The sequence below is a fragment of the Sorex araneus genome, chromosome 1 (assembly GCF_027595985.1).
Source record: "Sorex araneus isolate mSorAra2 chromosome 1, mSorAra2.pri, whole genome shotgun sequence".
NCBI classification, from domain to species: domain Eukaryota; kingdom Metazoa; phylum Chordata; class Mammalia; order Eulipotyphla; family Soricidae; genus Sorex; species Sorex araneus.
In genome coordinates, this window is record NC_073302.1 from 451,968,797 (window position 1) to 452,036,835 (window position 68,039).

At 62.7% G+C, this 68,039-nt stretch overlaps 2 protein-coding genes across 4 annotated transcripts in view; both read left to right on the forward strand.

Annotated features, from left to right (window-relative positions):
• Nucleotides 1–10,391: 10,391 nt before the first annotated feature.
• Nucleotides 10,392–47,907, forward strand: UBE3C (ubiquitin protein ligase E3C). Of its 3 annotated transcripts, none has more exons than XM_055131136.1 (23): nucleotides 10,392–10,605; nucleotides 16,149–16,202; nucleotides 17,582–17,656; nucleotides 17,928–18,074; nucleotides 19,206–19,321; nucleotides 21,258–21,415; nucleotides 23,131–23,284; nucleotides 23,365–23,585; nucleotides 23,660–23,814; nucleotides 24,580–24,767; nucleotides 24,853–24,939; nucleotides 26,701–26,858; nucleotides 26,945–27,177; nucleotides 30,146–30,250; nucleotides 30,919–31,006; nucleotides 32,181–32,278; nucleotides 33,110–33,242; nucleotides 34,897–35,144; nucleotides 42,171–42,383; nucleotides 42,892–43,080; nucleotides 43,165–43,231; nucleotides 44,161–44,291; nucleotides 47,271–47,907. In XM_055131136.1, the coding sequence occupies exons 1-23, from the start codon at nucleotides 10,540–10,542 to the stop codon at nucleotides 47,439–47,441; spliced, it is 3,255 nt and encodes a 1,084-aa protein (XP_054987111.1). In that variant the 5' UTR covers nucleotides 10,392–10,539; the 3' UTR covers nucleotides 47,442–47,907. The 3 variants fall into 3 exon arrangements, with proteins under 3 accessions (XP_054987111.1, XP_054987124.1, XP_054987119.1); XM_055131149.1 differs by having other exon boundaries at nucleotides 26,951–27,177; XM_055131144.1 differs by having other exon boundaries at nucleotides 24,583–24,767.
• A 15,027-nt stretch (nucleotides 47,908–62,934) lies between these two features.
• Nucleotides 62,935–68,039, forward strand: part of DNAJB6 (DnaJ heat shock protein family (Hsp40) member B6) — a 35,586-nt gene continuing 30,481 nt past the window's right edge. Inside the window, exon 1 of the mRNA XM_055146439.1 lies at nucleotides 62,935–63,053. The gene's annotated coding sequence lies outside the window, so the exon portion shown is untranslated. The remainder of the gene's footprint in view (nucleotides 63,054–68,039) is intronic.

The following is a 68,039-nucleotide window of genomic DNA, read 5'->3' on the forward strand; positions in this document are numbered from 1 at the left end:
GGCGCTTCCACCCGAGTCCTGCTCTCAATCGTGTTGACAAGTTGCTCCAGAATTTTTCTGCCTCTTTGATTGCCAGAGGGACCTAAAACACACACACAAAAAAAGGTGTTTTGCACATCAAGCTCTTTCTAAACTTCTAGAAACATTGGAAAGTTCTGGAATCGGTCTGGAGACTACGGCTATCAGAATAAAGGTTCTGTGTTGGCCCGAGGCGGCACTTGCCCATGTGCTCCAGCCTCACACAACGTGAGTGTCCCGGCCCGGTCAGCAGTTCTGGTTCCGGTTCTGGTCCCGGAGGGAGGAGAGTGAAGGGGAAGGGGCTTCTCTCCCTGTCACTCAGGCTGGGCCTCTGGCCGATGCTGGAGGCTTCTGTGAAGCTAATCACCCTTCTGTGCTTTCCAGCTTTTCAGAGGTGACCCCTTGGGACCCAATGTCATGCAAGCTTGAAGAGTGTTCCGGAACATTCTTCAACATCTCCAAGTCTGAGTCTTCCCTGGGTGCCAGGGAGGTCCTCGTGCAGCAGAGCACGTGCTGGCCTCTTGTCCCCCGCCACCTCTGCGTCTGGCAGGGCCAGAGAGAGGCTCTCGCCCCCGTTCCACGAGCCAGCACTGTGGGTGGCTGGCGGGGCCAGACTCAGCTTGAACTCAGGACAGGCGGGTCGGTTTGGGAACAGAGAGGTCCCCTGGGGGACAGACGGGTCCACTCGCCCCTCGGGGCCTGGGCCTCTGAGCGGGCTCTTCTTGGTGCTCACTGATCCAGGCTCTGGCGCATGCCCCTGTGTGCAGGTAGGGCAGGTGGCGGCCTCCAGGCCCTCGGTGTGTCCTCCTGACCACTCATGGCCGGGGTGTTGCTCACGTCCTTTCCTCACCTTGGGGTGGGGGTGCCTCTGATCACCAGGCCTGGCCGGGGATCACAGCCGGGAATCCCCACGCGGGAGCCGCCTGGCTGGACTCCGGCCCCTCTCCAGCACCCGAGCCCGAGCAGGCCCAAGCCCCCTTCCCCTCGCAGACGCTTCTGGGCCGGGACCCACGAGGGTGCGTGGAGGGAGGAGACAAAGTGCTGGCGTGACGGTGTAGGGCCACCCGTGGGGCTGGAGGCTGGGGTCCAGGGGGAGGGGCAGCGAGGGCACCCACGGCCCTGGAAAAGGGCAGGAAGCTTTTGAACTAAATCTGTCTTTTCACACCCAAAAATATAAAGCTGTCAATTTTCATTAAGAATGAAGCAAATGAAATCTAGATGGTGCCAAATAATTAATGATGTTTAATAACCCTAATAAATTTGGATTTCATCAAAATCATGTTGCTTATCACTAGCGGTCACCAGCGAGCAGGGGGGCGGTGTGGGGGACCCCAGTGTGGGGGCTGTCTCTGGCCCCTGGCCAGCTCATCAGTCATCAGGGAGCCCACGTGCCCGTGTGGCAGGCGGGCCCGGGCGGCCGCTGCCCGTGCTGAGTGCGGTCCCCGGGCAGAGATGCTTCCTGGGGGGACTCAGCCTAGGCCGGAGGAAGGGGGCCGCCCTGGCTACGGGGTGGGGTAGCCCCTGGGCTCCAAAAGGGCTCGGCAGCAGGAACGAGCACCTATTCTGGGGCACCCAAGAGAAGAGGGGCGTCGGGGTGGCTGTGGCGTGGGGCAGGCGTGGCTTGTGACCAGCCCAGTGCGGAGACAGTCAGACGGGCGGGGAAGGACGGGGTGACTGGCAGCCTCTGGGGACAGCCGGGCCGAGACCTGGAGCCGTGGCCGCCCAGCACTGAGAGGGGCCTCTGCCCTGCGCTACACTCCGGCCCCACGGAGGGTCCGAGTTGGGGGGATGGGCCAGGCGCCCCCCACTGTCCTCTCCACATGACAGGTGCTTCCTACGGGGGTGGGGCGGGGGTGGGCAAGTCACGACGGGACAGACGCCCCCGCGCAGCCTCCTGCGCTCAGAGGCTGGTCTGCAGGGTGGGGGCACACGGGATCCACGGCCCAGCGGAGGCATGAGGGCGGCCCTGGCATGTCAGACAGCATGCCGTGTGCAGTGTGCGTGTCATGTGTTCTGTGTGTCCTGTGTGCAGCGTCATGTGTAAAGTGTGTCTTGTGCCATTTGTCTTGTATGTCATGTGTCAAGTGTCTCGTCTTGTCAAGTGTTGTGCCTTGTGTCATCCATGCTGCATGTGGTGTCTGTCACGTGTGCAGTGCATTGTGTGTGTGCAGTGCGGTGTGTGCGTGTGTGTCTGTGTGTGCAGTGCGGTGTGTGCATGTGTGTGCAGTGCGGTGTGTGCGTGTGTGTGCAGTGCGGTGTGTGCGTGTGTGTCTTTGTGTGCAGTGCATTGTGTGTGTGCAGTGTGGTGTGTGCGTGTGTGTGTGTGCAGTGCGGTGTGTGTACATGTGTGTGCAGTGTGGTGTGTGCGTGTGTGTCTGTGTGTGCAGTGCGGTGTGTGTGCATGTGTGTGCGTGTGTATACATGTGTGTACACATGTGCATGTGTGTGTGCGCATGTGTGTGTGCATGTGTGTGCGTGTGTATACAGTGTGGTGTGTGTGCATGTGTGTGCAGTGTGGTGTGTGCGTGTGTGTCTGTGTGTGCAGTGCGGTGTGTGTGCATGTGTGTGCAGTGTGGTGTGTATGTGCATGTGTGCGCGTGTGTATACATGTGTGTACACATGTGCGTGCGTGTGCGCGCATGTGTGCGTGTGCATGTGTGTGTGCACGTATACACATGTGTGCGTGTGTGTACAGTGTGGTGTGTCTGCATGTGTGTGCTGTGCCCGGCTCGTGGCAGGGAGCCAGAGTGGCAGGCGTGGCGGTGGCCGTGCTCGCTGCTGTCTGCGGGCGGCTGGTGCCGGTGGAGGTGAGAGGCTGTTCCAGCTCCCCCGCGGCCGGGGCTGGTTTATGGGCTCTCGCGAGAGGCGTGATGGATGTGGAGGCTCCTGGAGAGCTGGCGGTCTAGAGAATAATTTCTGAAAATGAAATTCCTCCCAGGGTCAGTGACCGGGGGCAGTGTGGGCCGCACAGCCCCCGCCCGCCACAGCTGCAGGCATGGTCCCTCCCCCCAGGGCACCATGTTGGCGCTGGCCAAACCCTGCGGAGCTGCAGGAACTGCAGAGAGCAAGCGGAGTCTGGCTCGCAGCTGGCTGGGCCCCGACATCTCCTCATCCGGGGGCCACAGGCCGCGGGGCTGCAGCTGCAGGAGCTGCCCAGAGACCTCAGGTGATGGAGGGACGACAGGTGTGTGAGTCAGGGGAACACAGTGCTGGGGTGAGAGGTGCTGCATACACGGTGACACCACCACCACCACCATCACAGTCACCACCGTCAACCACTACCACTGTCACCACCAACACCATCATCACCATCACTGTCACCACCAACACCATCACCACCAAAACAACCACCACCGTCACCACCATCACTGTCACCACCAACACATCATCACCATCACCACCATCACTGTCACCACCAACACCATCACCACCAAAACAACCACCACCGTCACCACCATCACTGTCACCACCAACACATCATCACCATCACCACATCACTGTCACCACCATCACCACCATCACTGTCACCACCAACACTATCACCACCAAAACCACCACCACCATCATCACCACCATCATCACCATCACCACCACCATCACCACCAACAGTCACCGTTTGCAGTCGTGTGGGGGATGGTGACGAACCCTCCCAGGAAGTGTCAGGTGCCACCCCTACGGCTCGTGGGCACAGGTGCTCCCTGCACTTTGAGCAGAACTGTGCCGCTTGACTGTGAGCAGAACTGATTCTGCCTCCCAGGCCTCACCCTGGACCCACCGCCCTCACCTCATGCTGGTTGGACACTGGGTGATCGGCTTGGAGGCCACAGAAGCGAGGACGCGCCTCACTGGCACAGTGCCAACTCCATGGCTCTGGGGAAGCAAGGCCCCCTGCCCCTCCCTGCCCCGGGCCTGCGGGGAGGGCAGAGCCCTGAAGTTCCGTGTCCTTTGGAGAAGTGCTGCTGTGCTGCAGAGCCAGGTCTGCCCTGTCTGCCCGGTGGAGGTGCGTGGTGACTGTGTGTTCACGGCCCTGATGGGCCCGTCTCTCTTCACAGCGATGGATGTCAGGCTCGCCGGGCTCATGGGCCCGTGGGGGATGCAGGGATGGAACCGAGGTCGGCCGTGTGCAAGGCAAACGCCGTCCCCGCAGTCCCTGCAGCATCCCTCTGGAGAAGCTGCCCAGGACACGGCCGCCGGGAAGGCAGGCACGCGGGAGGCGCAGGGGGTGCAGGAAAGGCACCCCGTGACGCTCGGCACTCCTGGCCCTGCACGCAGGAGCCACCCCTGTGGGGTCGGGGAGTGTCCGCGTAGGGTGCAGCGTCCCACCGGGGGCTCCTCTCCCGTGTGCGTTGGCAAGTGTCTCCCTCTGCGTAAGGCTCTCTTGGAAGCATGCGTGGGAGATAGTGCAGGGGTGCAGGCACTCGCCTTCCTGCAGCTCACCCTGGCTTGATCCCTGAGCACTGCTGGGCTCGGGCCAAACTCCCACCTCCTCAAAAGAATCACGTTTGGGATCGTTTGGGGTAATAAACAAGGCATTAAGGTATTAATGGAAAGGATGAGAATTGGAAAAGGGTCCACTGGGTAATTTTCTTGACTTTGCTGAGTTCAGACTTTCTGATCTGTGAGATGAGCAGTTGGACAGGATCCACGGTGCTCACCCAGATTCTCCTCAAATCCATCTCTTTAATATCTGTGTGTCAGTCTTTGTGCCTCGAAAAATACATCAAATATTCTAAAGTAATCACATTTCCTCAGGAAAAATAGGATCATAAACCTACTTTCAGATTTAATTTGAAGGATGAGCCACAGGTGCTCAAAGACGCTTGGTTGCTACAGCAATATTCAACGATAGCTGTGTGGTCGGAATTTTGTTTTTGGAGAGGAGTTTCTCCATGCTGGGGGCCTGAGGCCACTCCTGGCGACTCAGCCCAGCTCTGAGGGCTGGTGGTCCAGCTGGAGCTTATGAAACTCTCAGGCGTCCTGGTGTGCGTGTGGAGGGCGGGGTCCGTGGAACTGAAACCAGGACCTCTGCAGTCTGGGCCTGTGTCCTAGCTGCGGCCACCTCCCAAACCTGCATTCCGTGTGATTACTCTGTGTGTGTGTGTAGGAGGGACGATAAAATCTAGATTCCAGGAGATGATTGCTTGTCATTCGGAACCTTAAAGCTTAAATCTCCACTGCACATTAATTCTATCATTTTTTTATGACCAGGTCCCAAGGTTTACGCTCTCAGATAGGTTGTAAAATTCAGTGTTGGTTTCAGTTTCTGAGGACGCCTCCCCACACGGGGGTCTCCCTGCCCCTCACCCCGGGACTCATCCCGCCTTCACCCTTGGAGAAAATGTTTTTGGGTAAAGTGACTCAGCCTGGCCTTGTGGTTCTGTGCTTGCTAGGTTTCAAGTTTTCTCTTTGTGGTAACTGATCGAAAGAGCAGAGAAGAAATTCTGCCCTAAAGTTTACCTTAGATAGGGATCATAAAGACATAAAGACAGTACAGTGGGTGGGGCACTTGCCGTGCATGTGACTACCTGGGGTCAAGTCCAGCATCCCATAGAGTCCTCCGAGCCCACCGGGAGTGACCCCTGAGTGCAGAGCCAGGAGTAACCCCTGAGCATCACTGGGTGTGGCCTCAAAACAGAGTTTGCCACAGGTGGGAGAGAGAGCACGGAGTTCAGGTGTCTGCCCGTGTGTGGCTGAGTCTGACTCATCCCTGGCACCGTATCAGGTCTCCCGAATTTGTACCACATAAGCACCACCAGGAGGGATGCCGAGTGCTCAGCCGGGGGGGCCGAGTACTGCCGGGTGTGGCCCACACACCCAAACCAAACGAAAAGCAGCTCCGACCCTGCTTGCCCTCGGGGTGATGCCCCGTGTGTGGAGACGGGTCTGCTCTCCCCTAGGGCGCGGGACAGCGGGGGGCCGTGGGGCCCTGAGCCCCGGCACAGCCAGGAGGCGTCTTGCTGCTCTTAGGGCCCGGGGAGGGAGTGGCCAGGCTGTGGAGGGGCCTAGAGCCACCGCCAGCCGCGGAATCCAGCGGCCTGGGGACCCTCACACACGGACTCGAAGTGCGCCGCTGAACACCCGCCTCGGGGTCTGGGGAGAGGGCAGCAGCCGGGGGGGGGGGGCAGGGGGGGCGGGGCTGGGTTCAGTGCTGTGGGGCAGAGCTCCGTGCTCTGCGGCAGGGTGGGCCGGGCTTCCCTTGCCAGCCTGGACTGGGTTTCAGGGACCTGGCAGAGGCCTAGCGGGGCCTTTCCAGGCCCTTCTGGGTCTTTCCGAGTCTTCTGCACCCCGAGGCCCCCTTGAGGTAGAGGCTCCTGGTGAGCCAGGCTGTGTCTATGCCTCGGGAGTGTGGGAGCCACGGGGAGGGCGGGGGGAGAACTCGACGAGGGCCTTCGGGGGCCGCAGGGGCAAAGCCCCTCTGCTGCCAGCCGGGGCCCGGGGCTGCTGCAGACGGTGGGGGGCCGGGCCGAGAGCCTGTGGCGGCTGCGCGGCCTGCGCCTGCCCTCGTTTCTCCTCAGGTGACTTTGAGCCCTCGACCCACTGCCAGACTCGCGCTGGAGATTTAGTGCCGGGCCGGCGGGGGGACGTCTCCTTGACCCTCCTGGCAGCGACGCGCTGGCCGCGGCTCGGGACGGGCTGCAGCCCGGCCTGCGTCCGCTCAGGCTGCTGCCAAACATGCCCGTAATTGCCTAACCTCTTTAAGTGATTGAAACGATGATGAGGACGAGGCTGCATCAAGCTGGCATCAACGGACATTAGCCGCGTATTATCAGCCCCGGGCTCCGAGATTATTGTCCGACATTCCTCTTGGCCTGTGCGCAGCAAGACGCCCTCCAAGCACTGATGTTGGGGGCGAGTAACAGCGCCGTCAATGACCGATCCCGTGTCAGCGTCGCTAACTGTGGCTTCCGGGAGACCGCGGGCCGCTGCCTCGGCCCGAGCCCAACACAGGCGAAGACGGACCCTGAGTCCAGCGTGCGCAGGGCCGGCTCCCAGGAGGCCCCTGCTTGGCGCTTCCCTCCCCCGCTCACTGCAGGGTGAACAGTCACGCCCGACGACACGCAGGACACAGGCCTCGGAGGGGCAGGTGTGTGCGCCGGCTCGCAGCAGCCCGGCAGCCTCCTCGGGGTCCTGGTCTGCAGGAGCCGGGCAGAGGAGCTTCCCCAACTCCCACGGCCCTCGCTGAGTCTGGGGGAGGCCGGCACCCCTCCCCAGGGAGGGCGCGTCTGGCTTGTATGAGACTAGCACCCCCGTGCCCTGGGCACCCTGCCCCGGCACACCTGTGACTCACGGGAGCAGGGGGCTGGAAACGTGCGCAAAGGGCAACTCATGGAAAGAATGGCAGGAGATGGGAGGGGGAGGTGGTGGGGACGGGACGAAGGGCTGGGAAGGGCACGAGTTGGGAGTCCCCTCTGAGCACTGGGCCAGGAGTGACTTCTGAGCACTGATCTAGGAGTGACCTCTGAGCACTGAGCTGGGATCTCGAGTATGCACTGCAGGGCAGATTTCTTGGCCTCCTTGACAGCATCTGTCCCTGTCACTCTTGTCCTGGCGTCCTGGAGGTGTGTCTCCCTTACCGCTGAAACTCCCTCGGCCCCGCGGGGCAGGTGTTCCTGCGGCCCGAGAGCGTGGGCTTCCCCGGCTGCGGTTCCTCCCAGTGTCCGTCAGGTGTCAGAGCCGAGACCTCGACCAGCCGGGAAAATTCCTCTTGTGAGGTGACGACGACAGGGCTGTTTCCAGGCTGCGGGAGGACTGCCAAGCAGTGCTCAGGGCTAGCGTCAGGGAGGGGCCCTGAGGCACGGCCCGATCAGGCCCCAGCGGTGCCAGGAGCCTCCAGGGCCACGCCTGGGGGTGTTGGGGGCTCTGTGTGGTGCCACGTGGCTAACTGGGGCCAGCCGCCACTGGCTCGTGTCTGAAGCCCTCTGTTCTCCCTCTGCCCCAAATCGCTTTCTCTCTGGAGTCTCATCAGGGGATGCTCAGGGCTGACTCCTGCCGCAGTGCTCAGGGACCATTCCTGGTAGTGCTGGGTTCTCTGTGGGCCAGGGATTGAACCCCTGTTGGCCGCATGCAAGGCAAGTGCCCTCCCTGCTGTGCTGTCAAACTGTCTCACCCTGCGTCTGGGCCACACCCCGGGGAGCTCAGCTCCCAGTGACCACTCCCGGCAGGCTGGGGACCACGTGGGCTTCGGGGGACGGAACGCAGGCAGTCATGGCAAGGCAAGTGCCCTACCTGCTGTCCAGTACTCTGGCCCCAAGTCTCATTTTTAAAAAATAGTAATTCTATTTAATATTTACCATTCAGCAGCAACCAATAGGAACATTTGAGCTAACAATATTTTTTTCCTTTTTTTAAAAAATTTATTTATTTTTGGGGCTGGAGCAATAGCACAGCGGGGAGGGCGTTTGCCTTGCACTCGGTCGATCCGGGTTCGATTCCCAGCATCCCGTATGGTACCCTGAGCACCGCCAGGAGTAATTCCTGAGTGCAGAGCCAGGAGTAACCCCCGTGCATCGCCAGGTGTGACCCAAAAAGCAAATAAATAAACAAATAAATAATTTATTTTTTTAATTAGTGAGTCACCGTGAGGGTACAGTTACAGATTTACACATTTTCGTGCTTGTGTTTCCCTCATACAGTGTTCGAGAAGCCATCCCTCCACCAGTGTCCATTCTCCACCACCCATGAACCCAGTATCCCTCCCACCCCCCAATCCCATCTCCCCCTCACCCCACCCTGCCTCTGTGGCAGGGCATTTCTTTTTGTTCTCTCTTTCCAATTGGGTATTGTGGTTTGCAATAGGGGTATTGAGTGGCCATCGTGTTCAGTCATGTGAGGCCAGCTTCCAAGCCATGGAGCCAACCTCCTGGTGCTTATTTCTACTATTCTTGGGTGTTAGTCTCCTACTCTGTTATTTTATATTCCACAGATGAGTGCAATCTTTCCATGTCTGTCCCTCTCTTTCAGGCTCATTTCACTTAGCATGATATTTCCATGTTGATCCACTTATATACAAAGTTCACGACTTCATCTTTTCTTCTTTTTTTTGCTTTTTGGGTCACACCCGGCGATGCACGGGGTTACTCCTGGCTCTGCACTCAGGAATTACCCCTGGCCATGCTCAGGGGACCATATGGGATGCTGGGATTTGAACCCGGGTTGGCCGCGTGCAAGGCAAACGCCCTACCCGCTGTGCTATCTCTCCAGCTCCGACTTCATCTTTTCTAACATGAGCTAACAGTCTCTTGAAAGGTTTTGCTAAACGGCTGCTTCAGAAATACACATACATGATGAACTCAACTGTTCACTGCCAATTTTTTTTAAAGGCTTCAAGAGCAAATAACACTGATTTATACTGTGCCCAAGCACTAGTCAACAAATCTATTAAATTTCAGAGGAAAAGGAAATCAGAGAGGCTTTGTTATTTTTATGCGTGTCATCTTACTGAACAGTTGTACTTCTTTAAAGCAACAAAAATAGGGAGCGTCCTATACCTACATATACACCTATATTAAAGGCCGTGATTACAAACACAGTTCTCAAAAGCAGAAGCTACGTCACGAAATCCCCGACTGCAAAAACTGCCACAAAGCTAAAATTCCTGTCCCTTATCTCAAGAATTCTCTCACTAAACAAATATCTAGGCTAAATTTTTCTGACATTCAAAATTGAGAGGTCAACGTCAGAATTACTGACGAAAGCACGATGCACGGGGCGTTTCCCTGGCAACACGCACGCTGCACCCGCAACTGCCGGCCCGTTTCGTCTGTTCTGCGCAATTAAACCGAACGGCCGCGTGCCGGAGCAGGGAACGTCCGCTGCGGAGACGCTCTGACAGCCTCGGCAGCATCCGCCTGCGGAGCCCAGTCCCAGCTGTCGTCGCCGGTGCTCCTGCTCGGACCCGGGACCCGCGGCGGCGCGACCCGCAGCCCCGGACTCCGCCCGGGACCCTCCCGGCGCCGCAGCGCAGCGGGCCCGAGTGCGCGTGCGCGCTGCTCACCCGCCGCGGCTGCGCGACGCCGCCCACGGCCGTGTGCACGTGACCCCGCCCCGCGCCGCCCCTCCGCGCTCGGTCTGCGCCTGCGCGCGCGCTCGGCCCGGCACCTGCCCGCCCCGACGTGGGGCGGCGCGCGCGCGCACAGGGGAGGAGCCGGAAGGAGCGGCTCGCGCGGGGGCGCGCACGCAGGCCCCGCAGGTCGGCGGGCGCGCGCACGCAGGCCGAGGGCGCCGCGGGTCGGCGGGCGCGCGCGCTCGCGGGGAGGAGGAGCTGCGCGCCGGGCGGGCACGCGCGCGCGCGCACGCAGGGGCCCGCGGGCCGGCCGGGCGCGCGCGGGGAGGGCGGCGGCGGCGGCGGCCGCGCGCGCGCACGCGGGGCCGCGCACGCAGCCGCGGCGGCGCCATCTTCCCTCCCGAGGCGGCGGCTCCGGTCCGGCTCGGGTCCGGCTCGGTCCGGCGGCGGGAGCGCGGTCCAGCCGGGGCGGCCGCCCGAGCCCGGCGCCGCCGCAGATGGGCTGAGCGGCCGCCACCATGTTCAGCTTCGAGGGCGACTTCAAGACGCGGCCCAAGGTCTCCCTGGGCGGGGCCAGCAGGAAGGTGAGCGCGGCCGCCGGCCCGGACCCGGCCTCGGACCCCGGCCTCGGACCCCGCCCCGGACCCCGGCCCGGACCCGCGCGACCCGGCCCGCCGCGACCCCGCGGCCCCGCGCGACCCGGCCCGCCTGTCGCCCCGGCCGGCCCCGGCCCCCTGTCCCCCCCCCCCCCCGCCGACCCCCTGGCCCGTCCGGCCCCCTGGCCCGGCCCCTGATCCCCTGTCCCGTCCGGCCCCCTGGCCCCGGCCCCTGCCCCCATTCCCCCGCCTGACCCCTGCCGCGGCTCCTGACCCCTGCCCCTCCTGACCCCTGACCCCTGCCCCGGCCCCTGCCCGCGCCCTGTCCTGCCGTCCCGCACGGGGGGGGGGGGGGGCGCCCCAGCGGCGCTGACCCTCGGGCGCGGCCGAGGGCCCTGGCCGGGCAGTAGGTTCTGGAAGGCGCGTCACGGCCGCAGGTGCGGGCCCTCCCCGCGGGCCCCTCCCGCCGCGCCCGGCTCGCACCCGGTTCCCGGGCCGGGTGGGTGTTCGGCCAGGGTAGTGCGGGGGGCCGGGTGGGTGCTGGGGGAGGGTCTGTGCCGTCCGGCTGCAGGGCCCTGGGCTCGGTCACAGGCTCACCCTGGCACAGTGGCCTGGAATTGGGACGTTCCAGCCACGGGACCCGAGTCGGGCTCCTTCAGGAGCAGGTGCGGGGCAGGGGCAGGGCAGGGTAGGGGCAGGGGCAGGGGCGGGTGTAGGGGCAGGGGCAGGGGTAGGGGCGGGTGTAGGGGCAGGGGCAGGGATAGGGGCGGGTATAGGTGTGGGGGCAGGGGCAGGGGTAGGGGCGGGTGTAGGGGCGGGTATAGGGGCAGGGGCAGGGGCAGGGGTAGGGGCAAATGTAGGAACAGGGGCAGGGGTAGGGGCGGGGGCGGGTGTAGGGGCGGGGGCAGGTGTAGGGGCAGGGGTAGGGGCAAATGTAGGAGCAGGGGCAGGGGTGGGGGCGGGTGTAGGGGCAGGTGTAGGGGTGGGGGCGGGTGTAGGGGCAGGGGTAGGAGCAAATGTAGGGGCAGGTGTAAGGGTGGGGGCGGGTGTAGGGGTAGGGGCAAATGTAGGAACAGGGGCAGGGGTAGGGGCGGGGGCAGGTGTAGGGGTACCAAGCTCTCCCGCCAGCGGCTGCCCGAGCCCGGGTGCACCCCTGCCCTGAGCCTGCTTTCGGGGTGGGGGTTTCCTGGGGGCTGGTCGCCTGTGCCCGTGCCCGCCTGGTCTCCCCCCACCCCTGCGTCGTTGGAGGGCGACGCCGGCCGTCTGCGCAGCCGTGCACAGGCCCCCAGGGCCGTGAGTCAGGCACGGGGACGGCCGCCCTCTGCCCGACCCCCTCGGGAGGTGCCCGTCCTGGCCAGGCCTGCGGCGGGGCCGGCTGGGCGCTCGGGCTGACCCCTTTCGTGAGTGACCCAGGGGCCTCGGGACACGGGGGAGGAGACGGCTGAGCCTCCACAGAGCCAGCAGGAACCGGAGCGGCCCTCGCCCCTGCACACCGCCTTCCCGCGCCGGCTCCCGGTCCTCGGTGCCCCCAGCACGGGTGTCCGAGTGCCGCGTCTGCAGGGCCCCCCCGGGTACGAGGCCGCCTTCCCTCCCCTGAGCTCCCTTTCGTGGCCGGGTCTGGTCGTGTCTCGTGTGTCGGTCACTGAGGGCCGGAGCCGTTGCGTGGCTGTCGGCACTCGCACACGGCTGACCCGGGCCGGCCCCGAGCCGCGCGGGCACGGTCTTCAGAGAGGCGGCTCCCCCTCAGCCCTGTCCTGGGCCTGCCCTGCTCCTGGCTGGCCGGGCGCCGTTTCCCGCGGGCTCTGGCGGCTGTGCAGGTGGTGCTTGGGTCGAGCCGGCCGTGCCCGACTCCCGTTTCCGGTGACTGACGCTTGCGGGTCCTTGCGAGCTCGTTGCTGGGGTCTCTGGTCGTGTGCGTCTCTCGGGTGTGTGTGCCCGGCGTGGGGGTGGGAGCGGACAGACCGTCCCACCCTCGGCCCGGGCTCTTTCCCGAGCCCGGCGTCCAGCGCTGCAGGCGGCCCGGCAGCCCCTGTGTCTGTGGAGGGCGGGCGGCACCCCGCTCTCAGGGTCCTGCTGGGACTCGGGAAGGGCAAGAAGGGCCGGCCTGGGCTGCTCCTGTCCCCATCGCTGTGACGCCGTCTGCTGTGCCGTGGCAGTGGCTCTGGCACTGTGGCACGGGGTGATGCTGTGGCCCTGCGTGCGGCGGTGCCGTGACACGGCAGGAGCCAGGACAGGGACAGGTGCTGTCGTGGCGCCGCGGGGACACTGAGGCACCATCATGCCGCGTGCAGCACGTGGTGCCGTGGTAGGCGTGACTCTGGCGCTGTGGTGGGCTTCCCCGTTCCCATGGCTCACACCCGGGGACAGAGCTGCGGCCCGAGGCTCTGTGCAGGCCTGTGGTCTGCACCTCGCACCCAGGACAGGCCGGGACAGACGCTGTCTCCTGCACCGTGTGTCCCGGGCTGTCCCCTCGGGCGCGGGGGCGGGAAGCACAGGCTCAGCCCTGCAGCTGCCCTACGCGGCTGACACAGGCCCAGCTCCCCACTCCCGAGGCCAGCGGAGCCACCCCTGAGCACAGAGCCTGGAGTCGCGCCTGAGAGCCACGTGGGGCGGGCGGGGGGGTCCCAGGCTCTTGGGTGCAAGTTGGCCCCCGAGTGCCTCCCGGCCTCTGTGTGCAGGCAGCCTTGGGCCCCTGAGGATTCAGCTGCTTTTTTGGGGGGGGGGGGGGCCACACCCGGCAGTGCTCAGGGGTTACTCCTGGCTCTGTGCTCAGGGGTTACTCCTGGCTCAGTGCTCAGGGGTTACTCCTGGCTCTGTGCTCAGGAATCACTCCCGGCTGGCTCAGGGGACCGTGTGGGGATGAAACCCAGGCCGGCCGTGTGCACGAACGCCCCCTCCTGCTCTACTGTTGCTCCAGCCCCAAGAGGCAGCTGCTTTTTAAAAAGCTTTATAAAGTTGTTCATTGTGTTGTGTTTGACATTACAACACCCATCCCACCACCACTGCACTTTTCCACCATCTTATTTTGAATTTTCCCACTACCCCAAAGCCTGCCTCTGAACAATTTATTTTATGTTGCTTATAATGAACAAACTGCCCCTGGCGCCATGTAATCTCATCCACCGCCAAGATCCAGAGACTGTAAAACAAAGCTCCCGGAAGAGAGCGGTGCAGAGTCCCCTGCCCCCGCCAGGCTGTGGTCACTGAAGCCCCCTGGGAGGGGTGTTGAGTTTCCCTACCTGCCCCAAGCAGAGCCCGGCAGCCGAAAACCTGCAGAACCCAGGCACAGCCATGCTCAAGGCCACTCTCCACACACTTGGACGAGCCTCACCATGAAGGAACCGACAGAGGAACCCAAATATGCGGGACCCGTGGCTGAGACCTCCAAGCCTGCTCGGATCGGGACTGGGCCTCCTTCACCCAGATTCCCAGTTTTCCAGTAGCTTGGCAGCCACGCCCACAAACAGACCCGGTGCCATGTAATCCCATCCGCCGCCAAGATCCAGAGACTATAAAACAAAGCTCCCGGAAGAGAGCAGTGCAGGATCTCACACGGCAGAGCCTGGCAAGCTCCCTGTGGCGTATTCGATATGCCAAAAGCAGTAACAACAACAGGAGTCATTCCCCTGACCCTGAAAGGAGCCTCCAGTTGTTGGGAAAGATGAGCAAGGAGAGGCTGCTAAAATCTCAGGGTAGGGACAAACGGAGATGTTACTGGTGCCCACTCAAGCAGCGGGACGACGGTGATAGTGATGTTATGAATAATCTGCTAAAAACTACCCAGAAAACTTTGCTTAGAGGAAGGTGTGTGAAGATTGTTGTATCTCACCCTGGAGCCATTAAGCCCTTGCGTAAGAGATTACTAACATGTTGTTACAGATTGAGCCTGTGTTCGAGCTTCTTGCTTTCTTTCCTCCTTTCCTCCTTTCTTCCTTCCTTTCTTTCTTTCTTTCTTTCTTTCTTTCTTTCTTTCTTTCTTTCTTTCTTTTCTTTCTTTCTTTCTCTCTCTTTCCTTCTTTCTCTTTTTCTTTCTTTGTTTCTTTCTTCCTTCCTTTCTTTTTCTCCTTCCTTCCTTCCTTCCTCCCTCCCTCTTTCATCAAGACTGGTTGCCTCCTCCTGACAGGGTATGAGAGGTTGCCGGGCCGTGAGTGCGGCTGTGTGCTCCGGAAACTACATTTTCAAATAGTGAGATACAGCTGGTGTTGTGTTTAACTGGATGGTGACTTTGGGGTCTGAAGGTGTCCCTGCAGCTCGTGGCTCCCTTTGTTCGCGAGCCTTGGGATGGGGCTGCCAGGGACCGGGAGTCGCCGGTCCCTACTTAGGGCCCGTCCAGGCCCCAGGCCTGAGTTCCCAGCAGACTCACTCATGGAGACCGGCCCTGAGCACGGCTACCGTCGGCCGGGCTCTGCTGGGCCGTGAGACTCAGGCGTGGGGCAGGGGCAGGGGCAGGGGCAGGGGCAGGCGCAGGCCCACCCAGCTCGGCCCCCTGAGGCTCCCCTCGGGGCCTGCCGCGCTGAGAGCGGGGAGGGAGTTTGAGCGTGTGGGAAAGCAAAGTCAGGCCGGCTCCAGGCTTTCCCGGGCTCTGTCAGGGGTCACCCAGGCGGGTAAGGGGCCAGAGTTTCTTCACGTTTTACCCTAAGAAGGTGGGCAGTGATGCCTGCCCACGGGCGAGACCAGCTGGGCTGGGCACCTCAGGCTCGGGCTGGGGAGGAGGGCCAGAGCGTGTGGCCAGCAGGCGCCACCCTCATGTCCGTCCCCGAGCTGCCCAGGCCTGGCCGGGGGTGAGGTGGCGTTTGGCAGGGAAGGGGCTTTGGCCTGGGGCTGGGTCTGAGTCCGACTGGGCCCGGGGCTGGGCTGGCTGCACGGCCTAGTCCAGAGTCTGCCGCCTGCAGGGGCCGCAGAGCCTCCTGGGTGCCGTGTCCAGTGCTCTCCGTCCCTCCCGCGGGCTCTGACCGGAAGGAAGCCGCTGCTGGGTGCTCAGGCCGACGGTGGGACCGCAGAGGTGCGCTGTGCCGGGCCCCGGTCTGAGGCAGCTGTGACCCCCAGGCCCCTCGCTGGAGGCCGTCTGGCGGCGGTCTACACGTGGAGCTCTGACGCTTCAGCGCCCACCGCCCCCGAGCCCCCCCGGGGAAGCCTGCCCGCTCGGGGCGGCCGTGTGGCTCGGGCCTTGGCGGGTGGCGGGTGGAGGCTGGGCGCTCGGCCGGGCGCTGCAGCGGACGGTGTCCTCCCCGGCGTGCTGTGGCGTTGGGTGCGAGACCGAGCTCCCCAGTGACTCAGGCAGGCCTGGGACACTCCCTTAGGCTTCGGGTGGGACTGCAGCCCCGAGCACGCGTGTGCTGCGTGTGGGCAGGGTCCGGTCCTTGCTGACCCTGCCGTGCTGCGCCGCGCCCACTTCCTCGCGGGCGGTCGAGTCTCACCGCGCCGGGCCACGGGGCGAGCGTCGTGCAGACACCATGTTCCGCCCCGTGTCAGTTTCGTGAGCGTGTGTCAGCGTGCTGTTGTGACCCTTCCCTCCTTCTCTTTGGGTCCAGGAAGAAAAGGCTTCTCTCTTACATCGAACTCAGGAGGAGAGGAGGAAGAGGGAGGTAAGGAGGCCTTCTCACGCCGTGGGCGCAGCATGGGTCAGCACGGGATGTCCCGTGTGGTCTGTGACATGTGTGACAGTGACGTGTATGGCGTGTGTGGCGTATGTCTGTGATGTATGATTGTGCCATGTTAGCATTTCAGTGGCTGGCTGTTAGCGTGACGATGTTCTGTGATGTGTGATGTGACGTGTCTGGGATTTGGGTTCTTGTGTGATCTGCGTGATGTGTGATGTTCTGTGTGTGATATGTGATCTCTCTGATGGCTTTGGTATGTGACGTGCCCCCTGGATGTGTGTGATGTGATCTCTGTGTGGTGTGACATATGTGATGTGTCGTGTCCCTGACGTGTGTGGTGTGGGCTGGGCTGTGTACTCAGCAGGGGGAGCCCCCCGGCACCCCAGGTTGGCCTTCCGAGCGGGAGGGGCAGACTCCGGGGCGGGGCTGGCGGTCAGTCCCTCGGTGCCCGTGCTGTGTTCCGGAAGCTGCTAAGGGCTTCCTGTGTGTGCCGTGTGTGGCTCCTGGCCACGGCCCGTGTCTGTGCTGCAGAGGACACGCGTGAAGGGGCCTGCGCTGGTCCCTTTGAGTCTTCGTTGCACTGCTCTCCTGGGCCGGGTGTGCGTCCAGCATCCCCGGCCTTTGTGTGGCTGCAGGCCGGGCACTGGGTGCTGGGGGTGCTGGCTGGAGGGGCGTAGGGGCCAGGGCGGCCGTGTGGGCCCGGGGAGGTCAGCTCCCCTGGGCCTTCCTGGGCCTTGGTCAGGTGCACCTGGGCTCCAGCACGGCTGTGCCGCGTCAGGCTGTCTGCTCTGGCCACCCGCCTGGCCGCTGCCCACTGCTCTGGCCTCTGCCTCCCTGCTGCCCCCTGACGGACGAGCCCCCAGCTGGCTGCGTGGCGGCTCTTGTCCGCTCTCCCGCCCCATCCCCCGGCCTCTCGGCTCTGCGCGTCGGGGAGTGTCCAGAGAGGGCCCACAGGGACGCAGGTTCCCGCCACGGAGCCACCTGCGGCCCCAGAGCCCGCTAGGGTGGCCCCCACCCGAACAAGACCGCGAGAAGGAAGTCCGTGCGCCCTTCCCGGAGGGAGGCCCGGGGTGCCGGGGGCGTAGGCGAGCTCTGCTGCCCAGTGCAGAGGGACACGGGGGTCTCGGCCCATCGGCGAGCCCAGGCCTCTCGGAGGTTGTAGTGGAGGACCCGAGGGTGCAGCTGCGCCCGTGGCCACCCGACTTGGGAGCCAGGGGACGAGGCCTGGGCACCGGGGCACCCTGGTGGCGGCCATTGTGTTCCCCGGGGGAGAAGCCGGGTGGTCTTCGGGGGGCGAGCGAGCCGACTGTGTGCCCGCCCGGCCTCCCTGTGGCTCCCACGGGCCCTGACGCGTCTCCCTGCAGGAGGAGCGGCGGCGGCTGAAGAACGCAATCATCATCCAGTCCTTCGTGCGCGGGTACCGGGACAGGAAGCAGCAGGTACATCAGGTGGCCGGCCTGGGCTGCTCTCTGGGCGGGGCCCTGTCCTGCGTGCGTGTCCGTGTGCTCGTGTGTGTACACACATGCGTGTGTGTGTGTGTGTGTGTGTGCGCGCGCCTGCCTGTCGGTGAGTGCTGGTGACGGTGTTTTCCCGGTGGCCGTCCCGGGTTGTTGACCGGGAGGTGGGGCTGAGCGTAGAGAGAGCGAAGGGCAGGCGGGAGCCCGGGCCCTGCGGCAGCCCGTGGGCTCACGCAGCCGCTTCTGGCTGCAGTTCTCCCTCCAGAGAAGCGCCTTCGACCGGGCGGCCAGCCTGGCGCAGTCCGGAGGGCCCGTGTCCACGGCGCACGCGCCCACCCTGACCCTGCTGGTGCGGCAGCTCCTGTTCTTCTACAAGCAGAGCGAGGACTCCAAGCGCCTGGTGAGTGCCCGCGGCCTGCCCTCAGCCCTGCGTCTTCTCGGGCTGGGTCCCCGCCCAGACCCCTGAGCGCCTTCTCGTGGGCAGCGGGCCCTGCTCTGTGTGTGTGAGTCTGCGTGTGTGTCTGTGTTTGTGTCTCTGTGTCAGTGTGTCTCTCAGTCTCTGTGTGTGTGTGTTTGAGTCTGTGTGTGTCTGTGTCTCTGTATCTGTGTCTATGTGTGTGTGTCTGTGTGTGGTGGGCGGCTCTACTCTGTGTGTCTGTGTTTGTGTCTGTCTGTGTGTTTGTGTCTCTATCTGTGTGTGGCGGGCGGCTCTGCTATGTGTATGTGTGTCTGTGTCTGTGTGTGTCTGTGATTTTGTCTGTGCCAGTGTGTCTGTGTCTGGGTGTATCTGTGTCTCTGTGTGTGTGTCTGTGTCTGTGTGTGTCTGAGTGTATCTGTATATCTGTGTCTATGCCTGTGTGTCTGTGTCTCTGTGTGTGTGTCTGTGAGTGTGTTTGTGTCTGTGTGAGTGTCTGTGTCTGGGTATATCTGTGTGTGTGTGTGTGTGTGTGTGTGTGTCTGTGTGTGTGGCGGGCGGGCCCTGCTCCGTGTCTGTGTCTGGGGCCGGGGCTGTGGAGTCGGAGATGATGGGAACAGGTTCCAGGCAGAGGCGGGGTGTGTCTGTGTGGCCTTGCCGCCGGCTGCTGCCCTGGCAGTGGCTGCACGCGGGGAGAGGAGGCCCCAGAGCCCAGCCCCTCGCCTCCACCTCTGTGTCACGCCTGCCTGGGAGAACACCGGGGACGCGCCCGAGCTGGCCGAGTTGCTCAGTGCCCTGACTCCGAGGCCCCGGGGCAGGTGTGCCCCTGCAGGGCCGTGCGGGCGGCCCCGAGGCCCCGGGGCAGGTGTGCCCCTGCAGGGCCGTGCGGGCGGCCCCGAGGCCCCGGGGCAGGTGTGCCCCTGCAGGGCCGTGCGGGCGGCCCCGAGGCCCCGGGGCAGGTGTGCCCCTGCAGGGCCGTGCGGGCGGCCCCGAGGCCCCGGGGCAGGTGTGCCCCTGCAGGGCCGTGCGGGCGGCCCCGAGGCCCCGGGGCAGGTGTGCCCCTGCAGGGCCGTGCAGGTGGCCCCGAGGCCGAGACCTCTGTGCTGTGCGTTTCAGATCTGGATGTGCCAGAACCTGATCCGACACAGCGCCCTGTTCGTGCAGCAGCTGGCCGGGGCGGACGGCCTCACGTGCTCGTACCAGATCAGGCGGCTCCTGGGCCTCTGCTGCAGGTAACCGCCGGCGGGCGTGCACGGGACCCGCGCCTCAGGAGGTGGATTTCCAGGGGCGCTGGGTGTCTCTCCTGGAAGGGGGAGGTGGGGCGCCGGGCGAGGGTGGGCTGGCCCGGGCCCGAGCACTCGCAGTGCAGAGGGTGCCGGTCTGCCCCTGACACCCCGTCAGAGTGGCCCCTGAGTGCAGGGACAGGGGTCAGCCCCGCGCTCTGCGGGTGTGACCCGAGACCAGGAGGAACAACAAAGCCTCTCAGGTGGGAGAGCAGACTCCTGGGTTAGTGCCCAGAACTTCCCGTGCAGAGCGCCCGCCGGCCCTGACCTGGAGAGCTCCGGGGCCTGGTCTCTGCACCCGGGGACAGCTCTGCCCGTCCAGCACCCCTGCCGCCCAGCTCGCACCCAGTACGCGGCGGGCAGCCATCCCAGAGGGGGGCCCGGCCTCAGGCAGGCTTGGGTCGGGGTGCTGCGGGACACGGGGGCCAGGGAGCCCCCCCAGTGTGCCAGGAAGGTGCAGGGACAGTCGGGACAGCCGGCTCTGCTCCCCCATGGATGAGGGTCTGGCCCTGAGCCCAGAGGCTGTGGGAGCAGAGCGGATGCAGGTGGGTGTGTGTAGACAGCCCCATACACGGAGATTCTGATCCTCAGAGCAGTCTCCAGAAGGGGCAGGATCAGGACACTGCACACATCTCAGCTCTCACTCAGGGTCGGGACACTGCACACGTCTCAGCTCTCACTCAGGGTCGGGACACTGCACTTGTCTCGGCTCTCACTCAGGGTCGGGACACTGCATGCATCTCAGCTCTCACTCAGGGTCAGGACACTGCACTTGTCTCGGCTCTCACTCAGGGTCGGGACACTGCACGCGTCTCAGCTCTCACTCAGGATCGGGGCACTGCATGCATTGCAGCTCTCACTCAGGACACTGCACGAATCTCAGCTCTCACTCAGGGTCAGGACACTGCACACGTCTCAGCTCTCACTCAGGGTCAGGACACTGCATGCGTCTCAGCTCTCACTCAGGGTCAGGACACTGCATGCGTCTCAGCTCTCACTCAGGGTCAGGACACTGCATGCATCTCAGCTCTCACTCAGGGTCAGGACACTGCACACGTCTCGGCTCTCACTCAGGGTCAGGACACTGCATGCGTCTCAGCTCTCACTCAGGGTCAGGACACTGCATGCATCTCAGCTCTCACTCAGGGTCAGGACACTGCACACGTCTCGGCTCTCACTCAGGGTCGGGACACTGCACACGTCTCAGCTCTCACTCAGGGTCAGGACACTGCACACGTCTCAGCTCTCACTCAGGGTCAGGACACTGCACACGTCTCGGCTCTCACTCAGGGTCAGGACACTGCATGCATTGCAGCTCTCACTCAGGACACTGCACGAATCTCAGCTCTCTCTCCCAGTCAGATGAGAGGACAGGGCTGGGGTGTCTGTGTTGTTCCGTATGTCCACTTGGCCCGGCTCTGCTCCACCCCCTTGGCCTCCCGCTCCCTTGCCCTCTCGAACACACAGCTCTTAGGCCCCGGCAGCTAGCCAGGAGCACACAGCGAGCTCAGGATTCACCCTCAGGAAACTGACACTTCTCTCAACAGGTCTGCCTGGAACCTGGGCCTTCTCTCTTCTGCCTGGGGTCTTGGCGGGAGGTGGGGGCCGGGTGCCCGCTGCTCTCCTGCCCTCCTGGTGGTCAGCATTGGTGGGAGAGTGAGGCCTCAGGCTGGTTGCTGGGCTGCTGTCCCGGCTGGGCCGGGCTGCAGCTGCCCCGGGGCCCTGCTGTGGCCAGCACGCCCGTGGCATGCCCATGGCGGTGTCGGGGCGCTCCACGGCGAGAGGCCTGTTTGGTGCCCGGTGTGGGGAGGACACACGTGCACGCAAGAGTCCCGTGGTGCTGGCCGGGACGCCTGACCGTCGCCTGGCCGCCCTCTGCCCGCAGGTTGCTGCAGGACAGCGGGGACGACAGCTCGAGCGCCGCGCTGCCCCTGCGCATGCTGGAGGTCTTCTCCTCCGAGAGCACCTACCTGCCCGCCCTGCAGGACGCCGGCCACGTGCTGCCCGTCATCGAGCGCGTCGCCCACTCCATGGTGCAGAGCGGTGAGTCGGCCGGCAGGAGGAGGGGCCCGCGTCCCCTGGGCACTCAGGCCCCTTGGCCTTGTGCTCGGTTCACACCTGCCCTCGCCTCCCGGGGCTGGGGGACGAGGGAAGCGGCGGAAGAGCGTTCTGAGGCCAGCGTCGGGGTTCCACGTGCTTCCCGGGGTGGGGAGTGTCGGTTGCTCGGGACGTAGCCGTGTCGCTGCTCAGCTGGTGAGAGACGGTACAGCCGGGAGGGTGCCGGCCTTGCGCGTGCCCGGCGCCCCGTGTGTCCTCTGAGCCTGCCGGGGGTCAGCCCCGAGCACGGCTCCAAGACCGAGAATAAATGCATGAAAGTCCCAACCCCCGTGCTCACGTTTGGTTTCCACACGTCGGGACGGGGAGAGCACGGGGATCACGGCTGACCCTGGTGTGACCCCCGTGCCTCAGACGATCCCCGGCCCTTCCTGGGGGCATCCCCTGAGTGCTTCTCTCTGAGCTGCTGCCTGCGTCATCCGGGCTGCTGTCCCTGCCCGCCGCCGGGGAGGGTGCCGTGGCACCTGGCCTCCGTAGCCGCACCTTCCCGGCCCCCGTGTCACACGGTGGGGGCTGCCTGGGCACCGCCCAGTGGTGCTTCTGCGGCCGTGGTCGCCTGGCACGTGGGCCCGAGCCCTGGTGACGGCTGCTCCCCAGCCCCTGGCAACGCTAGAAACCCCACCAGGCCGAGGGTGTCACAGCAGCCGCCATCGCGCTTACGTGGACGCTGCGTTCTAACCTCTGACACAGAGGCTGGAGCGAGGGCACAGTGGCGGGTGCTCACGTGCGGCTGACCTGGGTCTCACCTCTGGAACCTCAGCTGGTCTCCTGAGCACTGTCAGGCGTGGCCCCCAGCCCTGACAGCGAAACTACACCCTGAAATCGAAGGTGCCGCTTCCTCCACCCCCGGAGGAGCAGGGTCCTGAGGAGGGTGGGGTGTGGAGACCCTCTGCTCTGTGAGGGAGGGTCGGCGTCCGCAGCGCCTGTGGTGCACTCACCTTCCACCCAGACTCCCGGCTCCCGGGTGCGTGGGACATGGCCGCACACCAGACCGTCTCAGGCCCAGAGACGCACTGCAGGCGCGGCTCCAGAGTGGCCCGCCCTCGGGCCCGGGGACCGATTGCACATCTGCGGAAGCAGGATTCTCTCACCGTCCGGCTAACTGTGACGAGGATTTGATTTTTTTCTCTCTTTTTATTTCTGGGTCACACCTGGTAATGCTCAGGGGTTACTCAGGAATCACTTCTGGTGGGCTTGGAGGAACCATGTGGGATGCCAGGGATAGGACCACATGCAACACAAGCGCCCTACCTGTTGTACTGTTGTTCGGTCCTAATAGTGACATTTTCCAGGGGGAAAACCGTTCTACTTGGCAGGTTTTTTTTTAATTGATTAATTATTATTTTTTTTATTTTTTATTTTTTGCTTTTTGGGTCACACCTGGCGATGCACAGGGGTCACTCCTGGCTCATGCACTCAGGAATCACCCCTGGCAGTGCTCAGGGGACCATGTGGGATGTTCGCATTGAGCCTGGGTCGGCCGTGTGCAGAGACGCTCTCTGCCCGCAGCCCTGCTGCTCCGGGCCTGCGGAGTGGACGCCCGGTAGAGATTCATCCTGAAAGCTCAGCAGAACACTTGAAACTCGGCACCTTGCTCCCGGGGCAGGCGCCGGCTCCTGAGCGCCCCCCCTCCCTCCTCGCAGGGTACTACAAGGCCCTCTACCTGCTGGTCAACAGCAAGCTGCCCCCGAGCGTCGACTACGCCGACGTGTCCCGCGTGCCCGTGGCGAAGACCTTGCTCGAGAACGTTCTCAAGCCGCTGCACCTCACCTACGACTCGTGCCCACAGGGCGCCAGGTGAGAGGGCCGGCCCAGGGCCCCAGGGTCCCGCGGGCGCCCCGGCCGGCCGGCCTGCGCTCACGGGCCCCGCCCCCCAGGCAGCAGGTGCTCGCAGCCTTCACGGACGAGTTTCTGGCGGCACCGTTCACGGAGCAGCTGTTCCACTTCGTCATCCCCGCGCTGGCGGACGCGCACGCCGGCTTCCCCTACGAGCCCTTCCTGGGCGCGCTCCTGCTCGCCGAGGGCAGCGGCCCCCGCAGGAGCAGCGCCGTGCCCTGGCTCTTCTACTTCGTGCTCACCGTTGGCGAGAACCACTTGGGTATGGAGGGGGCCCGGGGGGCGTGTGAGGGGGCCGCGGGGCCCGTGGTGACCCCGCCTTGTTGTCTCGCGAAGGGAGCCTCTCTGAGGAAGGACTGCTGGTGTACCTGAGAGTGCTCCAGGCCTTTCTCCGCCAGCTGTCGGTCAGCCCTGCCGGCGCCAGCTGCCCGGGCTCTGCCAGCGACTCGGAGGACGAGGCGGAGGAGACGGGGCAGCAGACGAGCACATCCGTAAGCCGCGGGGGGCGGCTGAGGGGACGAGGCTGGGAAGGGCTGCCCTGGTCCTCTGCGAGCCCCCAAGCCCCCGGGGGAGACCCTGCAGCCTCGCCGGAGGGCCGGCGGGAGCTCGGCGCACGCGCTGTTGGACGGCGGCACTGCCCGCGCACCATGGTGAGACCGCGCCAGCTCTGCCGTCGTTTGTTTTGGGGCTGCACCCGGCAGTGCTCAGGGCGCAGGGCTTGGACTGTCTGATGCCCGCGGGTCAGCCGTGTGCCAGGCGGGGGCTCTCCCTCCCAGCCTGGTATTTGGCTCAGCCACACGTGCCTGAGACCTTCCGGCATTGCAAGGAAAGGGGCCAGAGCAGCAGTACAGAGGGGAGGGCGTTTGGCCGGCACGCAGCCAGCCTGGGTCCAACCCAGCACCCCACGTGGTCCTGAGTGCAGAGCCAGGAGTCCCCTGAGCGTCCCCACACGTGACCCGAGAGGCCAGAGAAAGGAAGGGAAAGACTGAGCTGCTCTCCGTGACGCTGTGGTCCCTGGTACTCTGAGTCGGAAATTCTTTCCATTGTTTCCTGGGGGCCGTGCCCAGCGGTGCTGGGGCCTGTCCCGTGCTGGGCGCCCCGGGTGGGGGGCCACGCCCGGCCCCCGTGTGCTCGGTGCACTTCTGTGCAGGCTGGTTCTCCCCCTCGGGCCGTCGGGGGACGGTCCCTGTGGTGTCCCACGGGGCAGTGTGGCGGGTGCCCGGGCCAGGCCTGGCGCTGAGGGCCCTGTGCCCTAGGAGGACGGCCGGCTCACGGTGCCGTACATCTCGGAGGAGTGTCTGAAGAAGCTGGACACGAAGCAGCAGACCAACACGCTGCTGAGCCTGGTGTGGCGGGACTCGGCCAGCGAGGAGGCCTTCACGCTCATGGCCTCCATCTGCCACACGCTCATGGCACAGCACCGCATGGCGGTGCCCAGAGTCAGGCGAGTGCCCGCGGCCGGGGGCAGCGGCGGGCGGGTGGGCGGGCGGGCGTTGGCCGGTTCTCACCGCTGTCCTGCCCCTCCGCAGGCTGCTGTACAGCCTGGCCTTCAACGCCAGGTTCCTGCGGCACCTGTGGTCGCTCATCTCCTCCATGACAACACGGATGATCACGGGGTACGTGTCTCCCTGGCGTGGGCCGCAGCCACAGCACGGCGGGGAGGGCGCTGGCCTGGCGCGGCCGACCGGGCCCCGTCCCGGCCTCCCGCAGGGTCCCCTGAGCACTACCGAGCATGGCCCGGAAATTGAAAACAAGCATAAGTGGCTAAAAGCCCAGTGAAGCACTGGGGTGCTCGTGAGCACTGCGCCAGCCTCGTGCGTGGGCCTGAAGGCAGAGCGAAGGCAGAGCGGCAGGACAGCGGGGAGGGCGCTGGCCGCTCCATCCCGACTCCCCGTGTGGTCCCCCAAGCCCACCACGAGGGACCCGAGTGCAGGGCCAGGAGTCCGCGCCGAGCACTGCCGGCTGGGAGCATGGGCCTGGGCAGCCCCGTGTGGGCACCAGAGCTGTGCCTGTCCAGCAGAGCTCCTGTCACGGGCTAGTCCTGTCCGGTCTTTCTCTCGTAGCTGAGCCCCTGGGGACGCGACCTCCACGTGTGTTAGCTGCCCCGCTCCCGGGACCAGCCCCACGTGTTTGGGAGCGAGAAGTGACAGCTGCGCGTGGGGCGCCCTCGGTGGCCAGCTGCTGTGCGACTCGCGGAGACCAGGCGGGGGGCTGCTTGCTCACGGGGAGCAGCGCTGTGTCTCTCGGGGTGGTTGGGTTTGGCCGTGCTCAGGGGGGCTCACGGGGCCCTGGGGATTGAACCCGAGTCATCTGCGTGCAGCAAGTGCTCTCCCGCTGCGCTGTGGCAGCTCCTGGTGGGGTTTGGGGTGTTTGAGCCCCTGAGCTGTGCCCGCCCCAGGGTCACCGGGGGGTGGTCCTGGGGGCGGCCGTGAGCGGCAGCACTGTCGGCCTTCCCTCCCCTGGTGTTGCCCGTGGCCAGCTGAAGGTCAGTCCTCCCCTGCTCGAGTCGAAGCGAAGCTTTGCAGGACTCTGAGAGGAGTGCCCCTGGCCTCGGTGTCCCCTCTGAAGGAGACCGAGCCCGGTGCGGACCCGGTGGGCTGCCCGTCCCTCCGTGCTGGCCACAAGTCCCCCGGGGCCGGGCACCGTGGTGTCCCTGCCCTGTCAGCGGGCGCTGCCCCTCCCGCTCGTGTCCCCCCTGCCCTGCACCGGGAGTCTCCCGGCCCCCTCAGGGGGAGCGGCAGGGCTGCGGGTGGGCATCGCGCCCGGGCCTCCTGGCTCTGCAGGGGGCGCGCCGTCTCCCTGTGGGGTGGAGGGCCAGGGCCCGCCGAGCACAGCCCCACGTGATGCCGTGGGCCAGCCGCCCTCGGGAGGGGCGTGTCAGCGGTCAGATGCCACCATGGCAGGTCCTTGTCGCTGGGTCGTGCTGGGCTCGCCTTCCTTCTCGCTCCCGCCGTGGCCGTCGGCGCGGGCGCCTGGGCGGTGGCTCGTCTCTGTCCGCACACGGGCACGAGGGCTCCCGTGGCTCGGCCCGTGGGTGCAGTGCTGGGCCCGTTGGGGGAGGCAGGAGCCGTGCCCAGACTCTTGTTTGTGTCTTCGTGGCCGGGGACCTCGGCAGGCAGTGTGTGGGGACGTCCCCGCTGCGGCAGACTCGGCCGAGCATGTCCGCCACCTTCCCTGTGTGCCGTGTTCTCGGCCTGGCGTCACCGTGACTGTTCCTTGGCCCTGTGGGAACCGGGTCCGTGTGGTGTCTGGCCTGTGCCGCCTCGTGCTGATGTCTCACGGGCCCCTGGTGTCTCCGTGGCTGCCGCTGTCCCTGCTGGCGCTCTCGGAGGTGTGTGCCCCCCTGACCGCCGCTGTCCCCTGCTCCCTCCCCCCAGGTCCATGGTGCCCTTGCTCCAGGTCATCTCCAGGGGCTCGCCCATGTCCTTCGAGGACTCCAGCCGAATCATCCCCCTCTTCTACCTCTTCAGCTCCTTGTTCAGTCACTCGCTCATTTCTATCCACGACAATGAGTTCTTCGGGGACCCCATAGAAGGTGAGAGCTGGGGGTGCCGGTGCAGGGGGCTTCCTGGCGGGAGCGAGGGGCCAGAGCAGGATGGAGGAGTCGGACCCTGTTTCCAGTTGCAGGTCAGAGGCAGTCGTCGATGATGGCCTTCACGCTGGAGGAGCTGGTCGTGCTGTCGCGGTGCCTTCGGGACGCGTGCCTGGGCATCATCAAGCTGGCCCACCCGGAGACGAAGCCCGAGGTGCGAGAGGAGTACATCCTCGCCTTCCAGAGCATCGGAGTCACCACCAGCTCCGAGATGCAGCGGTGCATCCAGACGGAGCAGAAGCGGTGGATCCAGCTCTTCAAGGTACGCGGCTCCGGGCTGTGCTCGGCGTCTCCGTGCAGACCGGGCCGAAGCACGGGCCTGTGTCTCGGAGGGTTTGAGCTGCAGAGCTTGGGAGTGCAGAACGGCCGCTTCCGTCGCGCGGCCGTGTCCCCTCAGCCTCCGGCGCGTTGCTTTGAGCAGTTCCGGCCTCGGGAGGATGTGGGTTCCGGCTGGGTGTCTCCACCTTCCCTCTCAGGTCCCGGTGTGCGGTGAAGGTGGGGTACGCCGCTGGCGGGGTGCGAGCTGCGTGTCCGTGGTCGGACGCGAGAGCGCGCGGGTCCTCTCGTGGGTCCGTGTGGCAGGCGTGATGTGGGGCGGGAGGGCGGCTGGAAGGGGGTGCGGCTCCCACGGGGTCGCTGGCCGCAGCTCCCCGGAGCCTCTGCAGTGGGCCGGGCGCAGGCCTGCTCCGAATCGCTCCCGAGATTTACAGTCGGCTCCGCACCCTGACCCCTCGCTCACTGATGTGGGCCTCGGTCACCAGCCGCCCCTCCAGGCCCTTCATCACGGCTTTTGTCAAGCTCTCTATTTAATTGAAAGAAGTTAATTGAATGAAAATGATCAACTAAGCTTGTATTAATATTGCTAATGGAACCTTCTTCTTGGCCATGTTTGGAGAAAGATGTCAAGCCCGACTTTAGGAAAGGCCCATTAACGCTTGCACTTAACCTGATGGACTAATTAAGGAGTGCTCGCTCACCCCCGCCGGGCCTCGCCCCCGCGCACGCTGCATTCCACTTACGAGCACACACATTAGGAGCGCCGAGACGGCTGGTAACGTCTGGTGGCGCTGATGCAGTCCTAATGCGTCTCTGGACCTGTCGTTGCTGCAGATCCAGCGCGTGTTTGCACAGTTCATTCGAATTACCTCTCTGTGTTCCCGAGTAAACTCTAGGGGTCACGTGTTGGACCCTCTGTCCCTCTCTCCTGAAAGAGCAGCACCGCTGGGAGCTCTCGCTTCTTGCGCCGGCCTTTCCCGGACGTGGTGTCACAGCCGCGTGTGTGGCCAAGTACTTAATTAAACTCCTGGATCTCAGCTAATAAAACTTTCCATTATGTGGATATCCGGTCTGTGTACAGCTTCAGATAGCATCGTTATTTTATAGCACCTGCTGAGAATTCAGCGTTTCCAACCGGCTTATCTTTAGGACCCAGGAGTCTCTGGGCTCAATAACCCAGTATAAGGTATTTCCTTGTGCTTAATGAAAATCTTGTGCTTGGTTTTCCGTGTAATGGCTGGCTGATGCTCTTCTCAGGAGTGAGGGTCTTGGAAGCCCGGGCAAGGTTTTCTCTGTGCTCTAAGGCTGGAATGGCTCAGCCCCAGGTCTGACCCGGAGCATCTCGGAGTCGCTTTTCGTGCAAGTCCCAGCCTTTGGGTTTCTGAGACTCTGCCTGCGGTGGAGCTGAGCCCTCCGCAGAACCTTGAAAAGCAAGGCCCGTGAGGCCGTGCGGGTCTCACCTCCCGTGCTGGGACAGAGTTGTGAGGAAACACGGCGATCGTCCCCGTTTCAGTCTGAGGCTGCGTCTGGCCAGCGGGGCAGCCCCCGAGCTCTGCTGCCGTTCTGTGCGTCCCCCTCTGGGAAGTTCGAGAGGAGCCATCCAGCGCTTCCATAAGCGTCACTGGTTTCCAGCTGGGGGCTTGGGGCACCGTCAGCCGGAGCCGGTGAAGGCCTCCTGGCAGCCGTCCCCTGCCTGCCCGTGCGCCTCCCCGCCAGGCTGCCCCTGGGGCACGGGGCCTAAGTGGATCCGGTCATCCTTCTCTGTCACCGAGAGCCGGGGCCCGCGCTGACACTGCGAAACCGGCTGTGCATTTATCACGTTTATAAACTCCTCGAAGTGTGATTCCTGCCGCTGATTGCTCCTGCCGGGGAGTGGGCGCGGGCTCTGCGCACAGCCACACCCGCAGGCTTGGCGCTCGCTCGGCCCCTCTCAGGGGCAGGGGGCTCGCTCTCAGGCGGGCAGGGGGCTCGCCCTCTCAGGCGGGCAGGGGGCTCCCTCCTCTCTGCAGTGCAGCCTCCGGTCTGGTCTCTGCAGTGGACGTGTCCACCCCAGCAGTTTAGCTCCTTGGCCAGACCCAGCCCGCCTGGGGTGGGCTCAGCCTCCTGCTGGCAGAGGCGCGTGCCAAGCCCTTTCCACCGGCTCCTTCTGACAGGCCGCGCCCTCTGACCCCGCTGCTCCCCACGTGGCACCTTGCCCCGCCCCCCCCAGCCTCTGTCCCGGGTTCCATCTCTGTTCTTCCTGGGCGGGGGTCCGCCCCTTGGGCGTACGAGACCCGCCCCGTGGGGCTTGCCTGGAGGTGGTCCTGCAGCTCTGGCTGGCGTGGAGAGCCTGTGCCCGCAGTGGCCGTGTGGGACGGGAGGGGACTCGGGGCTCGCAGGGGCCAGGCAGGGGCAGCAGTGTGGCGCGCGGTTTAGTGGGGGTCTCCTTTCGGGGGCTCTGGTCACACTGGTGTGCTCGGGGGCTGTTGGCCGTGGTGGGGGGGGGGGCGCCTGCCCCAGACCCTGATCCCTGACACTGGGCACTGGCCGTCCTGCTGGGGCCCCCAGGCCCCCGGCCTGCCGCCTCCCTCCCTCTTCTTTGCTGCTGTCCTGGTCCCTGAGTGTCCCTGTAGGGTCTGGCCAGAGACGGGGGAGAGCTGCCGGTCAGCGTGCTCTCGCCACACCCTGCCTCCGTGTGTCCCGAGGCCCGGGCACTGCTCGGGCCCTAACTCAGAAGGTCTGACACGTCCCCAGACTTGTCACCGGCCTCCTCACTCGGTGCTCTGACCCTCCACGGCCTGGCCACACCCCCAGGCCGCACGGCCACTCTGGGCCCTGGACCCGAGAAGCTTCGAGTCGTGATGCGTCGGCCCGGCCACGGCACTTGGGCTTTGTCTGTGGGTTCGTCGGGAGGTCGGGCTCGTCCCGCCCCACGTGTCCCGCTGCCCGGTGCTGAGGCCGTGCTCCCTCTGCAGGTCATCACCAACCTGGTGAAGATGCTCAAGGCCAGAGACACGCGGAGAAACTTCTGTCCCCCGAACCACTGGCTGTCGGAGCAGGAAGACATCCGAGCAGATAAGGTGCCGGGCCTCGGGCCTCGCGGCTGGGAGGGGCGTGGGGGCGAGGGCAGCCTGCCCGCCGCACTGCACACCCTGCTCGGGCCCGAGGGGAAACGGGCCTCTCCACGCCCACATGCACACACGTGCCTCCTAGCAGCATGGCGGAGGTGCACGCGTCAGGAAAACACTCGACTGGATCATTCCGGAACCTGGAGGTGGTGGCGGGAGAGAGCGGGGCAGTGAGCCCGTCCGGAGCCCTGGCTCGAGGCTGCACATGCACACGCCAGCACACGCACGCAGGCACACCTCAGCCACATGCAGACATGCCAGCACACGTCAGCCACATACACACAGGCACACGTTAGGTACACGTCAGCCACACGCAGACACCAGCACACATGCAGGCACACTTCTGCCACACGCAGACATGCCAGCATATGCACAGGCACATGCAGGCACACGTTACTGCACACAGGCACACGTCAGCCCCCTCGGTTTCGTCCTCCCAGCTCCTGCCCACACAGGCTGTCGCTGGGGCAAACGTCTCCCGGGACTGGGGCTCCTTTTCCTGAAACCGGGAGAGCCGCCCAGGTGCCGTCCTGCTTTAGGGTCTGCTGGGGTGTCGGGGCAGGGCTGTGAGGGGCTCCCAGGGCCGGCCGGCGCCCACCTGAGCCCGGTGTGCCCTGCAGGTCACCCAGCTCTACGTGCCGGCATCCAGACACGCATGGCGCTTCCGGCGGATGGGCCGCATCGGGCCCCTGCAGTCCACCCTGGACGGTGAGTGCCTGGCCCTGCCCTGGGGGCCGGGGGAGGGGTCTGGGCACCGCCCCGCTGGCTGGTATGGCCACAGGTGCAGGAGTCGGTCGTTTAGCAGTCCGGAGGTGGTCACCCAAGTCGAATGGGAAGCGTGCTTTGTTTCCAGGGTGCAAACCCTGTTTCACGAGCACGTGAGGCTGGGCCAGCACGTGCAGGGGCCGGGGGCAGGCTGGGGCAGCACCTGCTGTGCACACACCAGCACCTTGTCCACCAGCACCTGACCCCACCGGCGGTGCCCAAAAGACAGAAACAGCAGGGGCTGGAGCGATAGCACAGCGGATAGGGCGTTTGCCTTGCACGCGGCCGACCCGGGTTCGATTCCCAGCATCCCATATGGTCCCCCAGCACCGCCAGGAGTGATTCCTGAGTGCAGAGCCAGGAGTAACCCCTGTGCACAGCTGGGTGTGACCCAAAAAGCCAAAAAAAAAAAAAAAAAAAAGACAGAAACAGCAACAGCAGGACCTGCTGGAGGGACAGCGAGAGTTCAGGGTGAACGTAGGTTTCTGTCGCGAGGCAAACACTAGTTTGACCCCCAGCACCCCCTCAGAGGCCCCGCGCCCCCAAACAGGGGTTCCCTCAGACGACGCCTGCATCGGCTGGATTCAGACAGGGAGTCCGCGTTTCTCCCTCTTCCCGTGGCGTCCTGCTCTGTGGTCGGCCAGTGCACGCTCCGTGCCGCCCCGGCCAGCAGCTGTGAGCCTGCACATGGAGACCCCGTAGGGGCCGGCAGCAGGGACACCATGCGGGCCGCGGCCGCGTCCCCCGTCTGCACTCCCGCTTCCAGCCGGCTCGCAGCCTGTAGTGAGGCTGAGTGTGTCTCCTGGCCCGTGAGCCTTGGTCAGTCGGGGGCGCCGTGTGCCTGGTTGGTTTGGGGCATTGCCAGGGACTGCGTCGGAGCTCACAGTGGCGAGGCAGGTGCTTGGCGCTGAGCTGTGTTCCCGGCCTGGACGCCGGCACTGGGGCCCGGCCTCTGAGCCCCCGAGCCGAGTGTCCGTGAGGGCCGAAGGCCGAGCCTCCGGGGCCTTTGCGTGACTCAGCCCTTGGCGTCCGGGCGTGTCCCCGTGCCATGCCCGGCCCTTCGCTCTGCACCCGCGGGCTCCCTGTGTCCCGGACTAACGAGGCCCCTGTGTCCTAGTGGGCCTGGACTCCCCGCCGCTGTCCGTGTCCGAGGAGCGGCAGCTCGCCGTCCTGACGGAGCTGCCCTTCGTGGTCCCCTTCGAGGAGCGAGTGAAGGTAGGAGCAGGGCAGGGGCTTGTGGTCTTCCTCGCGCTGCCCGAGGCCTCTTCTCTTTCCTCGTCCTCTTCTCCCGCTGACGGGAGCCCGGGCCTGCGCGGGCCAGCCTGTCCTCCGGCCCGGCCTGAGAGCCAGTGTCAGACCGAAGGACACAGACGCGAGCAGACGTCACGATGGATTCTGTGGTCTTTGTCCGTTTGTGCTTCTGAAGACGGCTGGGGAGTGTTTGCTCCCCAACTTGCCTGTGTTCCGAGGTTCTGGTTCTCCCGGTCTTAGACCCGCTGCATTCTGCAGGCGCCAGTCCCCTGGACACAGACCCTGCGGCGCCCTCTGCTGGAATCCCGGCGCCAATGGCGTGCTGAGCGCCCTGATAGTCACAGCCGGCCTGCCCGTAGGAAATGCTGAGCTGCCCGTGGAGGCAGGGCAGAGGGGAGGGTGCTGGGCCCCGACCAGGTGAGACCCAAGATCAAATAAACAGGAAGGTGAAATAAAGCACTGGACTGGACTCGAGCAGCCTCGCGAGTGCATAGGCCCTGCGCGTGCCCTGGTGCAGTCTGGAGCTGGACCAGCACCGGTACCTTCCCTGTGAGATGCGTCTCAGAAGTTGCAGGGACGCAGAGTGGACCTTCGTGGGCCAGAGCAGTAGTGCAGCAGGGAGGCCGGCTCAGGGTCAATCCCAGCATCCGGGTGGCCCTGAGCCCACCAGGGTGACCTCGGGGTGTGGCCCTAAAACTGACCATTTATTCAGTTTTCCCTTACGGTTGCACATGTCCATGGTAATAAAAATCCGTTGTTTCTAGTACCCTAACGCCGCCTTTTCCTGTTGGTCAGATCTTTCAGAGGCTGATTTACGCGGATAAGCAAGAGGTTCAAGGAGATGGTCCGTTTCTGGATGGGATCAACGTCACAATAAGGAGAAATTATATTTATGAAGATGCGTATGACAAGCTCTCCCCAGAAAACGGTACGTGAGCGCCGCGTTCGTGTGGCAGCTCGCGAGGCTCTGGGGTCGGGTGCCCACGCCCGAGTGACCCCGGGCAGCGCCTGTGTGTCACGCCGTGGCTCCGTCTGGGGGCTGCGCATGCCGAGCTGCTGAGGACGGAGGGGCAGGAGGCGGGGCCTGGCCGGGTGGGGAAGGCCTGCGCGGTCGCTGTGCTGGCCGTGCTGGGGACTGAGTGAGGAGCTGCGGTTCACGCGTGCCCGCCAGGGCAGGTTTAAACTGGGACATGGGGGCTGGAGCGAGAGCACAGCGGGGAGGACGTTTGCATCCCATACGGTCCCCTGAGCACCGCCAGGGGTGATTCCTGAGTGCAGAGCCAGGACTGACCCCTGTGCATCGCCGGGTGTGACCCTAAAAGCAGAAATAATAATAATAATAATAAACTGGGACACGCGCTCACGGGAGCGTGTGTGTCTGACTCGGGCGCCAGCCGCACACGCGCTCACGGGAGCGTGTGTGTCTGACTCGGGCGACAGCCGCCCCGTGACCAAACCTCGCAGCCCGCCCGCAGGTGCCGCGCTCAGCAGGGTGGCCGTCTCCCTGGCCGCTCACTGGACAGGACTCCTGTGCCCACAGGAAGGTCAGGGCACAGGGCAGCGACGGGAGGGCGTCTGCCTGGCACGCGGCCGACCTGGGTTCGATCCCAGCAACCCAGAGGGTCCTCAAGCACCGCCAGGAGTGACCCCTGAGCCCCGCCTGGTTTGGCGCGTTTGCACAGTGCAGCACCCGGAGCTGCGAGGGGGGACGGGGGTTCAGCTCACACTCGAAGCTCCGTCACAAGGACTTCCCCAGCCGTGAACTTGTTTTGTGAAGTGCCGCAGATCATTACAGAGTCAGTCAGCTCAGGGTGTTTGCCGTGGGCGGAAGGCTCGGGCCTTTGCCGGGTGCTCCTCGCCGCAGCCTGTGAGCACCCGCCACCGGCCGCGAGAACAGACGCCTGTGCTCTGGCAGGCCTCGCAGCCGGGCCCAGGACAGTGAACCGAGGGCGATGCCTGCCCCCCGGAGCCCGACTCGGGGGTTCCTGCCGGAGACACCACCCAGAGCCGTCCGGTGCGGGGGCTGGGGCGCTTCTCCCCACCCGCCCTTGTCTGGGCGTTGGGCGCTAGCTGTGGGCACGCTGGGCACTGCAGTGGGTGCTCTGGTCGACTGCTGGGTACTCGGGCACTTTCCCTGGGCCGGGCGGTGAATGCCCACTCGAGACCCCCGTGCCTGGTGACCTTCCTGAGGAGAAGCTTGTAGGAGCTGCAGAGGTGAGGCCTCCCTGGGCAGGCCCGGGGCTGACCTCCACCTCACCCCGCCTCCAGGCTGCGGAGCTGGGCCCGGCCGGGTGCCCACAGGCCTGTCCCCGGAGGAGCTGGCCCTCGGTGGCAGAAGCCCGTCCATTGGCTCAGCCGCACCCTGTCACCAGCTTCTCTGCGTATTGGTGACGCCTTGGAAGAACGTTCTTGGGAGCTGGCTAGGGTCGTGTGGTCACTCCCAGAGACAGTCCCTCAGCCCGTCCAGGGCCCCTTGGTGTCACGTTGCTGCTCGTGGCGGAGGGGCCTGCCCTGGGGACGTGTGTCCCGGGATGCCCCTGGTTCACGCCCACTTCTCGACAGTCTCCTCCTCTGTCCCCCAGAGCCTGACCTGAAGAAGCGGGTCCGAGTCCACCTGCTCAACGCCCATGGCCTGGACGAGGCCGGCATCGACGGCGGCGGCATCTTCCGCGAGTTCCTGAACGAGCTGCTCAAGTCCGGCTTCAACCCCAACCAGGGCTTCTTCAAGACGACCAACGAGGGGCTGCTCTACCCCAACCCGGCCGCCCACATGCTGGTGGGGGACTCGTTCGCCCGGCATTACTACTTCCTGGGCAGGATGCTTGGAAAGGTAACGGCCCGGGCCGGGGTCCTGCTCACACGCGCCCGGAGACCCTGAGGGGGGCCCGCAACGCTGACCACGCCTCTCACCAGGGTTTGGACTGCTGGGGTCAGGCCCAGCTTCCCACAGAGCGCTCTGCCCCCTTTAACTGAGTGTGGCTTGTTTGTATTTTTGCTTTTTGGGGGTCACACCCAGTGATGCTCAGAGGTCACTCCTGGCAGTGCTCGGGGGACCATATGGGATGTCGGGGCTCGAACCTGGGTTGACTGCATGCAAGGCAAATGCCCTGCCTGCTGTGCTATCACTCCAGCCTTTTCTTTTTTTTTTTTCTTTTTTCTTTCTTGCGTGGCTTGTGTTTTTTTTTTTTTTGGTCACACCCGGTGATGCACAGGGGTTACTCCTAGCAGTTCACTCAGGAATTACTCCTGGTGGTGCTCAGGGGACCATAAGGGATGCTGGGATTCGAACCCGGGTCGGCCGCGTGCAAGGCAAACGCCCTACCCGCTGTGCTATCCTCCAGCCCCGGCGTGGCTTGTTTTAAGATTTACCTGTAGACCCGGGTGCTTCTGCCCACCACTTCTTTGTGCTTTGAGTCAGTGTTAGTCACTGCGGGTCCTAGCATGGCGGGCCAAAGGCCAAGGCAAACACCCTCATCAAACCTGTGACTGACGTGGGAGGGGCATGACCCAGTATTGCCACTGCAGTGGGCACTGGGAAGACCCCCGTGCTCAGACACTCACGGGGCAGAGACCCCCAGAGCTCAGACACTCACAGGGCAGAGACCCCCAGAGCTCAGACACTCACGGGGCAGAGACCCCCAGAGCTCAGACACTCACGGGGCAGAGACCCCCAGAGCTCAGACACTCACGGGGCAGAGACCCCCAGAGCTCAGACACTTGCTGTTGTGACCTCTAGGCTTCCCCGGGTGTTGGGTAGCTGAAGCCCTGTTGAGGTTGTGCCCCTGGAGAGAGCGGTCAGTGGTGCCGGCCCGGCCACTCCCTCGGGCTTTGGGCTCCTTGGCCAGCTTCTGTCCGAGGTCGCTCCCTCCGCTCTGCCAGCCTGTTGGGCCGCGGCCTGGGCCTTACTGAGCTCTTGGTGCAGGGGCCAGGCTGCACCCGGGCGACCCCACGGCCAGACCCGGCACGGCCCCAGACCGGAAGGAAGCAAACCTGACTGAGCCGGTGCCGGCCAGCCCGTTTCTCCTCCTGCGCCGGCAGACCCAGGCGGGCCGTTCCGGAGGGCTGTCCCAGGCCCCTGCGCCAGCCAGGCCTGCTCCCGCGTCTCCTGTCTGCTGGGAGTGTGCAGGCACGGGGAGGGGCCCTCGTGTGGCCTGCGGGGCACCCAGGGGAAGCCCACTCCCGGGGCCCGCGTGTCGCCTGGCCAGAGGTGAGCGGGAGTCAGCGGCAGCTCTGGGCCCAGGCAGGGCCTCTGCTGGCCGCGGAGCAGCGGGGCTGGCGCCGTGTTGAGGCCGCCCCTCCCCCAGGCACACGGCCCTGACGTGGGGTCCCTCACGCTCGCCTGATGGGGCGGGTGGGCACCCAGCGCAGAGGGCGTTTCCTTGCTCGGCTGACCCGTTCCGTGCTGGGCACCCCTTCGGTCCCCCGAGCCCCGCCAGGCCCTGAGCTCAGAGCCAGGAGTCGGCCCTGGCTGTGGCCTGGTGTGGCCCAGAGAGCATGGAAAGGGAGAGATGCTTACGTGCGTACATGTGTGAGGTACATGCGTGCTGTACATGCGTGAGGTACTTGTGTGAAGTACGTGTGTGAGGTACGTGCGTGAGGTACTTGTGTGAAGTACGTGTGTGAGGTACGTGCGTGCTGTACGTGCGTGAGGTACTTGTGTGAAGTACGTGCGTGAGGTACGTGCGTGCTGTTTGGCTGTCGGGCCCTTCCCTCTGGCGGGGTTCCCCCAGGCCACCGTGGCTGCGCTCCGGGCTTCCCTTATGTCCAGGCGTCAGTCCTGGCAGGGCTGAGGGTCGCTGGGGTGCCAGGGGCCAGCGCTCTGCCATCATTCCCGTCCTACCGGTGTATTTCTGTTACTTCTGTTCCATTTAAGGGATGTTCCCATTGCTGAATACAAAGTGTCTTTGAGAAACCACGATTCCACATGTTCCATCCGTTGCTGAATACAAAGTGTCTTCTAGAACCCTGGGCTCCTCCTGCTTCTTCTAGGGAGCCCCTTCCTGTGCCTGTGTGCGTGGGGTTTGGGTTTCTCAGCAGGTGCTCACGCAGCACTGCTCTCCCAGAAGGCCCTTGCCCTGGGCCAGGCGGGGCTCCTGGGCAGCCCTGCAGCCCTGCGTCTGCCCCCACCCCCACCTCTGCACTCCTCCCTGTGCCTGACCCGTTGGCCTGTCCCGGCGGGCCTGTGTCCTTGGGCTCAGGACAGTGCCCCCGCGCCCACAGCCCTGCTCTGCCTTCACCGGTATCAGGGGAGGGCTGGGCCTCGAACCCTCCCCCCAGTCAAGGCCACCCATGGTCATCTCCGTGGCTGTCCGGGGGTCGTTTCTGCCAGGCGAGTGCAGGTTCGCGTGCAGGGCCCTGGACTGTCCCGCAGTGCCAGGCCTCGCCCGGCCGCAAACCAGCCAGAGTGGTCGTGGGCCCTCTGCCACACCGCGCCGCCCCGGGTTTGAGCCCCGAGCACTTCGGGGGAGTCGGGCATCGCCCCTGAGCACTGCCAGGTGGCGCCTGAAAACTAAGACCAGATTCTCTTCCCTGAAGCTGCGCAGTCAGTCGCTTGAGGGGTCCCTGGGGGGTAATTACTCCCCCGGGAAGCCTGATTGCCCCTGATTACAAATGGTTAACTTTGTAAACAAGTGGAAACTGGTCCCGCTGAGCGTGCTCACGGGGAGGCGCTGATAGTGCGGCCTGGACCCTAAATCTTCAGGGAAGAAAATTTCTATTGATTGATGCCGGTATTTATTGGGTCATAATGTATTTAAATTTTCTCTAATGCACGTGTGAGTGATGTTGGCTGCACTTGGTGTGGGGTCTCGCCCACGCCCCCGGGAGGCTGTGCATTAGTGGGGCCCTCGCCCGCATTTACCACCCGTAAATCAGCCCCCCGACGGGGAATAAATAAACAGCCCCGGGCGGTGACATCATCGTGAACTTTTTTCCAGAGATAGAAGCACCTGGGTCCATTTAAGCCAATTAAGTTCAGGATATTTATTGAAGGAAATCTTTTATCATATTTGAATTTTCTTCGAAATGGCTTTTCCCCCTTGCTTTGGAATATTGATTTAATTGGAACAGAATACCTATAAATCAGATGATTGGATAATGTGATGGTCGTATATTTCATGTTTTAATTAACAGTGTGAGGCTTGAGTGTGGCTTATAATGCTGCATTTCAGTGCGACTCCGCGCACACCCGCTGTCAGCGTCCCGCTCCGCGTGGTGTCCTGACCGCGTGTCGGGGCGTGACTGCTTGTTCCGTGTGTTCTCTGGCCCGGGTCTCCTCCAGGGATGCTCAGGGCACGCGGGGAGCCCCACGGGATGCCGGGGATCGAACCCGGTCAGCCGAGGCAAGGCAGGTGCCCTCCCGCTGTGCTGTGGCTCAGCCCCCCTGGGGGCTGTTACACCCACTCCTGGGACTGCAGCCGCCTCTCCCCCGCGGCCCACAGGCGCTGTCCCCCCCGCTCACCTGGGAACGGCCGGGCGGACAGCCCCTGATCTGGGCTTCGCTGTCCGAGACTCAGACCTCCCACAGCGTTGGTGTCACAGGTGTGCCTGCCCGCCCAGAACAAGACGCGGTCGCAGAGACAGGGCCCTGGGGCGGGGGGTCCCGCCGCTGAGCAGTACTGACCCCTGCCAGTACCCGAAGGACCACGTGTGGCGCTGCCGGCCGTTTGCTGGTGGGCAGTGCAGTGGGTTCCGGTCCCTGGACGTCCTTGCTCCAGCCACGGGGGTCACGGCTCTCGGGGCAGGCTGGTGCCCTCTGCTGGGTCCTCCTCCTCCCCTCTCCGGCCACTCGGCCATGTCCGCACGTCACAGGAGGCCTGAGCACGAGGTGCAGCCGAGGAGGAAGTGGCCGAGTGTCCGGTGGAGCAGATACGTGTGGGGTTATGGGTGGAGGGAGGCCACATCCCTGCGTCTCACCGTGTTCCCACATGATGCCCCACGGGTCAGCGAGCACTGAGGGGGCCTGCGGAGCAGAGCCGGCCATCAGACGGCCCAGCTTGGCCGTGGAACCACGTGCAGGACCACCCTCAGGGCCTGCTTGTTGGGGCCGGGCTGTGGCCGGCCCGGACCTGGGACCGAGAGGCCCCAGCTGAGTGCTGCCCCTCCCCACGCGGTCCTTGTCCTTGCACTGCTGTGGGACCCTCTCCGGCCGCTCTGACCGGGGGGTGCTCAGTGCTGTGTCTCAGCCTCACCTCTTGGCTCCCGGGGAGGGGCAGCGTGTCGGGGCAGCAGCTCGCGTCCCGTGGGGCCGCTGGCCCGAGTCTCAGCAGGGAGCGCGTTCCCGGGCCTGGGGGGCCGCGGCGGCAGAGATGATGAGCCGCTGCTGTCAGGGCGGCTTAAGGCAAGGCATGTCCCATATAGTTTTTAGATTAAGTTATAAATGTTCACTTTAGAACTACCTGGAGATTGATAGAGATGCATTTGAAAAGCATTATTTTTTTTTATTGATTCTTAATGTAGTAAATTACTGGAGTTATTTGGCAGCAAACAGAAGTGGCCTGGGACGTGGCTCGCATTTATTCTCCGGATAGCACCGCAATCTGCATTAATTGCATTGCGACTGCACTCACTTATATTAAAAGGCTTCTACTATAATTAATCCTTTTTATTTCAAATCATTTTGGCACAATTTCTAGCTATAAACACTCATAAAAGACCGACAGCTAAAAAACACGGCCCAGGTTTTCCCATCGCCTCCTGCCCTCCTCCCTGACAGGTGGTTATTGATGTGTTTCTAGGAACAAGTGCGGCAGCTGCTGAGAAGGCCAGTGTGAGAAATGCTAAGTGGATTATTTTGCATAAAAAATAGGCAGTTTTTGAAGTTGTGTAATTAACCTGTGTTTAGAAAATACCTTGATTTATGCCTGCATTTGTATCTCGGTTGCATACATTATGGAAATTTAATTTACAGTCCATTTAGCTGATGCCATCGTAGTTTTTAGTGCTATCATTTATTGGTGCTTGTATATTAAATGCTCTAAAGGTATCAACCTGCCTCATATAAAAAATTATACGTGTGCATTTCCATTTAATGAGTCACAGGGGGGTTAGTTTAAAATTCAGGTGGCTCGGGTCTGGCCAGCAGACCTCACGGCCTCGTCGTCAGTGGTGCCCGAGTGGCCGGCAGTGACCTCTGCTATCGAACCCGAGTGATTTACTCCCGAGTTGACTCCCCAGCCCCCTCGCACCTGCAGCAGCCGCGTCTGCAGGGCAGGGGTCCGCAGGAGTCGTCGTCCGTGGCCGAGTCACGGGCTCCCTAAGTGCACGGGCCCATCCGTCTTCGCTCTCCCCAGCGAGGCAAGCGGGAGCTTTCCCAAGCCCCGCGCGCCTGCCGCCGGCACTGCTGAGTGCTGGTCTCGCTTTATTACCCGCGCCCTCATTAACAAGCCCTTTTTTGCCATCTTTTCAAAATTAATTGGGTCATCACGAGTCTCTAAATCAGAAATCAGAGCCGCGGGGATAGTACTTCAGTTTCCCGGCAGAGAACTCGGTGGTCCCGGCCGCACGGGGGTCACCCAGGTGTGGTTGGGCTCCCGACGCTGCAGCCTCACGGCTGACCGGTGTGCAGGGTCCCCTGTCTGCGCCCCCGGGCTGCACCGGTGAGGAGGAGGAGGGAAAGGTCCCAGCCTGCGTGTCTGCCCGTGCGTGCGTGTCTGTGCCCATCTGCATGCATGTCTGCCTGTGTGTGTCTGTCCCCTTGTGTGTGCGTGTCTGTCTGCCTGTGCTTACGTGTGTTCCCTTGTGCGTGTCTCTGCCTGTGCTTGTCTACTCCTGTCTGCGTGTCTGTGTCTGCGTCCATGTGTGTACATGTCTGCACCTCTGTGTGTGCATGTGCCTGTACCTGTGCATACGTGTCTGCCTGTGTATGTGTCTGTGTGCATGCATGTCTGCCTGTGCATGCGTGTCTGTGCCTGTCTATGTGTGTCTGCCTGTGTGCGTATGTGTTTGCCTATTTGTGTGTTCTTGTGTGTCTGTGCCTGTGTGTGTGCATGCGTGTCTGCCTGTGTGTGTTTGTGCGTATCTGTGCCGGTGTGTGTGCGTGTCTGCACCCGTGTGCGTGGGGAGGGGGTGCTGGGCACAGGCCTCCCAGGGGCAGTGCCTCTGGCCCACTTGCCCTGCAGAAGCACAGCTCCACCCGCTGACACTCCGCCAGCACCCCGGCCGCAGAGCCCAGCCACCCAGGCCAGCCCTGGGACTCGGCCCACGTCGGAACTGCCAGCTGTCTCCGGCCCAGTCTCCAAGGCCTGGGCCTCCCTCGGCACTGGGCCTGACCAGCCCGGCCTCACCTGTGTGCCCGCCGCCCCTCCCCGTCCCCTGTGGCTGCAGAGGCAGCGGGTCGGGGGGGCCTGGGTGTGGGTCCAGGAGAGTCCACGGCCGGTGCAGGCCAGCCATGGCAGAGCCAGAGTTGGGCACCTGCTGTGTCCAGCCCCGGGCAGGGCAGGGCAGGGCAGGGCGTCTGGCCTCACTCTGGCCCCTGCCTGCGTCCCCCCAGAGAAGGCAGGGACACAAGGGCTCAGCACCTCGGAGTCCCCCTCAGTCAGCCAGAGAAGTCGGCCTGAGCGCAGAGCCAGGGGTCAGCCCCGAGCACAGAGCCAGGGGTCAGCCCTGAGCACAGAGCCAGGGGTCAGCCCCGAGCACAGAGCCAGGGGTCAGCCCCGAGCACAGAGCCAGGGGTCAGCCCCGAGCACAGAGCCGGGGGTCATCCCCGAGCACAGAGCCGGGGGTCGGCCCCGAGCACAGAGCCGGGGGTCATCCCCGAGCACGGAGCCGGGGGTCGGCCCCGAGCACGGAGCCGGGGGTCGGCCCCGAGCACGGAGCTGGCATTGGCCCTGACACCGGGGTTCTGCCGTCCCCGCAGGCCCTGTACGAGAACATGCTGGTGGAGCTGCCGTTCGCCGGCTTCTTCCTGTCCAAGCTGCTGGGCACGAGCGCCGACGTGGACATCCACCACCTGGCCTCCCTGGACCCCGAGGTGTACCGGAACCTGCTCTTCCTCAAGAGCTACGAGGGCGACGTGGACGAGCTGGGCTTGAACTTCACCGTGGTGAACAACGAGCTGGGGGAGGCGCAGGTGAGGCTGTCCCCCCGCCGCCCTGCAGGGAGAGGTACGGGGCGGGGCGGGCGGCAGGAGGGTGTGTGCGTGTCCCAGGGCCCCCACCCGGCTGCGCTCGACTGCCCCAGTGTCCGTCCACCGCCTCCTGGGCCTGGCCGGCCGAGTCCCCCAGACCCTCCCGCGAAAGGGAGTGGAGCCGTCGGCGCTCGCCCTGCACGCCCCTGCCTCTCCGAGGGCCGCCTTGGAGGCCTCCGCTCAGGCCGCTGCAGGGAGGGTCGAGGCCTGCCGGGACAGGCCGCCCTCCACCCGCTGCCCTGGCCTTGCCAGGGGCCTCGTTTCCCCGGTGAGCCCCGCCGGGCCGAGGGAGGAGCGTGAGCAGGGGACGTGCTTGGGGACGAATCGGGAGGGCTGAGTCGCTGGTCCAGGCCTGACCGAAGGGAGGGAGGCCTCCCAGGGCGCGGCGGGGCCGGGGCCTCCCGAGTGGTGGCCGCGACTCGCCCGGCTGCCCGCTGGCGTCTGTCCCCAGGTGGTGGAGCTGAAGGCGGGCGGCAAGGACATCCCGGTCACCAGCGCCAACCGCATCGCCTACATCCACCTGGTGGCCGACTACAGGCTCAACCGGCAGATCCGCCCGCACTGCCTGGCCTTCCGCCAGGGCCTGGCCAATGTGGTGAACCTGGAGTGGCTGCGCATGTTCGACCAGCAGGAGATCCAGGTGCGCCGGGCGGGCGGGCGGGCGGGCGCTGCTGGCCGGGGGTCGCCGCGGCCGCCACACCTGGGCCCCGCCTTGCTCTTGCAGGTGCTGATCTCCGGTGCCCAAGTCCCCATAAGCCTGGAGGACCTGAAGTCCTTCACCAACTACTCAGGTGCGAGGCGCTGCCAGGGGCAGGGTGGGCGCACAGGTGGTCTGTCCGCAGCTCGGGGAGCACTTGCCTGATGAGGGCTGACGGGGCGGAGCAGGGCGAGGGGGTGCTCTGTTCCCGTGCTCGGGCCGCAGCCGGCACCTGCACATACCTGCACGTCCCACCACACCCCTGCACGCATCCACACGTGGACACACATCCCTGCACACAGCAACCACACCTACACACACCTGTTCACACACCTACACACACACACACACACCTGTACACACACCCGCACACACACACACCTGCACCCACACCTACACCTACACACACCACCACACCCCTACACACATCTACACGTGGACACACACCCCTGCACACAGCAACCACACCTACACACACCTGTTCACACACCTACACACACACACACACCTGCACACACACCTACACACACCACCATACCCCTGCACACATCCACACGTGGACACACACCCCTGCACACAGCAACCACACCTACACACACCTGTTCACACACCTACACACACACACACACCTGCACCCACACCTACACACGCACACCTGCACACACACCCGCACACACACACACCTGCACCCACACCTACACCTACACACACCACCACACCCCTGCACGCATCCACACGTGGACACACACCCCTGCACACAGCAACCACACCTACACACACACACACACACCTGCACACACACCTACACACACCACCATACCCCTGCACACATCCACACGTGGACACACACCCCTGCACACAGCAACCATACCTGCACACACCTGTTCACACACCTGCACCCACACCTACACACGCACACCTGCACGCACACCTGCACACACCATCGTGACTGGGCCCTGCCCTGCCCTGGGGAGTCCCTGCCCTGCGCCGTGGGCAGTGGCCGTGACGAGTCCTCCTCCCCAGGGGGCTACTCTGCGGAGCACCCGGTCATCCAGGGCTTCTGGAGGGTCGTGGAGAGCTTCACGGATGGGGAGAAGCGCAAACTACTCAAGTTCGTCACCAGCTGCTCGCGGCCCCCGCTCCTGGGCTTCAAGGTAGGCGCGGGGGCCCTGCCGGGAGCGCCCGGTTGTGCCCGTGGTGCCGGGGCCAGAGCGCGGCCTTCCAGGGCCCCACAGTACCGGCTGCTGACCCCGCCGGTGTGTGCAGGGGGTGGGGGTGGGCCACACCCAGCAGTGCTCAGGGCTCTCCTGGCAGTGCTCAGAGCACCCTGCGGTCTCAGTGGAGCCGGGCGCAGGTCGCTGGCTTCTGGGGCTCCGCCCTGCCCTTCCTCAGGCCAGCCGGGCTGCCACCAGCACTGTGTTTGTGTTCCCCTGGGCCCCAGGCCAGCGCTGGGCACCGCAGGACAGGCCCTCCCTGCCGTGTGCCGTCTCCCGGGAGCTCTGCAGGGCGGTGACTGGGCCGGCCGAGCGCTCGCTGCCCACAGCACCCACGGGAGTGAGCACTCTGCAGCGAGCTTTCCTCTTCAGAAGGAAGTTCGGGGGCCAGCCCCAGAGCACTGCTGGGAGACCAGAGCCGGGCGAGCTCCAGGAGGGCTGAGTGTGGACCCTCCTGTGAGCCCCGCCGGGCCCGGGGCTGGCAGTGTCTGGAGACCTTGGTTTGCTGGACCCCGAGACCCCGCGACCCTGCTCCCCCGCTGCCTGGGCGCCGCCCAGCGCCATGCTCGAGCTGCAGGCTCCGCCTTCCGGGTCACCTGGGGAGGGTGGCGTGGGCCTGGGACACGCTGGGCGGGTGTGACCTTGCCCACCCCTCTCGGCCTCGCCTTGCTCTGGCCTCAGCGCACGGAGCAGCCGTCCCTGCACGTTGGGTCCAGGAGGCTGATCGTTAGCGCCTGGGGGGCTTTCCTCCCCCTCCCGCCTCCCGGCTGCCCCCCGCCCTTCTGTCCCGAGACGTCACCTTTTCCCTTCCCGTGAGCGTGCAGTCGGGCGACTGCGGGACGGCCCTCCTGTGCCCGGACCCTGCAAAGGCCCGAGCGGCTCCATGGCGTTGACGGGCTGTGCTGGACCCCTCAGAGCCGCACCCCATTCTCCAGAGGGGCTGGACAGGAAGCACAGACCCCAGGGCCGTCCGTGCCGGCCTGTCACCACGGCCCGCTGCACCCCACACCAGAGCCGCTGCTGCTCTTGTAGCTAGTAGGACAGGGGCGTCCCCAGGCCCCTTGGTGTCCAGATCCTGGGTGTAAATTTCCAAATGAAAAGGCACCGTGCAGGGGCTGGAGCGGTAGCACAGCAGGGAGGGTGTTTGCTTTGCACGCGGCCGACCGGGTTCAATTCCCAGTATCCCATGTGGCCCCCCAAGCACTGCCAGGAGTAATTCCTGAGTGCAGGACCAGGAGGAACCCCTGTGCATCGCCTGGTGTGACCCAAAAAGCCCCCCCACCAAAACAATGCGCAGTGCAGTGGGCCCGAAGGCAGGGCTCTAGCATTCGGTGGCCGAGAGCCGCCTCCCCAGGCCCGTCCACAGCAGCGGTGGACGATGGGCAAAGGACGGGGGATACTGGGCCCCAGGCTGGTCGGCAGTTGGTTTATTTCTCTCTCCTCCCCGGCGTTGTCCCGTCTCTCCCTCTACTGCCCAGTCGTAGCTGCAGCTTTGGTCGGAGTCCCAGCCATCGGAGTCCCATCACCCTGGTCCCCTCCTAGACCCTCGTCCTCTGCTTCCAGCCATCGTCGGCTCTCGTCCTCCTCGAGTCCCAAAGTCTTCAAAGTTCCCTCTGGCCTGCAGCGTCCCGGCCTCTCACCCCCTGCGGCGCAGTTCCGTGGGGCCCACTGAAGGCGGGGTTGGACATGGCCCTAACAGCCTCGGGAGGGACAGCCTCTCCTTCGGGAGATGGACCCAAGGGCAGAATCCCACCCGAGGGTCAGCACTCCAGGTTGCTAGGAGACCCGCCCTCGGGCGGGATTCCGTCCAGGGCGCATTGCTTCCTCCTTTGCTCAGCTAGTCGTCCATTTAAACAGTCGGTAAATTTACTTCTTCTAGCACTCCTGGCAATGTCAGTTTGTGTGAGCACAGTAAGAGATAGATTGAGCTTACAGTTACTGGAGCGATAGCACAGTGGGTAGGGTGTTTGCCTTGCATGCGGCCAACCCGGGTTCGATTCCTCCATCCCTCGCGGAGAGCCTAGCAAGCTACTGAGAATATCCTGCCTGCACGACAGAGCCTGGCAAGCTCCCCGTGGCTTGGTATTCGATATGCCAAAAACAGTCACAACAAGTCTCATAATGGAGACGTTGCTGGTGCCCGTTCAAACAAATTGATGGACAACGGGAGACAGTGCTAAAGTTTGGCTCTTCCTGGGGGCATCTCGTTCTATTCCAGACTATAGTCCTCAGGCCAGGTTAGTCTTTCCTAACCCCAGCAGGATCCTCATTCAGTTACTTCTTTTTGGATCATGACAGTTTATTCATGACTGTGCTCTTACAGTTAAGTACTGTTGCGCTTTGGCCTGGCCCATTTCGATGCCAGGGTAACTCACAGCTTGCCCTTGGTCCATCCAGTCCCTCGTCGGGACCCTGCTTTTGGGGTGCTAGGAACTAAAGGCAAGTCAATATGGGTGCCCAGGAGTAAATATTATTTTGGAGTCAGTTAACTCCGATGTTACAAAGCGTAGCATCAACTGTCTTCCTGTGTCTGTACAAAAAGGTCGTTGCTGAACAAACCATTCAAGTGACATAAAGGAAAGAGAAAGCAATGCAGGGTTATTAGTGCCTGGTGGAACTGGGTGTGCCTCAGGGGCACTGTTGTGGGAGTAGCTCAGTAAACCTAAGCTCCCTGCGGGACGGGCAGGGATACTCCAAGGTCACCCAACACGAGGGCAGGGGGCAGGGGGCAGTCCCCAGGCCCCGTGGTGTCCAGGACCTGGACCTGGGCAGGGCTCTCTCCTCTCGAGCCGCGCTGTCAGGTGGAGGTGTCCACTGTTTCCCCACCCGCCCCGATGGCCGCGTGGCCCTCCCTGCTGCTCCCACGGTGCCCAGCAGGGGGCGGCCCTCACGCCCTGGCGGCGACGCCCTGTCTTCCAGGAGCTGTACCCCGCCTTCTGCATCCACAACGGGGGCCCGGACCTGGAGCGGCTGCCCACGGCCAGCACCTGCATGAACCTGCTGAAGCTGCCCGAGTTCCACGACGAGGCCCTGCTGCGGAGCAAGCTGCTCTACGCCATCGAGTGCGCGGCCGGCTTCGAGCTGAGCTGAGCCCCGCCCCGCCCGCAACCAAAGAGGGAGCCTGGCGTGCTCCGGCCCCCGGGGGCCAGCTCGTGGGCGCCTGCGCAGGCAGCGGCTCCAGAGGCAGACGCCCGTCCCCTCTCTCCGTCCGGTAGCCGGGAGGGAGGGCGCAGGGGTGCCGCCCGCCCTCGCCTCCTGGACTGCAGGGCAGAGTCCCCACCCAACCGCACTTTACCGGGCTCCCGCAGCGCTCCCTGGACTGGCGAGCAGTGCCCCCTCGAGGGGCAGGGCAGGGCGGGGCCCGGCCCTCCGCGCCCCCGCGCCCCCGCAGCGCTGGCTGGAGCAGACGGCACCGTCCTGTCCAACGCAGGGCTCCGGACGACACTTTGAAGACAATGACCATTATCAGAACGAAATGTATAATTTCTTAACTTGAATAATAAATTCCGTGTTCAGTGCTCTTTGTAGATACCAGAAATAAAACAGTCGGCGTGTCTGTTTCAGCCTCGCGGGCTTTCTGCTGGCTGGTGGTTGGCGGAGGCCGGCCGGGCCTGACCCTGGGCCTCTGGGCTGGGCTGTGTGCTTGCATGTTCTCGGCTGAGAGTCGGCTTCAGCCTTCCTGTGCGAGGTTGTGTCACACCCTAGCGTGGCCCTCGCAGCTGCCTGTGGCCCCTCACGCCCCGCTCCCTCCTCGGGCTGTGGTGATGGGGGGGTGGGCGACCCCTGCTCCGTGCCCGGCTCTCCAGCCTGGCTTCGCCCATGACCACTCTGCGCTCTGGCTGGGAGGGGCAGGCTCTGGGGTCCGTGGACCCCCTAGGCATTGCCCCCCCAAGTCCTTCATCTTCTCGGGATGTTCACCCACCCCCACAAAGCCCAGGGGGAACCCTCAGCTGTGGGGGGGCTGCCGGGAGCTGAGGACAGGGAGCAAGGGAGGGGCCCGGCCTGGGTGGCAGGACGTGCACGCAGGGCAGACACCGGCTCTCCGGGACCCCTTCCTGCAGCCGTGGGACGTGGGCAGGGGCAAGAGGCTCTGGGGACCTGCCTGGAGTGGCCAGGACGGCTCACGGGGCGAGTAGTGGACGCCCTCCTGCCTTCCACCCCTGAGCCTGCAGGACATGCAGAGTCCCCCAGTACCCAGCCTCGCAGTGGCTCAGGGTCTCGCAGACCAGGGCCCATCGACACGTCGGTTCTGAACCACCGCAGGGGTGGCTGAGGCTCAAGCCTGCCACCGGCTTTGGCGAACATCACCGTGCCGGACACTGCGGCCCCCGCTGGCCAGTTGCCCCAGACGCTGCAGCAGACAGCGGCCCAGTGCCGGGGACAGGCCCGCAGGGGCCCTGGGGGCCGCGCCAGCCCCCTGCTTTGCACTGCGGTGTCTTGGGGCTCCCAGAGCACTATGTGGACAGGAGCGAGCACCTGTGTGTATGAGTGTGTGTGTGTGTGTGTGTGTGTGTGTGTGTGTGTGTGACTGTGCTGTCGCTTTGGTCCTGGCTGTTCCTAATGGAAGGTGAGTTCATCCCTTCCTGAAGGGTTTCCCGGCTGACACCTTAGCGGTGGCCTTGCTGCCCCCTGCCCAGGCCCCAGCAGCAGCCCTCCGCCCACCGCTGCCAACCTCCGGAGCTGGAAGCGCAGGGAGATTCATGCTGATGGAGGTCAGAGGTCCGGGAGCGGCCAGAGATGACCACGGCTGGCACTGACCAGAGATCCTCCCTCCTGCGTGAGTCGGGGCCCGGGAGCACCCAGAGGCGGCAGCTTCCGGGCGAGGTGGGGAACTGGGGCGTGTCCCTCTTGGCTCTCCTGCAGGACCCTGCGGGGCGCTGGCCACGAGCTGTTTGCAGCTCCCCACTGGAAAAGGGCTCACGCCACGTGGGAGCCCAGGGTCAGGCATGATCAGGTCAGACAGGCGGGGAACCCCCACACCACTGCTCTGCTTGGGCAGGTCAGGGTCCAGGTCTTGAGAGGCCGGGGCGGGGGTGCGGGTCCCATCCTGCCGATTGGGCAGAGGCCAGTCCTCCAGAGCTCGCTAGGCCTGTGAGGGCCTTGGCTCCGGCCCCGGGCCCCTGGCCCCTGGCCGGCGATGCTGGAGCTGCCACCTCGGCCGCCTTCTGTGCCCGGTGCAGCGCTGGAGTCCGGACAAGGCCCAGGGTACCCTCTGGGTCCTGGCCACCTGCCGTCAGAGCCCTCGGGTGTTCCTGGTGTTCCTGCCCTACCGGCTTTTCACCGGGTTCCCGGTTCATGTGGCGCTGTGTGTTCTGAGAACACGGATCTCGGCTTCCCCACGGCGTCTGGCACCTCGCTGTGTGTGTGTGCACGTCCTGGGAAGAACCACGCCACAGCACTCCAGCGCGTGTCGGGCCGGGACAGTGGTACAGTGGGGAGGGCGCTTGCCTGGCACTCGGCCGACCAGGTTTGATCCTGGCACCCCAGGTGGTCCCCGAGACCCACCGGGAGTGAGCCCCGAGCACCACCAGGCGTGGCCCTGTGTGTCCACAAAAGAGGCGGGGCAGCGGGGCTCTATCTCTCCCGCCACTTCCCCACCCAGGGAGGCTGATGCGGATGGGCAGGCGGAGGAAGGAACCAGTGCCAGGCTGGTCATAGCAATTGCAGTTTATTCCAATCTCCGTTCCCCTTCTGCTTCTGTCTCTTCTCCCTTCTGCTTCTCTCCCAAGCCCCGCTCGCTCTCACTTCTTTCACCTTGTGCTCTGCTTCCGTGTCTTCCCCCTGCTTCCGTGTCTTCCCCCTGCTTCCGTGTCTCCCCCCTGCTTCCGTGTCTCCCCCCTGCTTCCGTGTCTCCCCCCTGCTTCCGTGTCTCCCCCCTGCTTCCGTGTCTCCCCCCTGCTTCCGTGTCTCCCCCCTGCTTCCGTGTCTCCCCCCTGCTTCCGTGTCTTCCCCCTGCTTCCGTGTCTTCCCCCTGCTTCCGTGTCTTCCCCCTGCTTCCGTGTCTTCCCCCTGCTTCTGTGTCTTCTCCCATGCTTGTGTCTTCTCCCTCTACTTCTCCTACTGTGTTAGTTTATACAGCAATCACATAGGATGGTGACACAAAGGTGGGTCGGAACATTAACACATCAACAAAGAGAGGTAAGACCACCCCTCAAGGACAAACTCTCATCTCTGGAGATTACTCCAGGTTACTAGGAAAACTGTTTAAGGGTGGGATCCAAACAAGGGTGTGTCACTTTCTTCCTTTCTCAGCTAGTAATCCACTTACATAGTTGTAGTAAATCCACTTCTAATGTTTCTAGAAATGTCATTCTGTATGAGCACAGTAAGAGATATAAACTTAAAGAACTTAAAGTTTGGATCTTCCTGGGGACATCTCACTATACATTCCAGACCACAGTCCTCAGGCCAGGTTAATCTTCCTAACCCCAGCAGGGTCCTAATCTCGTCGTTACTTTTGGATCATGACAGCATTTATCCATGATCATGCCCTCAATTTATAGTTGAGTATTGTGGCGCTTTGGCCTGGCCCATTTCGATGCCAGGGTAGCTCACAGCTTGCCCTGGGTCCATTCCATCCCTCATTGGGACCCTACTTTGGGGGTGCTAGGAACTAAGGGCAACTGAGAAAGCAGATGACCAGGAGTAAATATTATTGGAGTCAATCAGCTCCCAAGTTACAAAGCATAATATTAACTGTCTCCCTGTGTCCATACAGAAAGGACCTTGCTCTAAGGTAAACTCTGCAAAAGACACTAATTCACAATACAAGTTCAGAGTCCTTAGAAGGATCTGATCTTACAAGATAACAGTCTGATTAGGGAAAAGGGGATTAACTGGTTGGGAAGGAGGGTACAGAGAAGAGTTCACAGAAGGAATGGGAGTGTCTCGGGAGCACTGTTGATGGGTGTAACCCGATAAACGTGCTCCCTAGAGCAAGGCTGAAAGGACAAACCCTATGTTCTCCTACATGGCCCCAGATCAATAAATGAACGAATAAAAGTCAGCTGCTGCCGTCACCACCTGTGGCTGGTTGCGCTGCTTCTGCAGAAATGGGCCTGCCCGGGGCAAGATGGTTCCTTACAGCCCGCAGGAACTGACCGGCCAGTCCCACACCCTGCAGCAGCTCTTGGGTCTAGAACCTTCTGTGCATTCGTTAGGCAGGCCCAAGCAACGCTGCTGAGACCGTCTTCAGTGACCACGGGGATGGGCAGACCACCGGAGGACCAGTGTTCCCCCCCCCCCCCCCCGCCATCACAGGGACCATGTCAGATCTGCTTCAGAAGGCTCTCAGCAGGGCTGGAGCGATACACAGCGGGAGGGCGTTTGCCTTGCGTGCGGCCGACCCGGGTTTGATTCCCAGCATCCCATATGGTCCCCTGAGCACCGCCAGGAGTGATTCCTGAGTGCAGAGCCAGGAGTGACCCCTGTGCATCGCTGGGTAAAATGAAACAAGACTCTCGGGGTAGCATGGGGTTAAGACATGGGGAAGAAATGGGGTGAGGGCAGGGGGGCACAGCATGAGGGCACAGGGGTGCAGGGGTGAGGGTGATGCCGGTGGACCCCACGGATGGCTCACATGAGTCGGGAGGAAAAAGACAGTCACTTTCTCCTGATCCGCCTCTGCCACCCGGGACCTTGTCTTGCTTGCAGAAAGGAATTACGGGAGTAGACAAGCAGTGGAGTAAAACAGATTTTATTTGGAGGATTTTTGAAGGGAAGAAGGAAGAGAAAAGTGGGAGAGAAGAGAGTAGGAGAGACAGAGTAACGCGCGGGAGGACGCGGCCTTCTCCAAGGGCAGAGAGAGCCCTGCACACACCCCAGCGTCAGACAGGAAAGCAGGAAAGTCCACACCTCAAGAGGGGAGATGGGACTGGAGCAATAGCACAGCGGGTAGGGCATTTGCCTTGCACGCGGCCGACCCGGGTTCGAATCCCAGCATCCCGTATGGTCCCCTGAGCACCGCCAGGAGTGATTCCTGAGTGCAGAGCTAGGAGTGACCCCTGTGTATCGCCAGGTGTGACCCAAAAAGCAAAAAAAGTAAATAAGAATGAAGCCCAGAGTCCATACAGAAATGCCTTACTTACTCTGCATATGTACACGTAAATTCAACATATTAGACATGTTCTGCAGGCTGGCTTCACTCGCAGTATAACAGAACATCGAATATTAGATTCTGAGCATATTCATGCAGACTTTCACTTTGGTAAAAGTGATAATACGAGTTCTGGAAAACAACTTTTCCTGTTGTAAACACCAAGTTTTCCACTTCTGACAATGATTTCTTAGGATAAAGGACTTAAGTGGAAAAATGAATGCATACGGAGGGGCCAGGTGTTCTTTGCTGGACGTAGTATAACCTGAGAGTGAGCACCCACAGGTCCTGCCAGAGGGAGAGGCTGCACCCGCGTGGTCTTTGAAGGAGTTTAAGGCTCAGAATCACTCAGCTTTCTTGGATTTGTTACAAATATATAATAAAAGTTTAAAAGAAAAAAATTTTCACGTCTGTAGTGGGTAATAGCAACTAGTAACAAAATCACTTCTATCACTTGTAGTCCCGTTGATCTTTGATTTGCTTGAGTGGGCGCCAGTAACATCTCCATTTGTTCCTGTCGAAAGCTAGTGCAGCCCAATGATAAATGCTCGCTCCAGGAACAGGAAGAGCCTCAAATCATTCATTCAGAGATTTGACGAAGAAATTTGACCATCTAGTTGGTGGGTGGCCACGAGGTCTTCTGATGTCCCGTGGAATCCAGTCGGTAACAGCTCTAGTCCAGCAGTCATCTCTGAATCGAATTACATGACCGGCCCATCTGATTTTTGATGCCTTGGCAAACGAGACAGCATCACTGATTTTTGACTGTTGACGGAGGTCAGAACTCCGGATTCCTTCTCTCACTTGAGTGAGACGTGATATTCCCAGCGTAGCTCTTTCGATTCCTCTTTGGGATACCCTAATAGCATTCTCATCCTGCTTGCATAGGGCCCAGGTCTCTGAGGCATATGTTAGTGCAGGAAGTATGGTGGAATCGAAAAGATGTGCCCGGAGTCGGAGGTTCTTCATTCTCTTTAACCACCTCTTCAACGCTCTTGAAGGCATTCCACGCTGCTCTCTTCCTCCTGTGCAGTTCTGGCACCAAGTCATTCCTCATGTTGATTTCTCGACCCAGGTACACATAGCTGCTGCATTCGGAGATGTTCTTTCCATTGAGAGCAAATGGAGCTTCAGGGACCAGTTCATTTTTCATGAACATCGCAGAATAACAAAATAGTCTAAGAAATCTTTTCAGTGCTGCCAAATGAATGTAAGAGTCCTGGTTTCTGAAAGAATCAAAGGTGGAATAGCAATGACGAGATTTCTGAAACATTACTACATCTCCACATACGAAAGCCTAAATACAGCTATATTGAAATTGTTCACGGGCAAGGTGGCTTTTATAGGCTCTTCGAGGGTTGTTTTGATCCGGAAGTTCTGGAGTCTTCCGGGGCTGAATCACTAAAGTCAATCAGATTAAAGGAGGTAGGAGGGTTTCCGCGGAGAGGACCTTCACGGGGAGGGGTCCACCCTCCTCGGGGTCTGCTGAAGGTCTTAGCAGGTCCATTTTCTGTGTCCACAGGGTGGATCAGTCTTAGGATTTTCCTCCCAGAAGTTCTGTTTGATGTGGGCAGGTAGATAGGGAAAGGCCCTTGGCAATGAAACTTAGATTATCAAAGTCTCCGGGGAGGAGAATCCGGAGACCGACCCACCCTGTGGATACAGGAAACGGACCTGATAAGACCTTCAGCAGACCCTGAGGAGGTTAGACCCCTCCCCATGAAGTTCCTCAACTCTGTCAACCTCTCCCTTAATCTGATTAAAATGTGATCCAGCCTAAAGAAGACCCAGCCTCCCTGGTAACCTCCTTAGCAATGGACTTTTACCTGGGAAGAAGCCCCCACGTGGGGGCAGGTTGAAGAAACCCTATAAAGGCCACCTTGAACGAAGGAAGTGCGCGCATATGCTGCCTGAGCCCATGTGCTGCTTGTGCCCATGTGGCCGAGCACATGTGGTGCCCGAGCGCATGTGTCGCCCGCATCTCCCCCCATGAGATGTGTACTTTCATGCTTTTGTGTCCAGTGCTAGGATGTGTGTAGAGCTCTCTCCATCTTCAGAGGAGCCCGCGTTTTTTTCTTGAGTGCGTTACTCCTACTGGTTTTTCTTTTCCACTTATCCCTTCCTCCTTCCCTAAGACCTAAATAAAATCTGCTACTTCACTGCTTGTCTACTCCTGAAATTCTTTTCCGCGAGCGAGACAAGAACCCAGTAACCCTGGGTCCCCGGTGTTTGAGGCGGTTGGAGAGAAAGTGACCGTCTTTCTCCTCCCCGCTTCACGTAAGTCACCCGTGGGGCCCACTGACATCATGTTGACCTAAATTTATTGCCGAGGGCCTTTCCCTGTCTACCTGCCTACATCAAGGGCACAGGGGGCGGGGGGGGGGCGGGCACAGGGGCACAGCTTGGGGGTTTCCGTGAGCAGCTCTGACAGTGGAGAGGAGGGAAGGGCGGGAACGGGCCTCACACGCCCTGGGAGAGGGGTGGCTGCCCGGTAGGAGCCTCCGGGCTCTTCCTCTCTCTCCAGAGGCTCAGCCCCGAAGCCCCGCTGCCCCTCCCAGCCCACTGTGGGTCAATTCTACCTCAAGGCTGCCTGCCCATCCCCCGCCCCGAATGCAAATGAAACCTTCCGGCAGCCTGGCAGCTGGGAATTCCCAGAAGCCCAGAGAAGAGAATCTCTTCCTCCTTCACTTGGGTCCAGTCATGCCAGACGTGAAGGCAGTGGGTGTCAGCCACCAGGAAGGCGCTGCAGGGGACGGGCCCGTGGGGCGCAGTAGGGAATTCCTGGGCTGAAGGGACACTTCTGCCTCCTCCTTGGGGCACACCCCGTCCAGCAGGTAGAGCCGAGTCCTGCCTCTGCATTCAGGGGTCGTTCCTGGCAGTGCTCGGGGGAACATATGGGATGCTGGGTATTGAACCCGGGTCCGCTGTGTGCAAGGCAAACGCCCTCCCCGCTGTGCTATCGCTCCAGCCCTAGGGACCGTCTCTGAGTTGCTCAGTGGACCGTATAGAGTGCTGGGCATTGAGCCAAGGTCTGGAACCAGGGCAAGTGCCCTCCCAGTGTACCACGGCACTGGCCCTCCTCGATAACCCCAAACGCAGCGATAAACTGGGTCCGTGATCCATGGGGTCTGTGGCCCGAGGGGTCAGTGACCCACGGGTCCATTCCTTTCCCTGGCAGCAGTGCCCAGCCCCTCCAGACTCAGCCCCAGCTTCTCTCTGGCCAACACCAGGCTCGGGGTTGAGGTATGCCCAGTGCTGGGGCGAGAGCACAGCAGGTCCTGCATGCAGCCAACCCGGGTTCGACCCCCCTGCACCCCATACAGTATCCAAACCCTACCAGGAGTAATTTCTGAATGCAAAAATGATATGCCCTGAGCACCTTAGGGTGTGGCCAAAAAGACAAAACAAAAAATAAAAACGGGAGCTGGAGCAATAGCACAGCGGGGTAGGGTGTTTGCCTGGCACTCATCCAACCCGTTCGATTCCCAGCATCCCATATGGTCCCCTGAGTGCCAGGAATAATTCCTGAGTGCAGAGTCAGGAATAATCCTGGTGCATCTGGGTGTGACCCCAAAAGCAAAATAAACAAATAAATTTTAAAAATTTAAAAATAAAAATAAAAACCAAGGGGGAGCTGCCAGTAGGTCAACCTGACCCTTGGGGCGAGGGCATCAGCAGCCTGATGGCGCCTGATGGCTTCCTGTGCTTCTGGCCAAACCCCAACAACTCGGGACCAAGTTTCCCAAGAAATTAAACGGCAAAGGTATGTGGAAGCCAAGCCCACAAGCCACCTCTGCCTCAGCTATGCAAGCTCAATTATTGGCCTTGCTTCAGAGACCTGTAAATAAATCTTGAAAGAGATCAAAAGCCGCAGTTAATCTCAGACCTTGCAAAGCTGAACAGACGGGGTAAGTCAGAGGGGGGTGGGTCAGCCAGGTGCCCGCCCAAACAGAGTACCCGGCAGCCACTTGCTCCCATAATCCAAAATTGCCACCATACCCCCAGCCCAACTCCACTGTCTCAGGACGGACCTCACTGAGATATAATCTGCTGAAAACTTGGGTATGCGGGTTTTGTGACTGAAATCTACAGGCTTTCTCGGGGTTGGGATGGGCTACCTCCCCCCACCTTCCTGTACTTCCAGAAGACTCGGCAGTCACACCCACACCCCAAAGCTGCCACCCACTTAAGCTACTCCAGCCTTACCATCCCAATAAAATTACTGATTGCCCTGAACAAACTCCATGACCTCTTAGTACCTGTGTTGCAAACCATAATTCACAAAAAGAAAAGGAGATGGGGCTGGAGCCACAGCACAGCGGGTAGGGCATGTGCCTTGCACGTGGCCGACCCAGGTTCAATTCCCAGCATTCCATATGGTCACCTGAGCACCGCCAGGAGTAATTCCTGAGTGCAGAGCCAGGAGTAACCCCTGTGCATCGCTGGGTGTGACCCAAAAAGGAAAAAAAAAAAAAGGATAGAGGCTGGAGCAATAGCACAGTGTGGAGGGCATTTGCCTTGCACATGGTCATCCTGGGTTTGATCCCCGCATCCCATACGGTTCCCCAAGCACCGCCAGGAGTAATTCTGAGTGCAGAGCCAGGAGTGACCCCTGAACATCACCAGGTGTGACCCAAAAAACAAAGTAAAAGAAAAGGAGAGAGAGAAAGAAGAAAACCGCCTGCCCTAGACACAGGCTGGGTGGGGGTGGGGAGCGTGAGGTGTGGGGATGGTGGGAGGGAAATGGGGGACATTGACGGAGGAGAGTGTCCACTGACTGAGGGATGCTGCTGGACCATTGTGTGGCTGGAGCCCAATCATGAACAGCTCTGTAAGGGTCTATCTCACGGGTAATCAATAACAAGTTAAAAGCCCAGCAGCACTGTGGAGTTCGTGCCCGCTTCAGTCAGCCTGACCGATGGTTGGGTAAATAGCAGTACTCCTACTTTAGAAATGAATTGCTGGGGCTGGCGCAATAGCACTGCGGGGAGGGCATTTGCCTTGCACACAGCCAACCCGGGTTCAATCCCCAGCATCCCATATGGTTCCCCGAGCACCGCCAGGAGTGATTCCTGAGTGCAGAGCCAGGAGTAACCCCTGTGCATCGCCAGGTGTGACCCAAAAAGAGAAAAAAATAAAGAAAATAAAAATAAATTACTACATAAACCAAACCCACATGAGGGGCTGGCCTGGGTCTGATCCCTGGCACCTATAGGACCCCCTCGCCCCCGCCTGATCCCTGAGCAGGGTCAGGAGAAAACGCTGAACACAACAGGTGTAGGATAGTGTTGGTTTGTACCTTCTGCCTTGCCACAGGGAGTTTAGATATATGGGGCCTAATCAGACTCTCTTAACTTGTAAATATTGCTTTTTTTTTTCTTTTTGGGTCACACCTGGCGATGCACAGGGGTTACTCCTGGCTCTGTACTCAGGAATTACCCCTGGCCGTGCTCAGGAGACCATATGGGATGCTGGGATTCGAACCCGGGTCGGCCACGTGCAAGACAAATGCCCTACCCACTGTGCTATCGCTCCAGCCCCTAAATATTGCTTTTTTAAAAAAAATTTTTTTAATCTTCTTATGTCCTTTGACTGGAGCTACCCTGGCATCGAGATGGGCCAGGCCAAAGTGCCATAATACTTAACTTAAGGGCACGGTCATGGACAAACTCTGTCATGACCCAAAGAGACGTGACAAGGACCCTGCTGGGGTTAGGAAAGACTAATCTGGCCTGAGCACTGTAGTCTGAGATCTATCGCGAGATGCCCCCAGGAGAGCCACCCTACACACTTAGTGTATCTCTTACTGTGTCCATACAAATGATCAGAAGCAAAATGAAGATGAATGTTTAAATGATGGTTGGACTAAGGGAAGGAGAAACGCGGCCCAGGTGGTATCTGGCCCTAGAGCAGAGCTCCTGGCTGCAGGTGGCGGGAGGGCTTTGGTGTGTTGACCGTGCTGGCAGGTGTGGTGTAGGGCCACGGCCTGGAGGGTGAGACCAGAGAGACCAGGATGCGAGTCGGGCACAGAGAGACCAGCACGGGGGCCGGGGGAGATGGGAACGAGGGCCGTGGGGAGACTGGAGCAGGCGTGCGGGGAGAACAGAATAAACGCCTGGCCCTCGCTTCCTCCTCCGCCCGCCCTTGGCGTCCGCAGTCCGGGGTGGGGGAGCAGCCCGAGACCACCGAACGCAGACGCGAGAGCGGGCCGGGCTTCATACTCGATTTGTGTGGCCCTAAGACCAGAGCCCGGCAGACACAGGGTGTGGCGAGCACAGCTCTCGGCCACAGTGCCCAGGGCGGCTTCTCCAGGCCGGGGGAAGTGCCAGCAGGACACAGGGCACTCGGGCACCTTCTGGACCTGCCCTGTCCTGCCCTCCTCCCCAGGTCCATGTGTGTCTGTGAGAGTGTATCTGTGTCTGCGTGTGTGAGTGTCTGAGTGCGAGTGTCTGTGAGTGCGAGTGTCTGTGAGAATGTGTGTCTGTGTGATTGTGTTAATGTCTTTGTGTGAGTGTTACTATGTGTGCAAGAGTGTGTGTGTGTGCATGTGACTGTAAGAATGTCTGTGTGTGAGCGTGTTTGTGTATCTGCGTGCATCTGTCAGTGTGAGTGTGTGTGAGTGCAAGAGTATGAGTGTGTGTGAGTGCAAGAGTGTATGTGAGTGTGTGTCTGTGTCTGTGTGAGTGTGTTGTGTGTTACTGTCTGTGTGTATGTGTCTGTGTGTTAATGTCTGTGTGTGTGGGTGCGAGAGTATGTCTGTGTGTGGCTGTGTGAGAGTGTATGTCTGTGTGAGTGTGTTGTGTGTGAGTGTGTGTCCGTGTGTGAGTACACGAGTGCGTCTGTGTGTGTGTCTGAGAGCAAGAGTGTAGGAGTCTGTGAGTCTGAGTGTGTGTGTGCTTCTGTGAAAGTGTCAGTGTGAGTGTGTGTCCCTATACCTCTGGGCCTGGGTCAGTTGCATGTGAGGCAAGTGCCTGAACCCTTGCACAAGGGTTAGTACAAGGGGACCTTGGCCAGAGAAAGGTGTTTGCCTGGCATGTGGCGGAACCAAGTTCGATCCCTGATACCCTGAAAGGTGCCCTGAGCCCCACCAGAAATGACCTCTGAGCAGAGCCGGGAGTCAGCCCTGAGCAACACTGGGTAAAACCCCAAAACAAAAACATAAAAACAAGTCTTGCTGATGTGCTGCTTGCTTGGGTCTCACCGGAGGCTCCTGGCCTCTGGCTGTGCTGGCAAGGGTGTGTGTGTGTGTGTGTGCGCGCGCTCAGGGTTCCTGGTGAGAGCCCGAGGCTGGTGTTTGCGTGGTAGTTTCCGAGTAGTGTCAGGCTGCTGAGGCCCAGGCGGGGCTCGGGTCAAACCTGGGCTTCTGGAGGCCGGGCTGGGCTCAGTCCTCTGAGTGCCCCTGGCACAAGCGCCAGCCGTTTGGCAGTTTCCCAAGGAGGCCAGAGCAGAAGAGCTGCGTCCGCGTGGGGCAGGTGCCAGGCACAGGGCTGGCACGCGTGTGGAGTTGCACTGCGTGCCAAGAGCCCCATTTCCCAGACAGGGAAGCTGAGGCGGGCTCCTCCGAGCACAGCGTGCCACTGCTCGGCTTCCTTCGCCTATAGGTGTGTGTGGGGAGTCCTGCCCGCCCCAGCCGGCCTGCTGGCCGCCCCAGGCCCTTGACCCAGGAAAGTGACCTGCTTCCTCCCCAGCCTGCTCGTCCCCCTCCCGCCCAGGCTCTGTCCACCCTGTGGAGTGTCCTTCTTGTTCCGTGTGGGCTCCTTCAACAGGACTGTCCGGTCACACTGCCCGCGCCAGCATTTTAGGGTAAGTCCTTTTTTGTCTTTTTGTTTGTTCTGGGGCAACACCAGGGCAGGGCTCAGGGCACTCCTGGAGGGGATCAGGGGCCAACTGGGCGCCAGGAATCAAACCTGGGCTGGCTGTGTGCAAGGCAAGTGCCTGCCCGCTCTGCTACCTCTCTAGCTCAGCCAAAGTTACTCGTGACTGATCCAATATTTACTATCTATTCACTCAGGCTCTGGGGCTACTCCCAGCAGTCCTCGGGGTTTCTCCTGGCCCTGCACTCGGGAATCACTCTTGGCAGTGCGTGGGGGACCGTGTGGGATACGAGGATTGAACCCAGGTCGGCTGCATGCCAGGCAAATGCCCTACCCGCTGTACTACTGCTCCAGCCCCTAGGTCTGGATTTTTTTTTTTTTCAGTTCACACCTGACACTCAGGGTTTACTCCTGGCTTTGATTGTACGCAGCTGACCTGCATTGAACCCGGGTCAGCTGCATGCAGAAGCACCTTCCCACTGTATTTTTGCTCCGACCCTTATTAAAATCATTTTGGAGGGGCAGACTTGGCTACACCCAGCAGTTCTCCAGGGCTTACTCCTGGCTTGGTGCTCAGCGTCCCTCCTAACAGCGTGAGGGGGACCATACACAGCGCCGGCCGGGATTGAACCTTGGGGTGTGTGTGAGTGGCCAGGGCCTCCCTCCCGTTCTGCCTCTCGGCCTGTCAGTGGGCCCCACGGGTGGCTTTTGTGAAGTGGGGAGGAGAAAGACACTTTCTCCCCATCTGCCTCCGCCACCCAGGACCGAGGGTTACTGGGTTCTTGCCTCGCAGAAAAGAATTTCAGGAGTAGACGAGCAGTGGAGTAAAATAGGTTGTATTTGGAGGCTCTCGAAGGGGAGGAGCAAGAGAAAAGCGGGAGAGAGAAACACGCTTGAGAGAGAGCACCGACTTCCCCAAAGACAAAGGAGCCCCCCCCCACACCCCAGCATTAGACGGGCAAGTCCACACGTCAAGAGGGGAAATGCAGGTGCCACATGTGCTCGGCCACGTGGGCACAAGCAGCACATGGGTTCGAGAAGCCTATGTGTGCACTCCCTTTGTTCAAGGTGATTCACAGGGTTTCTCCAAGCCGCCCCCACCGGGGCTTTCTAGGCTGGCTACAAGCCCAAAGGCAGGGAGGGGGAAAGCGGGTGTGAGACAGAGAACTACAGCCTTGCCATAGAGGCAGGAGGGGGTGGGAGGTGGGGGTGGTGGGGCTGGGAAATGGGCACTGATGGAGGGGTGGGTGTTGGAACACTGTGTGGCTGAAATCCAATCAGGAACAGCTTTGTAATGGTCGTCTCATGAACGGACACAAACAGACACAAGCCCTTTGCTAGGGCTGTGGCTAAGGGGGTAGAGTTGGGTGTGACCTTTGGTCCTGCAGGATCTTCTCTGGGAGGATGGGTCCAGCCTTCTCCGGCCTGGCTAGCTGATGGGATTAAGGAAGGAACCAGGGTCCTGAGGCTCTCCTGCAGGGAGGGGTCCAGTCTCCTCCTCAGGGTCTTATCAGGAAAGGCGGATCAGGTTTTGCTTTCAGTATCCACAGGGTGGGTCAGACTTGGACTAGGCTTTAAACTCAGTTTCGCTGTGTTGTTAGTCTCAGAGTGCCATGGACCCTGCCCTGTCTGGGTTCCGAACTCTGGAACCTCCCTGCCCCACGGCCCGGGGGGGTGGGGGTGGGGGGCTGTCTGGCTTCCCTCTCCTCCAGCTGGGAGAGGTGTTGTGGGGGGAGTCAGGACCCCCAGAGCGAAGGAGCGGGTTTGGGGCGGGACCGAGGCCGGACACTGCAGACACTGGGTCAGAAGCCCGGAAAGCCATTGAGATGCAGAGGCAGGAGGGGAAGGGTCCGCGGGCAGGGGGCCGGGCAGAGGCGGCTCAGGCGGGCTCAGTGCCCCTCCTTCCCCTCCCGGCCAACTCTGTGACTTCACCCCTCTCCTCCCCAAGGCGGCGAGCCCCAGGGCCCGGGGAGGACGCGGAGACCCTTTCCGTGCAGAGCAGACTCCGCCGGCCCCGGCCTCTCGGCGCCTCCCCGGTGACGGCGGCCAGGGGACAGTGCTCCCGGCGGCCAGGGGACAGTGCTCCCGGCGGCCAGGGGACAGTGCTCCCGGCCAGCCCCGCCCGCCCACCCCGCCCCAGCACGGCGCGGACCCAGGCCGGGGCGAGGAGCTGCTGGCAAAGGCCGGGCCTGAGGCTTACTCGGGGTCTCCCGTGTCCCCAGCACCCAGAAACAGTGTCGGGGGAGGGGACCCGGGACCGAGGGCGTGGAGCGGGCCGAGCCCCGTGGGGAGGTCGGGTCTGGACGCCCCATCCCGCCTTCGCGCCAAACCCGGCCGTCAGCAGGGCCCCCCCGGAGCAGCCCGAGCGGCCCCGCCCCCGCCCCCGCCCCCGCCCCCGTCCGGGCCTGCGGCTCCGCATCTCCGCGGGACCCCGGGGGTCTTTTGTCCCAGAGGTCTGCGTGCATTTGGGGCCGTTTCCGGGTTTCCCCCACCTGCAGCAGGGGGAGGGGACTCCGCCCCGCACCTCCGGCCGCTTCCGGGGGTCGCGACGGGCGGCCGACAGGGGCCGATCGCCCGGCAACGCGGCGGTCCCGGCCCCCCGCGGCTGCCCGGAAGCGCCGGGGCCGGGCAGCGGCCGCGCATGCGCGGCGTCAGGGCCGGGCGGAAGTGGCGTCGGCGCGCCGCCGCCGCGTGACGCACTTCCTGTTTGTTGTGGAGAAAGGAGAGAAAGGAAAGCGCGAGAGGCCGCCGGGACCGCCGCGACCGCCGAGACCGCCGGGACCGCCGCGCCGGGTGAGCGGGCCGGGCCGGGCCGGGTTCTGGGCCCGGGTCGGCGCCCGGGCCGGGTTCTGGGCCCGGGTCGGGGCCCTTGGCGGGTTCTGGGCCCGGGTCGGGGCCGGTGTCGGGTTCTGGGCCCGGGTGGGGGCCGGTGTCGGGTTCTGGGCCCGGGTCGGGGCCCGGGTCGGGTTCTGGGCCCGAGTCGGGGCCGGGGTCGGGTTCTGGGCCCAGGTCGGGGGCCGGTGTCGGGTTCTGGGCCCGGTTCCGGGCCGATGTCGGGATCTGGGCCCGGGTCGGGGCCCGGGTTGGGGCCGGTGTTGGGTTCTGGGCCTGGGTCGGGGCCGATGGCAGGATCTGGGGCCGGGTCGGGGCCGGTGTCGGGTTCTGGGCCCGGATCGGGGCCGGTGTCGGGTTCTGGCCCGGGCCGGGCCGGTCCCGCCGGCCGTTGCGGGCTCGTGCGGGCGCGGCCGTAACGGCGCCCTGGAGGCCTCGGACCAGGTTCGGGCCGGCGAGGCCGGAGCCGGGTCGGACCGGGCCGGACCGGGCCGACGGCCGCGAGAGGCTCCCGGGCGTGCGGGGCCGGGCAGTGTCCAGCCGCCTGTCCCGGCCGTGCCCGCCCGCCGTGGCCGGTCCGGTGCGTGGCCCACTGGGCCCCTGCGGGCCCGGGCAGTTCGGCAGGAAGGAGGCGGCGTTAGGGGCCAGCGCCCGGAGACCACCCGCTGCCGCTGGGTCAGCCAGGGCGTTGGCGCCCCGCTTGGGGTCCCGGAGCGAGCAGAGGCTCTGCAGAGGTGGTCAGGGCGAGGGGGTGGACGTGCCCTCTCTGGGCCATGTGCCCTCCCCGGGACCGGGTCCGGCTCCCGACAGCCCCGCTTCTGCAGTCAGGGGGCCCTCGCTTTACCAGAGGGTTTTCAGAGGGGGCCGGACCCTGGGCATGGGGCACGTGTGGGTTTGGGCTCAGCACACTCGGCTCTGCCCAGGGCTTGCCCCGTAGCGTTTGGGACCGTCTGCAGTGCTGGGGTCGACCCCGCGCCCCGGAGGGGAGCACCCCGGGCTCTGGATTGTGTCTCCACCCCTGATTGAGGCTGTGGAGTGAAGCCTGGTTGCTTTAATTGACAGCTCTTTGGAAGAGGAGAGGGGAGAGAGGTGTGGGAACGCCTACTCCGGAGAGTAGAGACAGGTGAGATGCTTGTTCAGGGGAGAGCACCGGCTAGAGAGGGTCCGCAGGCAGGCCCTTGTCTGTCTGCAGGGGTCGTGCACAGTTTGACCCCCAGCACCCCATATGGTCCCCAAGTCTGCCCCGAGTGGCCTCTGAGCTCAGAACCAGGAGTAAGCCTTGAGCACTGCTGGGCTTGGCCCCCCTCCCCAAAAGCTTGGGGGCCAGAGAGGTGGACAGTGGGCAGGCACTTGCCTTGCACAGGGCTGGCCTGCGTTTGGTCTCTGGCTCCCCCCAAAAAAGAAAAAAGTTGCTTTCGTCTGGGGACTGGAGAGACAGTACAGCAAGGGGGGGCACTTGCCTTGTACACGGCTGACCTGGGTTTAGACCCTAGGACCCCTGACCCCCGGCACTGCCAGCAGTGACCTCTGAGCACCTCAGGGTGTGGGTGCCCCCGCCCTAAGAAAAGCCCCCCAATCCCTCGGTGCCAGAGATACAGTGCAGCTGGTTAGCCAGGTTTGATCCCCAGCATCCATATGGTCCCCCGAGCACTGTCAGGACTGATGCCTGAACCAGAGCCAGGAGGCAGCCCTGAGCACTGCCCATTGTGACTCCAACCCCCCCACAAAAGAAATTTTAAACCAAAACAAACCCCCAAATGTTGCATCTTAAATAGGCTGTTAAGGTCAAAGGGGCAGACAGTGGGGCGTGGGGACACCCACGTTCAGTCTGGGCCTGTGCCACGGGGCAGCGTCCCAGCACCGGGCCCGCCAGGCAGATGGAATGGGGGAAATACGCAGCAAACACAAAACCTTGATGATAAGAAATTTGGGCTTTTGGTTTTTGGTCACATGCAGTGATGTGCAGGAGCTCCTGGCAGGGCTCGGAGAGCCAAATGGGACGTGCCGATGGAACCTGTTGGCCGAGTGCAAGGGGACCATATGGGATGCTGGGAGTCGAACCCGGGTCAGCCGCGTGCAAGGCAAACACCCTACCCGCTGTGCTATCGCCCCAGCCCCGAAAGACCTTAATTTTGTCTGGGGAAAACTAACTTGAAAAGATGACATTTCTCAGGGTTGTAGTATGTCAGATGGGAGGAGATACTCTTTCTCTTTCGTTTTGCACCTCCCCCCCCCCCCCCGCCCCAGGTGCTCTGGGTACCCCTGACTGCTCAGGAGTCACCCCGGCGGGCTTGGGGAACCATGTGGGACAAACACCCGCCCTGCTGCACTGTCTGTCACTCCAGCCCCAGGAGAAAATTCTCGTAATTTCTTCAGATCCTCTCGTGTTTGGAAAGCTTCCTGAGGTAGGTGGGGACTTGACCTTTTAAAGGAACAGCAGCCATTGTTGTCACACGCACTCTCTTTGTTTGCTTTTCCTCGTTGGGTGCAGGTTCACTCCTTTGGAAGGGTGTTTTCCTGGGAGAAAGTACCGGGTATTCACCGTGGTGCTCACTTAGCGCACGGCTGGCCTGTTCTCGTTCCCCGGCCTGGAGTGGGCCTGCACACAGCCAGCCGTGGGCCCTGCTTGAGGCCCACGTATGTCCCCAGCGCCCTGAGGAGTGGGGGGTTGTGCAGGGGCCACCTGTGCCTTCACCTGGAGCGCTGGCCCACGGGCCCGAATGACCCCACTCTTGGTCGTTGGTGTGTCCCGATTTACCCCGTTAGCAGTGAATGGTGTCGGGTGTAGGGACGGGGAAAGAAAACATGAAATCAGCAGGCCAGTGCTGGCGTCAGCTCCCCAGGTGCTTCATTTCAGGAGGTGGTGGTCGCCCGGGAGGGCCTCCCCTTGGGGAGCGGCTCTGGGACCAGCTCTGTGGGCCGCGGGCACAGTCCCTTCTGCTTGTTCCTCGGGCCACACGACTGCTCGGGGCCACTCCTGCTCCAGGGACCACATGGGGTGCCGTAGAGAAGCTTCCTGGGTGTGTGTGGGGGCCGGGAGCCCCTCTGGACGTTGCGGGATTCACCCAGTTCGCCTTGGTGGGTTTGTGTTAACCTACCAGGCACATTAATTGGCTTTTATTCATAATGGTGGGTTATAAGGACTTAGGAAATCTTTGTCTTTTGGGCCACACCTGGTGGTGCTCGGGGAGCACCCCGTATGTTGCGCCAGGGGTTGAACCCCGACAGCCGTGTTCTAGGCAAGCGCCTTACCGCTGTACTCTCCACTACAGGAAAGTCTTTTCGAGATCATGAAATCAGCACCTGGGGTTCTGGCAGCTCCCTGCCTGTTGCCGGGACTCAGTGGGCCTCCACCACTGAAGGACAGACAGTTCAAACAGGTGCCAGGCGTGAAATCAGACTTGCCCGGCTTCGGGGACCAGCTGAATCGTGTTTAAAACTTGGCTCTTTTGAGCTAACTCAGGAGCACCTCAAGTAGCTGAACTTTCCTGTATTATTTATAGTCGGAGCTGATAGGAGATAAGGTTTCAGGGACACAGGCCGACAGGGCCTCTCAGTCACACCCTGCCCTACAGGCAGCGGAAGGAGCTGGGAGCCCCTGGCCCGGGGACCAGCCCCGGGTGCGGTGGGGCAGACGCCACTCCAGCCCTGGAACACCCGCTTGCTCCCCGTGCCGCTCTGCTCTGACAGGTGGACAAATGGTGGACACGGGCCTAGTGTGCGGGAGGGGGGGACAGTTCCCGTGTGCGCACCAGCCAGCAAGGAGCTGCGTTTGGGAAAATTGGATGTTTTATCACTTGAAAGCTCCCTGTGGCTAAGGGGTGTGTTCACAGTGGTCCCGGGATGTGGCCCCTCCCTGCTGAAGGCCCGGAGCCTCCAGGGGCCGTGTTAGTCACGCCCACAGAGCTTCCGCAGGATGGACGGGAGCCATGGAGATAGCCGAACGTCCAGGACCCTTCCGAGTGCTCCTCCGGTTTTCTTTCTGCTGCGCTGTCCCGGCTATGCGCGGGGTCACTCCCACTGCTCTGTGGGGGGCTGCACCAGGGTCAGCTGTGTGCAAGTCCATCTCTGCAGTGGCGCCCCGGGACGGAGTCAGTCGAGGCGCTGTCCTTTCTTCATCCCCTTAGAGAGGGGACGCCCGAGCCGTGGCTTCAGGAGCTCAGCAGCGGGTTTGTAAATGCAGGCAGTGGTGTTGGATACAGGCTTTTTCCTTCTTTTGGGTCACACCCAGCGATGCACAGGGGTTACTCCTGGCCCTGCACTCAGGAATTATTCCTGGTGGTGCTCAGGGGACCATATAGGATGCTGGGAATTGAACCTGGGTCGGCCGCACGCAAGGCAAACGCCTTACCTGCTGTGCTGTCGCTCCAGCCCCCGTGTTGGATATTGTTGTAGACAAACTGCACATTCGCTAGCTGGTGTAGCTCGGGGTTGCAGCTGTTACGGTGCAGGTTAAGTGCAGGCCTCGGTAGAGGTGTTTGAACGGCAGCCGTCACGCGCAGGCCAGGAAGCAGGTGGTTCCTCCCCTGGAGGGGCGGGGTTGGGCCCCAGTCCTGGTGCTGGGACCACACGTGGGGGCTGCAGGTCTTGCAGGTGCCTGACGCGCCATGCGCTGAGGTGGGGCGGGCTCTGTGGGGTCCCTCAGTCAGGTGGGCTGTCCTCGCGCATCCCTGGCTCTCCTGTGCTCCCGAGAGCCTCGGCCGCTCGGGCGTCAGGAGGACCCTGCCCGCCGTGCCCAGGGGCCACCTCTGTCCCGGGGCCGAGTGTGGGGTCCAGAGAAGCAGCCAGGGCCGGCCCCTGGCCCACCCCTCTCGGCCCTTTACACTTCCAGGATGAGGTCCGTGGGGCGCCGTGTGGGGCGGGGGCTCGTACCTGGGCGAGTCTCCGAGGACCCGCGAGGCACGTGACAGGCGCAGGCCCGGCGGTGACAGGCGCAGGCCCGGCGAC

Excerpts from the sequence above, each read along its gene's own strand:
- UBE3C (XM_055131136.1), top strand. The coding sequence starts at position 10,540 with ATGTTCAGCTTCGAGGGCGACTTCAAGACGCGGCCCAAGGTCTCCCTG. Across the intron at positions 19,322-21,257 it reads CTCCTGGGCCTCTGCTGCAG|GTTGCTGCAGGACAGCGGGG; the intron begins GTAACCGCCGGC and ends CTCTGCCCGCAG. Across the intron at positions 23,815-24,579 it reads GGCAGCAGACGAGCACATCC|GAGGACGGCCGGCTCACGGT; the intron begins GTAAGCCGCGGG and ends CCTGTGCCCTAG.